Source organism: Chenopodium quinoa, unplaced genomic scaffold (assembly GCF_001683475.1).
Source record: "Chenopodium quinoa cultivar QQ74 unplaced genomic scaffold, ASM168347v1, whole genome shotgun sequence".
Classification (NCBI taxonomy): domain Eukaryota; kingdom Viridiplantae; phylum Streptophyta; class Magnoliopsida; order Caryophyllales; family Amaranthaceae; genus Chenopodium; species Chenopodium quinoa.
In genome coordinates, this window is record NW_018743920.1 from 7,639,892 (window position 1) to 7,696,367 (window position 56,476).

The 56,476-nt window shown below is 37.8% G+C and overlaps 5 protein-coding genes and 1 pseudogene across 6 annotated transcripts; 3 read left to right on the top strand and 3 right to left on the bottom strand.

Annotated features, from left to right (window-relative positions):
• The first annotated feature begins 577 nt into the window (after positions 1–577).
• Positions 578–7,004, top strand: LOC110688335 (mediator of RNA polymerase II transcription subunit 12-like). Its single transcript, XM_021865075.1, has 6 exons — positions 578–789; positions 1,956–2,198; positions 2,299–2,514; positions 2,621–6,115; positions 6,214–6,395; positions 6,573–7,004. Exons 2-6 carry the CDS (start codon positions 1,992–1,994, stop codon positions 6,658–6,660), a joined length of 4,188 nt encoding a protein of 1,395 aa, XP_021720767.1. The 5' UTR covers positions 578–789; positions 1,956–1,991; the 3' UTR covers positions 6,661–7,004.
• A 12,098-nt stretch (positions 7,005–19,102) lies between these two features.
• LOC110688336 (tubulin beta-2 chain-like) lies at positions 19,103–21,285 on the top strand. Its single transcript, XM_021865076.1, has 3 exons — positions 19,103–19,496; positions 19,624–19,893; positions 20,336–21,285. Exons 1-3 carry the CDS (start codon positions 19,103–19,105, stop codon positions 21,007–21,009), a joined length of 1,338 nt encoding a protein of 445 aa, XP_021720768.1. The 3' UTR covers positions 21,010–21,285.
• Positions 21,286–22,227: 942 nt separating this feature from the next.
• Positions 22,228–23,592, bottom strand: LOC110688591 (annotated as a pseudogene).
• A 959-nt stretch (positions 23,593–24,551) lies between these two features.
• LOC110688592 (glutathione S-transferase T3-like) lies at positions 24,552–25,142 on the bottom strand. The gene has a single exon (XM_021865358.1). The coding sequence runs from the start codon at positions 25,140–25,142 to the stop codon at positions 24,552–24,554; it is 591 nt and encodes a 196-aa protein (XP_021721050.1).
• A 9,642-nt stretch (positions 25,143–34,784) lies between these two features.
• On the top strand, positions 34,785–37,481 carry LOC110688337 (eukaryotic translation initiation factor 3 subunit B-like). Of its 2 annotated transcripts, XM_021865077.1 has the most exons (8): positions 34,786–35,190; positions 35,278–35,409; positions 35,587–35,658; positions 35,782–35,879; positions 35,963–36,131; positions 36,220–36,719; positions 36,805–36,910; positions 36,995–37,481. In XM_021865077.1, exons 1-8 carry the CDS (start codon positions 34,996–34,998, stop codon positions 37,115–37,117), a joined length of 1,395 nt encoding a protein of 464 aa, XP_021720769.1. In that variant the 5' UTR covers positions 34,786–34,995; the 3' UTR covers positions 37,118–37,481. The 2 variants fall into 2 exon arrangements, with proteins under 2 accessions (XP_021720770.1, XP_021720769.1); XM_021865078.1 differs by lacking the exon at positions 35,587–35,658 and having other exon boundaries at positions 34,785–35,190.
• A 1,420-nt stretch (positions 37,482–38,901) lies between these two features.
• Positions 38,902–47,413, bottom strand: LOC110688593. Its single transcript, XM_021865360.1, has 6 exons — positions 47,340–47,413; positions 46,312–46,654; positions 45,629–46,214; positions 44,609–45,472; positions 44,387–44,514; positions 38,902–38,955 (listed from the first exon to the last, which is right to left on the bottom strand). The coding sequence occupies exons 1-6, from the start codon at positions 47,411–47,413 to the stop codon at positions 38,902–38,904; spliced, it is 2,049 nt and encodes a 682-aa protein (XP_021721052.1).
• Between the last annotated feature and the right edge of the window lie 9,063 nt (positions 47,414–56,476).

Sequence of the window (56,476 nt, forward strand, 5' to 3'; positions counted from 1 at the left end):
TGGAAATAATGCCGAAAACTCGGGGCATCGCCCTGACCTAAAAACTAGTATACAATGAAAAATGACTAATTATGAAGTCTATCATAAATAAACCTATTCAACAATGGAAAATCACATTAAAGGCATACATCAATGAGGCTAGGCTTTTACTCTCGATGCATGCAATTAATAATTAATCTTGAAGTTTTACAGTCAAGGCAATCAAGACAAATATAGTCTTTTCCGTCGCCGATACAACTCTATTTCACAAAATTTCCATAGAGTAATGATTATCATCTTACCAAACTCAACTCCAAGCCATCATCGACATTATGATCAACACAACATCTCAAAACACTAACGTATAAGAACCGCAACCTGCCATAATTTGGTTACTGTACTTGAAACTAAACCTTCATAAAATCTAATCGCAATAGCTTGAATAGTATTAATTTTCATACCCATTGATTCCCATTTCCCAACATGATGAATTAATTACTTTTAATTATTTATTTAATTACTCTTCCATAATAATTAGCACAATCTCAATTCACAAATGGAAAATGAGGAGGTAGAACAATCTTAAGAAATCGATGAAAGTTCACAATTGGCCCAAAAACAAAGCCTTCAATAGCCCAAGTAATACACAATTCGCTCATCTTCGCCATTTGGAAAGAGCACCATCATTTTACTTTTTTCGCTGACAAGAAATTAACCGGAAAAAAAACGCCCAAATTCACCATCTTTTTCATCTCACCTTTCTCTCTCCTCTTGCCTTCACTCTCCTCAAACCCTAGTTCTGCTGAACAGGTAAATTATCCCAAATTAACTATGTTTGCGAATTAATTTGAAGCTTTTAAAGAAGCAATTTGATTTCGAATTCATACTTCAAGTAGAGGAACTGATCTTTTGAATTTATTGGAATTTTTCGGCTTCGACCTGTAAGATTTTCTTACATTTAGCTGTTTTGCGATTTCTCTCTCTTTTTCTTGTATTTTGTGCTATAATCTTGTTGAATTTTGATTTTGTTTCAAATTTTGTTTTCTTTGGTGGTCTTACATTTCGATTTTGTTTAGTGTCTTCTTTTAATGGAGTTGATGCATGTTACTCTTTCATGAAACGGTTTTTAATGTCATTTGATTTTTCATTTTCATTTGATTTTTCTTTTTATATTTTGTTTGTGAATGGTGTTGCTTCAATGTACGTTGTTGATGATATATCAATTGAAATGGTGCTGGTCACTTCAATTTTTTTGCTTAGTAGTCTCACGTTTGGTTGTTTTAGTAATATTACTCGTTTAGAGAGAGAGAGACTGAGGCGAATGTTCGATTCGTTTAAAAGAACGGAACACTCAAGGTTGGCAGGGAGCTTGGATTTATTGTTACATGTATAAAAAAGAAAGGTATTGTATGGAGGAAGTAGAGAGGCTGATGGGATTGAGGGAGAGGATAAATTATCCATGAAGGATTCACCTTGAAGTTCATTTTTGGATACTCAAAATAGTAACTTTGTTCTTTTCTGGGACAAAGGGATTGGTATATAACCTGTAACTCAAGAATTTTAGCTGGTGGGTTTGTTTTAAAAATTGTGATCTGTATTGATAACTTTGGTGCAATAACAGGAAGACTTTTTTAGTTAGTTTTATTTTTATTTGAGTGTTGTACATGCATCGGCTTGTTTTGTTTGTTCAATTTGGTAGAGGTGTCATCATGTGATGTCTATGATAGTATGATCCCATTATATGATTTGTTACGGGCCCGCTAAAGATCCCAAAATTCCGAATTTTCAGTTGCAGGGCAGCTGATTCAAGTCAGTTACGTGCCTCGGACATTTGCAAGTTTATGCATTTATTACAATCTTATTATAGTAGTTGGTGATGCCATGCTTGTAATGGGGATTGGATTTTGCATTCAGCTTCACCGTTATTCATTTATAAATAAAGGCTTGACCTCGAATTTAATTTGAATGCATAGCAGGTAATCCAGGTATTGTTGTGGAGTTTGATAAGGTCAATGGGTTTTGACAATGATTGCATTTTAAATATTCAATCACTTGCTGGAGAGTACTTCTGTCCTGTGTGTCACCTTCTTGTCTACCCGAATGAGGCTTTGCAGGCGCCATGCACTCACCTTTACTGCAAACCTTGTCTGACTTATGTTGTCAGCACTACACATGCTTGTCCTTATGATGGATACAGGGTGACTGAAGCCGATTGCAAGGTGTTATGCCTTTATTATCTTAATCACAGTTGGTTTCTGACTGGTTGTATGGAGAATCTGAAGTGTTCTTATTGTGGATTTTTTTCTTCTTTTGTCACAGCCACTCCTGGAGTCAAATAAAACATTGGCAGACACAATTGGAAAAATACAAGTCCATTGCCTCTACTACAGGACTGGATGTACATGGCAAGGTCCTCTGTCTGACTGCATATCTCATTGTTCAACATGTTCATTTGGGGAGTCGCCAGTTCTATGCAACAGGTGTGGAGTTCAGATTGTGCACCGCCAAGTGCAAGAGCATGCACAAAGCTGCCCTGTAAGTTGAAATGTATTTACTGCTCTGTTCTATTTTGTACCAGTGGTCTTTGTCCTATTGACTTATATTTTTATTTAAAATCTGACTCTAAACTGCACGGAATCAGGGTGTGCAGCAGGCGCAACAACCAAGTACCGCTCAGGATGGCACATCCACAGGGGCTGTAGCAGATCAAACCCAGACTGCAGCTCAGGCTGTCTTACCTGCTTCTCAAGCTCAGACATCACAAGCTTCTGCTTCGCTTGCATCTGGTCAAGATAACCAAACAGCAAGTACAGCTGGTCAACCACAGGCTGCGCAAGCTGCCATGCCAACTGCTGAGCAATGGTATCAGCAACAGCAACAGTACCAGCAGCAATACCAGCAGTATTATCAGCATTATCCTGGATATGATCCTTACCAACAGAACTATCAATATTATTATCAATATCAACAAGGAGCTCAACAGTATCCGCAGCAACCCTCGCAAGGTTATCCTCCTCAAGCATATGGTCAAGCTCAGGCTCAACCCCAACTTCAAGCTCAGCAGCAGGCTCAGCCTCATGCTCAGCCCCAGCCACAACAACAGCCCCAGCCACAACAGCAGCCCCAGCCACAACAACAGCCCCAAGCTCCATCCCGAATTGCGCAGCCTTCAGTGCAGACAAATTTCCAACCATCAGTCAATGTACAGTCCCAAGTCCAGCCAGTGGGTCAAGCGCAACCTCAAATGCAGGCTCAGGGTCAAGCACCTCCATCTCATCCCCTTCCATATAATCAGTCTCAGCCATTACCCCAGGCTCAACCTTATGTTCAGCCACAACCCATTACTCAGCAGCAGACACCAGTGCCTCAGTACCAGCAAACTCATCCTCATGCCCAATCTTATCCACCGTTACAAACTCAAACCCAGCATTACCCCTACACACAGCCACAGCCTCAGCCTCATTCTCAACCGATTATGCAGGCACCTGCCCACCCACCTTCTCAACAAAACCAGCCTATGAATCCCAATTCCCAGCCTCAGACTCAGAGTGCTGTAACTGGTTACCAATCATATCCGCAGCCACAGCCTCATCCGCAAGCACAGGTGGGAGTTGCTCATCCAATGCATGCATCTGGTGCCCAGCCACAGCCTCAGTTCCCTGGGCAAATACAGGGGAAGGTTCCTTCACAACCTTCTCAGATGTATTCTTCTCAACCTTATTCTAATGTGGCAGCACAACAACAGCCAACTATGTCATCTGCACAAGTTCAGCCTCCAAGCGGGCCTCCGTCACAACAGCTCCCTGTTTATCCTCATTCCCAGCAGCCTGGATATCCGTTTCAGCATCGTCCTGGTGTGCAGGCTGCACAGCAAGCTGCTCCACAGCAGTTTGGGCAACAACAGTCGTTTCCTGGCCATGGTCCGTTTACACAGCCACAGCCACAGCCACAGCCACAGCCACCTATGGCAGGTCAATTACATGCTCAGGGCCCTCCTCAAATGCTGCAACACTCTCAGCCAAATTATGCACCAGGGTATATTGCTCAAAACTATGCAGCTAGACCAGTGGCCACACAAGGAGCTGGATCACAACCACATCTCCAGGCTGCTGGTGCTGGTCAGGTTAGGCCTCCACAGCTAAATCAGGCTTATTCTCTGAGAACAGACAGTCAGCTATCTACTGCCTCTGAACATAAGGCTGGTCATCCTCAACAATTTCTGAAAGCAATGGGGGGTGAGAAGCCTCGTGATCAAAATGATCCTAACAAGGAGTCTGGTGCAGGGGTTCAGGTGATTGAAAATAAATTAAAATCAGAAAATGCCCTGGATGGTAACGGGAACGAGAATGAAAGTAAATTAGCTGCTACAGGGTCCAATTTATTGGGAAGTGATAATCAAGAACACAAACAAAGGATGAAGGGAGAAGCTTCAGAGGATGCATCAGAATTCTCAAATGGTAATAACACAACTAATATTGGTTCTGATGCCCATAAAGATGCCCGAAAGAAGGCTGAAGTACAGGACTCAAAGCATGCAGCCAAAAGTGCAGGAGGTGCAGCTGCTCCTGTCTCCAATATGCCTCATTCACATTTAAACCCGCAAGTTCATGGCACTAATTCATTTCCTGCCGTTGACCAGGGAACAAATCAAATGCAGTCAATGCAGTATGGGCCTTCAGGCCAACACAGACCTGGTGCTGTGTCTATGTCTCAGTCAACACCTCTTTCAATCCCTCAGCAGCCTGGGTTGGGTTCTCTTCCTGGTCAATTAAGGCCTCAAGGACCTGGACAAGCTCCCCCTAGACCGCCGTTCAATGCAGCTGATATTCCCCAGACATCTATTCCTAAGCATCCTCATGGTCTTACCCCTCATGAAATTGCATCCGGAGGAAATCTGGGCCCTGCCTCATCAGGACCCTTTGCTAGACCTGGCAATATGGGTTATCATCAAGGTAATATGCCACCTTACCAAGCTGGACAACCTCATAATCTTCCAGGGGAACCTTTTGTTGGTGTAGGGAGTAGAGAACGTGCTGATGCTGAGCAGCGTCCTCCATATATGATGGAAAATGAAAAGTTTCAGGCTCACAGGCCTGGCTACTTTGATGGTAGAAAGCCGGATTCCCTCCCTCATGGATCCATGGATCGAGCTCCTTATGGGCCCGCTCATCCTGGGATCCAGCCTGGAGCTATGAAATTTCCTGAGGAGCGTGGTATGAGGGATGAAAGGGGTAAGATGTTTCCTGAGGAGCGTTCGAAACCCTTTCCTCACAGGGACTTTGAAGACGATTCGAGGAAATTCCCAAGACCTGCTCATTTTGAAGCTGGGCCTTCATCTAAATATGGTACCCATTTGCCGTCATCTAGACCACTTGATCATGGTTCTCATATGTTTGGTGGAGATGGAATGCCGAGACCCTTTGACAAGGCGCCACATGGACTCAATCCTGATTCTGGACTGAAAAGGGATTCTGGTGTTGGTTCTGGTCCTTCAAGATTTCTGCCTCCATTCCATCTTAATGATGCTGGTGAAAGGAGCAGAGGTGCAGGGTTTCCTGATGATGACATGGGGAGAGGGGATTTTGGGCACCGTCCTGATTTTCCTGGACCAGCTCCTGGTCCTGGATTTGGACAGCCCCGAATAGATGGTTTTCCGCCTAGAAGTCCAAGTAGGGACTTTCCAGGTTTTCCTTCTCGTACATTTGGAGCCTTTGGGGATGATGTGGGAAACGAAACGCGACCTTTTGAAGGTTCCAGACCCTACAATTTTCCTGCTGAACCATTTGGGAAATCAATGCACGAGAACAGGTTTCCAATTCCACCAAATCATGTACAAAGAGGTGAGTTAAGTGATCATTTGACTGGTGGCCCACGTAATCCAGATATGTTGGCTAATCATTTACGAAGAGAACATATGGGTCCTCGAAATATGCATATGGGAGAAGGGACTGCTTTTGGACTCCCTGGGGGTCATTCACGGATGGGAGAACCTCCTCTGGCAGGGAATTTTCCACGTCATTTACCCTTTGGTGAATCCTTTGGAGGTGAAAAGCCAGGGCACCCTTTGGCAGGAGAGCATGGATTCAGGGGCAGCTCTGGTTTTAATCGTTATGCACGTGATGGTGGATTATTTCCAGTAAGTACTTGTTTGTGTTGCTATTGTTGGCTATAGAAGATTGTTTCCCAGGTGTTTATTTTCTTTTGATATCTGATTTTTCTGGTGATTTTTTCCAGGAGGAGATGGAGCCTTTTGATAACCCAAGAAAGCGGAAACCTGGAAGCATCATGTGCCGTATTTGTAAAGTGGAGTGTGGAACCGTGGAAGGCTTGGACTTGCATTCACAATCAAGAGAGCATCAGAGGAAGGCTAGGGATATGGTCTTAAGCATCAAGCAGTCAAATAAGAAGAAACAGAAGTAAGTCTATTTAGAAGTTGTCGTATACTGCATATGCTTCCCTAAATTACCTTTTACGTGTCGCTGTTTTTATGGTTTAGGTGGTGGTTGTTTAGTGGGTAGGATGTTGAGAATTGAGAAGGGGAGGCTGTAGTTCTTGTTGTAAGGCATAATTTGTTGGTTGTCTTTGTTGCTTAGGTTATCAAAAGATCAAGGTTCAATTGAAGGAAGAGATGCAGGCAGGCCAAAGAATTTCAGTTTTCAGGGTCGAGGAAATAAGCGTTAAAGACTTGATGGCTGTTTTGGCTGACAAGCAATCCAGTGGTTTTGTAGCTGACAGACTGCATTTGTTCCTTCAGTATTTTGCATTTAGTGAAGTAGGTGATGCAGCTTTCTGTATCTCTTTCTTTTGCTGGTTGGTTTATGCCAGTTTTGTCATTTCAGGTTGCTGCTATGTTAGTGGAGATGGTATTTTGGGACTGAAGTATCAGTGGCAGTTAAGTTACTTTGTTTGACTTTGTGCTAAATATTTTGGAGATTGAATATGTTTAGCGTGAATGTATACTTGCCCCTTGTTTAAGTGGTAATTTCTATCTCTTCACTAATATAGTATATGTATCTTCAGTGCAATCATGTGACATGTGGCTAATTCTATAATTATAGTTTGTTAGTTTATCAGAAAAAGTGTGGTTATCGGAAGTGAATTATTTCTTACGTCGTAGTCTTCTTTGCTTCTTTTTTTCCTCTCCTTCAGTTTTCTTCTTACTCTGTCTACAAATTTGTTCATATAATCCTTTCGCTGTCAATCTCCTCCCACTTCTTCAAAAAAGTTTAGTTTGCGTAAGATGATTTCACCCGCAGGCTTTCAAGTATCCACCACTGCCTAATGGGTAATCATTGTCAGATTGTGTGACCACATTTTTATCGTCTGTTGTACATTCCATTCTCCACTTAGCCCGAAAACAGTTTGCCTTTGTTGCCTATAAGTGAAGTTCATGACATTTTGACAGCAACTATCTTCTTTTCCTTCTTAAAAATTTTCTGATTGTGTAATTTGTGGCCTATAGCAATTGATGAATGGGATAAAGCATGGTGTTTTTGAAAAGAGAGGATGAGGGAAATACAGTTGAAACTTTGGGGAGATACTGTGTGTGGGCTTCTTGTCATCCCAACATTTCGCTATTTTGATATTTGTCTTAAGTTGTAGCTTTTGGAGGTTCGATGATTAATGTATAAATTATTTCTTTTTGTAGGTTTTAATGTCCTAGAATTTTATAATGACATTATGTCTGTAGATGAGCTGCACGAAATGTACTTTTGATGCTTAAAGCTGGGTTTAGCTAAATAGATTGACTTATTTCCTTGGGATTTGTGCCACAAGTCTTGATATGCTTGTACACTCTGGTTTATTTGAGTTACAACATATCTGTTTAGGCAAAGACGTTGTGGCTGATCAGCATTTGAGACCATAGGCTGATTTTCAGTGTGCCTTAATTTTTGAATCTAAATATAGTTCAAAGCTAGATGTTTGAAGCCTACATGATGATAGTGTGTGCCTACGTTCACTGATATTCCAAGAAGTTTAGTACGTTTGTGGGAAAGTTTTGGGGTGGCTGAGCTGCTGATGCTTGATATGTTAATCGTAATGCTGTTCAAATGTTTGTAGCGATCCTGTCTATTTGGTTCAATGGTGTTTGGGACGGTAGTATTAATTTTGGGTTAGTAACTATTTAAAGAAGCTATGTAAGTCTGGGTGCATATTACAACAGAAAGTCAATGATGTCCTTTCAGGATCTTGCTGTGGAAAATTATGTTTGAATCTTGTTGAAGGATCCACTTTGTTTTTAAGCTGTGGTTTTTTTAACAAAGTAGTTCAATCATGAGGTTTTTGACAATGGGAGCTTTTAAAAGACAGTCTTGATTTTATGTGAGGATATATGTTTTTTGATTTTTGATGTTTTTCATAAAAAAATTACTCAAACAATTCTTTATGAGCTCCTTTTTGGGTTATTTATTGTCAGCATGAGCATTGTGTAGCGTTGACATATTCTCTTCTCTTTTGGATTTGTATCCAATCTTAAATTTTGATGTCCATTCTTTTGAGCCCTATCTTCTTTGGCTAAACTTTCCTATCATCTTGCTACATTGCTGTCTTCAACATTTCTTTGGCCACAAGTTTCACATCACTTAATAGATTTTTAAATAAAGTTTTATTTGTTTTTGGTTGCTTACATTTCTTGGGGAGAATTTGTCATATAACTGAGATTGGGTTTTTGCTCACTTCGCTTCCATTAATGATACACACTCAAAATCTGTGGGAAAATGAAAATTGGAGAACGCGCAAAGTTTAACTGCAGAATTTTTATAAAAGTCAAGGTTTTTATTTATTTGTTCACTGACAAATTGTGCTTTAATCAGCTCATAAAGTCAGAAAAGTATGTCTGAATTGATATGACAAATTGTAATTTTAGCTTGCATTTCTGCATTGTTATGTAGTATGATTTTCTGAACTTTGAGAAAACTATATTATTATAACTAGTTATTTTTTATAAAAATATTCTTTTGGCCAGGTTGAAATACACATGTAAAATATATCTTATGAAAGGTGCAGTCTGGATAATTATTCAAATCCCGAGTAGGTACCTCTATTTTTTATACTGTAGGGTCTGACTTGATTATTAAGGGTAACATGTTGGTGTGGTTTAGGGTGTGGTTGGTTTTCTATGAAAGGATGAGAAAATGGTGATATAATTTTGATTATAACATTGGAATTGGATTGAGAGATGAAAGTGTTGAGCGATAGAGAGAGAAAAATGAAGGTTGGAAGCTGCTAATTTGCTTTTCCCCGACCAAAGGTTGAATAAAATGATTGGGTCGTCTTTCTAAAGGAAGGCTTTTGATCTTCGTTGATGCGATATTTATTCATGGGCTGTGTCATTTCCTATAATAGCTTGGCTGATGAGGATGGGTTTTTATTTTTAGTATTAAAAATATGGTCTCTATACCATTCTATTCCTTTGTATTGGATAAATATGTATTCATTTCCTTCAGTGAAGCTAAAAACTACTTCCTCCGCTCCACAAATGTTGCAACAACTACCATTTTAAAAAGTTTCACAAATATTGCAACAACTATCATTTTAGGAAGTTTCACAAATATTGCAACATGTCCTTTATTTGCACATGTGTTCTCTCTTTCTCTCTCCTCATCACATGGGCCCCTCTCTTTATTCCGCTCTATCTCTTTCCTCTTCTTAAAATCCGTGTCCTCTCCCCCATGTTGCAACATTAAGGGAACAGAGGAAGTATGTTTTTCCGAGCAACTAGAAGATTTATTTAATTTTATTCTTAATTTTGGGTTTTATCTAGGACTGTGAAGGTTGGATAACAAAGTGCAAACTGCAGAGCAGGTGTGACTCTGGGAAAAAGGCAAATAGTTGTTAAATGGAATTGGTTTCTCGTCTTTTAGTTGGAGGTTTATTACTTTTGAGAAATATACTAGAACTATGTATTTTGTTTTATGAAAGCTTGGAGGGTTAAATATATGAGGTGCTGTGAATTTGTGACAGAAAGCAGGTTTTTTTATTTTTTTTGTTCCTGAAAACAACAACAGAAATCAGGTTTTTTTAACTTTTAAAAAAGCATCATCTTTTTTTTTTTTTTTTTTTTTTTTTTCCTCCTGTGTAGGAGATTTATTTGCTTGTTTGTAAAATTTTCTTTTATTTTGTTTACTAAACAAAAATTAAGCTGGAAATTTGTTTTTGTTATACAGAGCCTGAAGATACAAACTTACTATTTGATTGTATAAAAATTAGAATTGATATTCTGGGAGGATTGATGATATAGGGGACATGATAGAGTTGGACACTTATAGTTCGCGATTATAAAGTTATGGAGTTGTTTTGTGAGTGGGGAAATATCAGATTGGCAGAAGTGAGCAATTACAGTGAGTGTATATGCAGTGAAATTCTGGTGATTGGAGAAACTGCTATGGGATTGAATGCATTAAAAATACAATTGCTGCTACATTGGCTCATACTTTTGATTTGACAAGACGAAGTGGGATGCTCCCTTTTTTTAAGAGGAATGTAATCATCTCTTGTTGCTTCCTGCAAATACGAGTAAATCCCAAATGTTCTTTGGTGGGAACACGATACAAACCTAAAATCTTACTTGGCTTCTTCCCTTATCTGACTTGCGTTTGTGTATTCAGGAACAGTGCATTCCACAAAGTAGTTGGCTCCCTTTGTTGGACCAGTTTAGGATATGGAAAATTAGAAGTGGAACATATACAAATGGCGTATGCTGATTAGGATGGAACATGTAACATATTTAGTTGCTTAAATGAAACTTAAATGAGTACTTTCAGTTTTGATTAAGGTTTCACTTTCTGAAACCTGTTTATATATAATTAGGATACTATTTTATTTTTCAGTTTGTTAATTCTTGGAAGGAGGCCTTAATTTTGTCATTACAGAAATCTCTTTCATATCAGTTTTAATTTTCCATTTGACATTATAGGTTTTATAATCCCGTTGTAGCAATTTACATTTTATGAGGCCAGTGCTTAAGTTGATTTATTCTTTCTGGCTGAATTTTTTCCTACCATAGATAATTTCCACTGAATCCGTCTTTTTCGGCGATGCTGACATGGAAAGGCTGAAAAGCAGAGTGGTTTACCTTGCAGTCGTCTTTAGAGTGTGGTAAGATCATGTCCAAATCAAAGGTTTTTATGGGAAAATTTCTGCTTATTTATTTTACACATTGTTTTCTGCTGTTTTATGACTTTTATCTAAGGTTTATAGTTAATCTTCATTTATCCTGTAATTTTGTTGGAATGTCTGAATTTTAGGTAGCTTAACTTTAGACTTTCAGATACTGCTCTATAAATTCAAGTTCAGTATTTTTGGCATCTGACTCATAATTTCATCAATATGATTGTTATTGGGTGGGACACTAAAAAAAAGTGGTCATACGAAGGGCTCTTAATTAGTTTGGGGATCTATTTTCAAAATGTTTACTATGGAATATTAGTTGTAACGTTTTGAGAATACCCCATTAATTTAATTTTCCCACTTTTTGTCTAGGTGTGTTCGTTATTGATATTCCTACTTTGTTATATTCGTTTAAAATTCTCTCTCTCTCTCTCAATTTATTTTTTTATTAACCTTCTTGTACCCCATCACATTGGTCCACTTTCTGGTTTATAAAATTTTGGTCTCTAAACAACCTTCTCTTTCCTACCCAAAAACTCAAAAAAATGACCCACTTTTCGCACTTTTTTCCCTTGGTTTATGTTGCTACACTAAATAGGAAAATAAAGTAATGGATTGGCTATGTAGAAGTTATGTGTTTTCTCTTGCTGAACTAAATAGGAAAATAAAGTATAAGAACAGAGGAAGTAATGGATTGGCTATACAGAAGTTATGTGTTTTCTCTTGTACTGAACTTAACAATAGAACCATAGTTTGATGAAGATTTAGTGTAGTTGATATGGCTGTTTCATCCTTTTCTTGATTGGTGGAGATTTGAGGTGTTCTTTTGTGTTATGTAACTTCAATCTCAGTTAAGGTCTGTCTTTCTTTTGCAAGAGCATGCGCCCTTTTTGGTCCATTAAATATTCCCACTTTAGATACTTCATTTTTCTTCAAAAGTTTTGCATTAGGTTTGTACTGTACCCAGCTGAAGCAGGCTCTATCGATGCTTGAGGCCCCTGATAGATACATGTTTTGATATTTCTGGGGTTTTTAGGTAGTTTGAGTTGTAGTGTACGCATTCTGTAATTTTTTAAGTTTAGGGAAAGCTAAGAAATAACAAGTTGTGTTTGACAGCAAAAATACGCGAAGATATCCTGACATAGCATGTTGTGAGATCAGGATATTTGTTTCTGAAGGACTTGGGAAAAGAAGTAAAGAGACTTAATGAGTAGTAAAATCAATTGATGCTCTGCCAATTATAGTGGGGTGGGCTGTAATTTGGGTTCATGCCGGTTATGGAATTGATGGACAACAATAGAGACAGCATGTTGTGAGATCAGGATATTTGTTTCTGAAGGACTTGGGAAAAGAAGTAAAGAGACTTAATGACTAGTAAAATCAATTGATGATCTGCCAATTATAGTGGGCTGTAAGTTGGGTTCATTCCAGTTATGGAATTGATGGAGAACAATGGAGTCATCTGAAACTTCTTCACAGGTATGAAAGTTACTGATGGACGCGTCAAAAGCTGCTTTGAGATTATAGCCTGAATAGAATAGGTTGTTGAACTTACACAGAAACTGCACAATGAATGTTTTGGCATAATTGAGCTGGTTGTGTATATTTTATGTTTTTTATCTGCAATTTTTGGAGTAAAGGATAGCTGTAGGAATATTTTTTTTTATAATTTTTTTTGAACCTACAATTTGACTGCTAAAGCTGCAAGTTATTCACAATAGTGACTGTTTCTGCTGACCTTCAAATGGTTATGATTGTGTTAGCTTTTGTTATTCCTGTTGCTGTGCTGAAGCTCTATTTGTGAAGTGCTTGAGGTGCTCCAATTTCTAGAAGCTAGGATGCCTTTTGTGTATAGGAGTTCTCAGCTTTTTTGCTCCAATATGTCAAATGCTCTTTATATGTCTATCTTCCCAAAGTGGATTTATATTGGGTATTTTTTTTTTCTTTTAAACTCTATAAATTTCCTATAATGTTTATTGACTGGACCATTTACACCATTTACATTTGTTTGGAAATCCCTTGGAAAGCCAATTCTGATTTGTGTAGTTATCATTATTCCTAGAAATGTTCCGGCATTGAATGTTACCAATATCTAGAAAACCCAGGTCTTCAGAGGTTAGCCCGTGCATATATATATGGATAACATCATATGGATGAGAGCTCTCTTGACATTGTGGTCTTGTATAATCTTCTCTCTGCCCCTCAATCAACACATTAGACTTTGTTCTTTTGATAGAAAGTAGAAACTTTATTTATAAGATCTTTTTTTTTTAAAAATTTATTAGATATTATCTGCAGTTATTTTTGTTGTGAGGTAAGACTGCCCTTGTTTAAATGTAGCTAAGTACGTTTTTTTTTTCCTGAATTATTTTCCCGAAACTTGTATTTTTAGATGAAATAAGAAAGGCTAAGAACAGTGTATGCTGTTTTCTGTATAGTGAGTAAAATAGAGTATGGGTATAGAGAAAGTATTGATGGTATGGAAGAGGAAAGGAAGAAAATATGTAAATTATAGAGTTCTTTTAGAATTGTGAATTTTATTTTGTACTACAAGCAAAAATGTGAATATATATGTATAGGAATGGAGAGTTTTTAGTAGTTGATTAATTCGTGTAAATGCAATGTTTTCCCTTGCTATAGTGTTTTCATGTATGCAAAGGTCAAACCCATCCTTGAGAGAAGAGTCCCTTAAGTCCCCTTGTGTATCTCTAGTAAAAAAGTACTAGAGGTGATACTGACCATCGACCAAATACGCGAGGCTCTATCACACATTCAATGTTGTCAGAATGAATTAATGAAACTTGTTACTTGGTGATTAATTGGTTATGATCTCCAAATTTAATGCCTGACCCTGTGGAATGGACTTTTGGGTTAATTTATGAACTCAGCTCCTAGGTGGTACTGTAATTTATTTATTTATTTATTTTATTATTATTTATTTATTTTATTATAAATGGAGTTCTGGCCGATTTAGGGTTTAGTTGCCAACTTCTTATTTTGATAATCACAAGGAAAGCTTAAATGTAAGCTTGAAAAGCTGAAGTGGTCATTAGACGTGTAAATGAAAGAGAAAACAGGAGGGAACATAGGATTATACAGACATTTACTTTCCTGTGTGGAATTCTTTTAAAAGTTAAGGATTTTTGTACAGTGAACTTGGCAATAAATTGATGCAATAAATATGCTTGAGAGAAAGTACTAGTCTCCAAAAGTTCATAGTATGACTTGTTTTGTATAACTGGTGTTTAGAAAATTTTTATGTTACCTCCCAGCTCCTTGTCTCCAAAGTGTTGCTATATCAAAGGCTGATTGTAATTTTTCAATCACTAGGCTAGACAATGTGGTGCGGGATGGTGTTTCGTTCTGTTAAAGATTTGTGAATCTCTTGTTTGGCTTGAAGTACCTAAGGATGCAGATGCAGCTTTGCAATCCCCTTTTGTCCCTAGGTGCATTAAGAGAACCCTACGAGGCATCACCTTGAGGTGTGTCATGTATTGTATCTTTGTTACCTGTTGAAACATTGAAGGTATGTGTGCTTCAAATGGTTTTTGTTTTAATTTGCCAAAAACTGAACATGATAGTTTTTAATTTTTCTGAAGACAAGTTATGCTGTTATCAGTTGGTTGTTCTCTAGGTCTACTACCGTATGTGATCAAGGAAGAGAAAATGTTCCTTTATTTAGCTCTCTGTTTTACCATGCTGTACTATCACACCTTTTGATTGAACAGCCAATTTCATTTAGGGTGTTTGGTTCACGGCTATTGATTGAATAAATGCATATTGCTAAGCTATTAATGATTTTATCTTTGTGTTTGATTTGACATCTTTTCCTTACTAGTTTGATTACTGAAGACTTCTTGTATGTTACTATCTTGTGAAATTTATCAGAAGTTAGAATTGCCTTTGAACTTATATGCTACTGTTTGATGTTTATGGACATCTGTTCTGATGCTCAACTAGAAATAAATTAATAAACTGAACATTTCTTTCGACTATTACTCCTTGACGTTGCTTGTTCTGAAATTCATTTTGTTCTATGGTGATTCTTGGCTTCTTGCTTTCGAAAGCATTCTTTCAATAATTATCTCCTTGATTCTTCCTAGATTTCTCATGGCCTTTTGAATGATTACTTAGTGAGTGAACTACAAGTGCTCATAGAATCATATTCTCTGAGTCTGAATTTGCTAACTCTTAAGAGTCTAATCAAGAACTGGCTTCTCACTGTAGATAGTGGATTTTATATTGAGTATTTAAGCATTTGGACCCCTGATGTTCCTGAACTCTTTCCCAACATAACGTGTGGATTGTTAGGCTTACAGAAATATCTTTATGTGTTCATTTCTTTGGTAAGTAATACTTGTATGTTTTTGTAGAATTGTAGGCAATACTTCCGTATCCGGTTGAGAGTGTGGTTAGCACTACTCATTAGCCATTGATCACAAACTGCTTTGTTGGGTAGTTTTTTTTTTTTTTTTATTTTTAAATTCGCTGTTAAGTTGACAAAATTACTGGCATGGCACTGGTCACAATATTCATGTAGGGTGTGCAGTGCTGTTCTGCTGCTAGGTTTTCTGGTGGTTGTGTTATAGCAAAGCTCTTCTTGCGGTTTTTTTTTTTTTTTTTTTTTTTTTTTTTTGGTTATTGAAGCATAACTATGAGTTTTTTTTTGTTTGTGGGTTTTTTTTTTTTTTGGGGGGGGGGGGGGGGTGGTGGTATCCGAGCCTATTTTTGTTAAAGACTGTTAACTCTCCTAGATTCATTGGATATAGCTGAGCTTTTGCTTGTTGACAGTACTCGCAATTTTTCCTCAATGTTTGGTGATGCTAACACTAACAGTTATTTTGCAGTATGATTATTTATATATTTTTTGCTAGGTGTAGACAACTGAAATCCTGCACTTTTTTGTGGAGAAGCCTCTTGATGTCCAGCACTTGTTATCATACGTGCAAGTTGCAACTTATTTTTTCATCTAATTATATTTACCTGTGTTTATTCTGTTTGTATATATTAAGCAGCATGGTAATGGATGCAGAAATTTGATTTAAGTACTTGATTTTGGCTTATTGCCTTATTGGTGTGTTAGCAATTCAGTACACTGCAGATCAGGTAACACTGCATTGGTGGTTTTTGCATGTATGTATTGTTACTTTTGGAATTTTAAAAACTGCTAATGATTGTATCATAGTAGGAAAAAAAAAAATGAAAGTGATTCATTGCGCCATGGCTTATACCACTGTGTGTCAAGTGATGATAAGTTAAATGCCCTGAGTGTGATTATCAGCTTCGTCGTATGTTTGAGTGCAATTGTAATTTGGACCTAGTTTTAGTATTTACATTTTGTTGCTAAAAAGTATTAGGTGTTACATGGAGCGTATGTTTGTAAGTGATGTGGCAACAGTTCTAGAGAATATATTCTTAATATCCATTTTTGGATTAATGTCACATTATCTTAAAGAGCAAATGTCTTTAGGTCCACCTACCTAATAATTTGTTGAAGGGGACTTATTAGGTGTACCAGTGAGTACATGCTTTTAATGTAATGCAAGCAACGATCCTAAAGAGAAAGAATGGAAGTTCATTTATCTTATTTAAATGCTAATGGATTAAGTGTTGTTAATAGGGTGCATTTGAGAGCACATGCTCTCATATAATGCGGCTATAATTTGTACACTCGATTTGTTGTGGTTTGTGGGTATTAGCCTGCTCTTATACATTTGAGTATTTGACTGTGGTCTTTGTGAGCATTTAATTAGGTTTATCCAAAATTCATGTGCTTTCATGCAATAGACACTCTATATTTGTTGTCATATTATTTGACTATTTGAGATTAATTAATTTTTGTTAATAAGTCTATTTATTTAATTGTGAGGTTCTTAGTGACTTAGTGTACACGAGAGCATTATCGCTAAAAAATAAAAAGAAAATTTCACGAAAGCATTGTGACGAGAACTGGTTTTGGATTGTTTTCACTTCTCGGAGTAGAGATGATTTGTACTACTCCATATTTTTTTTTAAATGTTACACTTATCGAATACAATCATATTTTTTTTATTAGCTAGTAATAAGAGGTTTAAAGAGCTTTTTAATTTTATTTTGGAGCATATTTTAAAATAAAATAAGAATTGATTGATGTCACAAAGTCACAGCACATGGGAATGGTTATTCAAAGATTTTTGACAACTAATATGCCAGTGAACTCCATAAAGAGGAAAGGTGATGGATCCCATCTTAGTGTAACTACCAAGTCTTCACTAAAGCCTGTTGTTTTCAAGTAGCCTTGTTCCTACCTACGAGACCACATTTACGTTAAATAAAATGTTTGTAAGATAGGGACATTTGGAAAATATGATATCATTCGAATAATTTTAAGGATATACTCTCGATCATCAATAGTAAGCACCTAGTTAAAACCAAAATGTCAAATAGCTGCAAATAATTTGAAACGAAAATAGCGTAATATATGTTGTTGTATTTCGTATGTTATGGAGTAAGAGATTTTTGAAGTAATAGACTTAGCAAATACTAAGGTAGCTAATATGCGCGATGCGTGCACATAGCTAGTCATGTCCCAAAATTTCTTTTAATATAGTTTTATATCACATCAGTATTTGGTAATATTAATGAAGGAAAATATATAAATAAAAATTTTTAAGAGTATAAATGTCTGTACACTATTTTTAAAGGTTCAATATGAGAGTCAATTAACAAAATGAGTGTAAATAAGTAAATAAATAATTTAAAGAATATAATTGTTGAAATATTAATTATGAGAGTTAGCTCAGAATTTTAAAAGGTAGGGAAGAAAATGAAAAAAGAAAAAGATAAAAAAAAACGCTAAAAGCTAGAATTCTCATGCGGTAACAATAAAGGAAATTATAGCAGTCATCTTAAAATTTTTAAAAAGTAGGGAAGAAAATGCAAAAAAAAAAAATGAAAAAAGGGGGTCAAAAATGCCACATATGTGATTTGCATGCATAAATTATGATATTATATACGAGTATGTAAATATACATTTTTAGGGTTATACTTGGCATAACATTATTCATAAGTATTTGGTTAAACTTTTACTCGTAATAAGGTAGGAATATAGTTGGCATAACTCTATTCATAAGTGTTTAGTTAAATTATTTATAAGGTAGAGATGAAGTACAAAGTGTTGGTTTATATTTAATATTTAACTCAACTTTGACTTGCACTTGAAATTATATTAATGACCAGACAAATACATAAATAATATGACTTGAAATCAAATCTAATGATTTATCTACTCGTACAACTTAGGCTGTAAATTCCTGACACTTTGTGAAGTGAAGGAATCCTCACCCTTAAAAAGTTTCTAGTGAAAATTGAATCCTCAAACTCTAAGATAGGTGTTTAAATATTGGTGCTCTTATTGGTTTTCTTAAATTTTAACACCATACCGAGAGAATCCTATTCACATTCCTTAATCTTCTAACCAAACACTCCAAAAGTTATTAAAAATATACGAAATAAAATAAAATAAAATAAATCCACTTGCTTAAAATACTCTAATTTAAGGAAGTTAGACAATGTGATAGAAACGCCGTCGCATCATACCTTGCATGCATATCACCAGCTGTCTTCAGCAAAAGCATTCAAATTCAAAAAATAAAATATCTGATTTTATTTATTATGTCTTCAGCAAAAGCGTTCAAATTCAAAAAACAAAAAACAAAATATCTGATTTTATTTATTATTAATTAATTATTTTATTTTATTAATTTATTTATTTTACTAGAAAACCCAAACAAATCCTAGCCGTTGCTTTTAATCCGTTACTCAATTTTGATGCTCCCTTTCAATTCAAATTCAAAACCCTAATTTTACTCCCAGTAAAAAAGTAGCCGTTTTCCCTCTTTCCTTCTCTCTCTCTATAAAACTCTCTTCCCCCATTTTTGAACTCCACCCCTTTTTCATTTTCTCTCTCCTCCAAAAATTAATTTTCTCTCTCCTCTTTCTTTAACAGAGAAAACTTCAATTCAATCAACCGAAAATGCGTGAAATCCTTCACATTCAAGGGGGTCAATGTGGAAACCAAATCGGTTCGAAGTTCTGGGAAGTTGTTTGCGCTGAACATGGCGTCGATACCACCGGAAAATACCATGGTGACAGTGACCTTCAACTGGAGAGAATCAATGTCTACTACAACGAAGCGGGTTGTGGGAGGTTCGTTCCTCGGGCCGTTCTTATGGATCTTGAGCCCGGTACCATGGATAGTATCAGATCCGGCCCGTATGGTCAGATTTTCCGGCCCGATAACTTTGTCTTTGGTCAGTCTGGTGCTGGGAATAACTGGGCTAAGGGTCATTACACTGAAGGTGCTGAGTTGATTGATTCTGTTCTTGATGTTGTTCGCAAAGAAGCTGAGAATTGTGACTGCTTACAAGGTATTCGACGAAATGCGTCACTGAAAAAAAATAATTAATTTCTTTCATTTTTCTTCGTAAATTATTGTATGTTGTTGTTTTTGGTGTTGGATCTGAGTGTGGGATGTGAAATGAAATGGAATTGCAGGGTTTCAAGTTTGTCATTCATTGGGAGGAGGTACTGGATCTGGGATGGGAACTTTGTTGATTTCGAAGATTAGGGAAGAATACCCAGATCGAATGATGATGACTTTCTCAGTTTTTCCATCACCAAAGGTGTCTGATACTGTGGTTGAGCCTTACAATGCTACTTTGTCTGTTCATCAGCTTGTTGAGAATGCAGATGAGTGTATGGTTCTTGATAATGAAGCTTTGTATGATATCTGCTTCAGGACATTGAAGCTCACCACTCCTAGCTGTATGTTTTTGCTACCCTCTCTTGCTTTATATACTGTATTTGATTTGTATACTCTGATTTGAGTGTTACCATTGCATCAATCTGTGTATTATGGGGATCTTGATTTATGAACTCATTTTTTACTTGTTAATTTGAAAATTTCAAAATAGACAAGTATAATTGTAAGAAATTGATTGATGGTATACTTTTGTTGCTTAAGCTTGCTTTGTAGATTCTCTGAAGTCGGTGTTTTGCTCAAATTTGGTATTGTTGAGTCATTTGTGTAGTGTTGTGATGTGAAAACTTTTAAGATCTGGGTTTTGGTTTGAAATGCAAGAAGTTCATCATTTTGTTTAGCAATTTAAATTTGAGTTCTAATCTGGGGTATTTGGTTTAATTAATTGCAAGAAGTTCATCTGACAGTTCTTTTGCGTTCTAATCTGGGGTAGTTTGAATTGTACAGTTGGTGATTTGAATCATTTGATATCGGCAACCATGTCAGGAGTAACATGCTGTCTGAGGTTCCCAGGTCAATTGAACTCTGACCTCAGGAAACTTGCAGTCAATCTAATTCCATTCCCCAGGCTTCATTTCTTCATGGTTGGTTTTGCTCCCCTCACATCTCGTGGATCGCAGCAGTACCGCTCCTTGACAGTCCCTGAGCTAACCCAGCAAATGTGGGATTCTAAGAACATGATGTGTGCAGCAGATCCGCGTCACGGTCGTTACTTGACAGCTTCTGCAATGTTCAGAGGAAAGATGAGCACAAAGGAGGTTGATGAGCAGATGCTTAACGTGCAAAACAAGAACTCTTCCTACTTTGTTGAGTGGATTCCCAGCAACGTCAAGTCCACTGTCTGTGACATCCCACCCACCGGTTTGAAGATGGCATCGACATTTATTGGTAACTCGACATCAATCCAGGAGATGTTCAGGAGGGTGAGTGAGCAGTTCACTGCTATGTTTAGGAGGAAGGCTTTCTTGCATTGGTACACCGGAGAAGGGATGGACGAAATGGAGTTCACTGAAGCCGAGAGCAACATGAATGATTTGGTTGCGGAGTATCAGCAGTATCAGGATGCAACAGCTGAGGAGGATGAATATGAAGATGAGGAAGAAGAGGAGCAGTATGAATGACAGCAAGTTTGTGCCAGTAGTTTTTTAAAGTAACTATGAAGAAATGTTTAAAAAGATATTTTGTCAAAGTTGGTTGTAACCTCAACTTCCAGTTGTAGGAAAACTGACTTAAATTCACCAATGTGACATTGTAGGAATTTTCAAGAATGTTGATCAAGTTCTAAGTTTTTGTTGCCAATGGCTTCTTTTTATTTTGTGATACTATTTCATTGCTTGATTTCTTTTGTAATTGTATTTAAGCTTACAAGCAAGCCATTAGCCCCTATTTCCTTGACTTATCCTATTTTCCATATGCAATCTCTCTTTGCCATTTTCATCAAGTCGAGATGATTATAATTCGTACACGAGATTTTTAGTTTTAACTGCAGAAAGAGAAAGAAGTATTAACAACAACCTTAAAGGTGATACATGAATAGCCAATAGAAATTAAAGCCTTCAAGGGTTTGTTTGACTCATTCCAATTGACCATGTATTAACAACCACCTTAATTTAAAATGAAAATTAAAATAATTCGTACACGAGATCTTTAGTCTTAACAACAACCTTATATCTATCCCTCAATTACCACAATTTTCATCAGCCACCTCCACAGCTACTGCTTCCAAAGCGCTACTCTCTCCACCATGAACACACATAACCATTAACCACTGCCCATGCCGATTATGCCACCATCACTCCGCTACTAGTAACCTCCAAATAGCTGCGTAGTAGCTCTCCTGCTTTCTAAGAGCATCTTTATTGGTGAACCCAAATAAATGGTTCATGGGTCACTATCACAATTTCTCTCTCATCCACGTCAACCCAACAAACCATTTACAATATTCACTTTTAACAATGAACACTAAACAATGGTTCATTATCAATACTCCCTACCCCACCTTATTTTATTTTTGTAAATATAATCTTTTTGTTTCATAATTATAATTTATTAACCCGATGTCAATGTAATTAATTGACGTATTTAATATTTTAATCGTGATTACTAATTAAGAAATTATCGCGTTTTTTTATCAGTTTTTTAAAAAACTAATTCTTTTGATTAATACTTTTTAAACAACAACGCAACTAATTTTAATTAACAAAAAAATAAAAAAAAAAAGAGGTACAAATCGTGATTACATTTCTACAACTATAATCTAGTACATTTTATTTTTTTAAAAAAAAACAACGACACATCGTTTTGTAAGATGTCCTTAGGGATAACCATTTGTTGTAAACCTAGTTGCCGGAGTTTTCGTTGTTACCAAATTTATTCCATATATGTTCGACCAAGTCGTTTTTTAGCTGCAAATGAGTATGTTGATCCTCAATCTCTGTTCTACGAGACAAGTAAAAGCCGATATCCACAATACGATTAGTACGGTACTCGGTAGTGTCCTCATTAGCGTTGCCTCCAGCATTCATAAACTCATTGGTATTAACGTTATTTTGATACGTCTCTCGTTCATCTTCAACGATCATATTATGTATTATGATGCAGGCGAGGTTGATATTGTGGAGTATGTCGGTATCCCACGCCAAAGACGACTTTTTAATAATGGCAAAACGAGCTTGGAGAACCCCAAATGCGCGTTCAACGTCTTTCCTTGCAGCTTCCTGGTGTTTTGCGAATAAACGATCCTTAAGAGTTTGTGGACTCGTAATGGATTTCACAAAAGAAGCCCATCTAGGGTAGATTCCATCAGTAAGATAATACCCATTCGTATAATGATGACCATTGACTACGAAGTTCACAGGAGGTGTCCGACCCTCTAAGACGTCTTCGAACACAGGGGATCGATGAAGCACATTAATATCGTTGCAGCTACCTGGCATCCCAAAGAACGAATGCCATATCCATAGATTTCTGTCCGCAACTGCCTCCAGTATGAGAGTTGCAACTCCTTCTCTTCCTTGATATTTCCCCTTCCATGCGTGTGGACAGTTCTTCCACTCCCAGTGCATACAATCAATGCTGCCTATCATGCCAGGAAATCCACGTTCTTCCCCAATACGTAGCAATCTTTCCATATCTGCGATGTTTGGACGGCGTAGGTACTGATCACCGAATAGGTTGATGACACCTTCTGTAAACTTTTGGAGTGCCAATCGTGAAGTAGCCTCACTTATACGGACATACTCATCACAAGCGTCTTAAGCACACCCGTAAGCTAGTTGTCTAACGGCCGTAGTGCACTTTTGAAGTGGAGATAAACCAAGACGACCTGCCGCATCTCGCCTTTGTTGAAACCAAGGGTCATGTTGGGTCACTGCGTTGAGAAGGCGCTCAAACACATGTTTACGCATTCGAAACCGGCGCCGGAACAAGGAACTTGGATAAACTGGGACCTCCGCGAAATAGTCATTGTATAACCGTGCATGACCTTCTTCGCGTCCCCTATCCTTTCGGGGCTTAGTAGATTTGCGTCGGCGTTGCTGAGTGGCAGCTTGAATAATTGGTGGAATGTACTCATGCATTACGTGTTGTATCATAAGACACACTTCATTACGTTGTTGAACTCTAAACTCCCTTCCCTCATCATCCGAGTTAGATGAAGATGAAGAGGAATCGGTTGAGCTTTCGTTTAAACTGTTTGAATTCATTTTGTACGTAAGAAATGTAAGGTAGAGTGAGGTTTGCTAATAGTAACTGCAAACGATTTATGTGCTTGTGTGTAAAAAAAAATGAAAGAATGGTGTTTATTTATAGTGAACTAATTTGTAATTCTTCTTCAAAAACAACTGAATATAAAGAGACAAAGATCACATGGGCTATGACAAACAATGAATTATAACCACACAGAAACTGAATGGAGAAGAAGGGTTTCACATGGGCTAACAAAGGGGAAATTAAGACACTGACACAATTATATATAAAGAGACAAATTGATATAATTGAATAAACAGAATAAGATCACCTGGGCTATGAAATTGATAAAGTACAAACATAAGGAAATGAGTACAAGAGGTTGAACTGGAATTGAAAATTTATCACTACTGAAAATGAAGAACAACAAAGGAATTGAACACACTTAACTACAATAAAAAAAAGGACACTAAGCATCATTATTGAAACGTTGAACATTGTTCCGAAGTATTACTATCATTTCGTCTTCCCACTGTTCTCGGTTTACTTTCTGTTCTAGACGAGATAGTTGCTCCCAGTTGATCCTATATTGCTCCAGCTCAATTTTCCGTTGTTTCCTTGCCTCCTTGCGCTCCTGTACTTCAAGTCTCTTCATTTCTGCTTCGTTTGACACATTCATCGACTCCCCAAGTAGCTGCAATCGGGTGTTGAATGTTTCTAATTCCTTAAATGCTTGACTTGATGGAGCTTTACCCTTCAACCTCGACTTAGCCATTTTAATACCTTCAACACGAGCTACTCTCTCATCACCGACACCCACACTGGTTGGTGTGGTAGGTGAGGAATTGTCACCCTCACCCTGTGTCCTCTTCCCACTACTTCTGCTCCCTACAGACTCATCCGTCAGTGGAGTTGAATGTGGACGTCCCACCGAAGGCTTGAATGTTTGTTGGTCCAAGAAAGACCGGAATTTGTCCTACTTCCTTATTTGGATCCATTCCTCGTAGAAGGTGAATCGTCCGAACGAGTTCTCATGGATTTTGTGGGCCTCTTGGATAACATCATCTTCGTTATAGCCACTTCCCTTTCGCTTCAGGGCCTTATCATAGCTTCCGCACCACTTTAACACGTTTTCAGAGATTCGCATCCACCTGCCCTTCAAACTACTAATAGTTCGTAGGGATATTTCATCTGGATTCGATTCCCTAGCAGCATCGTATGCGTCCAAGACCCACTTCCTAAATACACCCTTCTTTTGATTTGTGCCGGTAATTATGTCGGTGCTGGTGTTCATGTAGCAGGATATAAGAGCCGCAGTTTCTGATCGCGACCAACTTCTATTGTTTGAACCACCAACACGAAATGCCGGAGTTGATTGGAGTGGTTGCTGTAACATTTGAGTGAAGTTTTGATGGGGAGAAGGAGTTTCATTTCCCTCACCATCATCCTCGCATTCTTCATTTGCCTCATCTTCTTCAGATAAGACATTGCTCGATTCCCAAATATTGGGATTCGGTTGTTGTGACGGAAAATAACCAGATGCAGCACCATATTCACCGTAACCCATTGGTATCATGGATGGATGTGGGAAATTTGAACTGCTTTGAGAAAAATTAAAATTTTGAGGGAAATTTGGTGGATTATATGGGAAACTTTACTGGGGTATTTGAGGATAAACTCTAGAAAAATTATGGGGAATATTTGTGGGTGTTTATGAAAAATTTGGGTGAATTGGAGGAAAATTGGCTTGATTCGGGATCATATTTTGACCCAAATTTTTTTTCTGCTTTCTATTTGTTTTGGGGTTGGTATTAGCATCCATAACTATAATTTATATTTGGAAAAAATAAAATTTTAATATTAATAATAATAATAACGATAATAATAATAAATACAATGAATAATAACGATAATAATAACAAAAATAATAATAATAACGATAATAATAATAATAATAATAACGATAATAATAATAATAATAACAATAATTATAATAATAATAATAACGATAATAATAACAAAAATAATAATAATAACGATAAAAATAATAATAATAATAATAATAATAATAATAACGATAATAATACTAAAAATAATAATAATAATAATAATAATAATAACGATAATAATACTAAAAATAATAATAATAATAATAATAATAATAATAATAATAATAATAACAACGATAATAATACTAAAAATAATAATAATAATAATAATAAATACGATAATAAAAAAAAATAGTAACGATAATAATAATATTAATGATAATAATTAAAAATAATATTAATATTGGTATAAATAATAATAATATTGGTAATTATAGAGAGGATTTTTGAAGAGAAAAATATAGTAGAAAAAAATGGATATTCAAAGTTGAAGAAAGTATATCAATATGGGTGTCTATTTATAGAGGGGAAAAAAATAGAGTCGTTGGTAAATTTTTTTTTTATTTGTATTTTGTAAAATATATCCGTAGTAAAATTACAACGGATTTATTTAAAACACTGAACACGTGTCAAGCAGTGGCTGGGCCAAGTGGCGCGCTCCCAGCCGCTGATTTCTAATTTTTTTTCTGCCCTTTAATAAGCAAAACGACGTCGTTTTGCAACATGAAACAGCAAAACGACGTCGTTTTGTATGAATATCAGTGGAAAATTTTGGTGGGGCCCATAGCGAATTATTTCGTGCAGTTGCTTGCTCCTGCAATCGAACCCATGACCACTTATCATGAACAATTATAGAGTTTGCCATTAAGCCACCACCTTATTTGTTCACTCATTGTGAACTATTAAAATGTTCACCATTAAAGATGCTCTAACTCGCAATAAATCAACCCTCGTTCACCACCATGGCATGTGCGAAAGGTGGTTCGGCAGGCACCACCCTAAACGGATAAAAACAAAACCCTAAAACTCGTGTAGGGTGGTTTTAAGGGTTGGGTTTAGTTTTGGGTGGGGAAAAGGGAGGGGGTGGGGTATGCCAGCGTCGGGGGATCATTTGGGCGCTGGCAACCGGCAAATGGAGGGGGGAGGGGTGGTAATGGCTGGGACTTTTTAAAAAAAAGTTTCTATTTTTATTTTTATTTTTATATTATATTATTATTTTATGAGATAATGAGCCCCACTTGAGGAAACCCTAACATTTTATGTTAAGTGGTAGCAAAAGCTATATTTGTAACTTTTAGAAGTAGCAAAATAAAATAAATTTTAGATAGGTAGTAAAAGTCAAAATAGGGTGTTTAGGTGGTAGCAAAACTCAATTTTTTATTTTTTTATTTTATTTTTATATACACATAGGTTGGTTTGTTGGGTATTTCTCAATACTGAACCAACTTGGCAGATTTGTTATAGCTCTAAATCAATTTTTTACGATCCCAAGAAATACCCTGCGCCCATTAGAAGAGATTTGTGAATGTATGACTTTTTCAAGCTAAAAAATGAAAGAAGATGAGGTGTTTCTCATGGATCCCTCTACTTCTCAATTCCCATGATATCTCTTGGGTGGTAAAAACTACGGAGTACAAGAATACAAGTTGCCTTAAGTGTCCATTTAATTAGCTTGGTATATGGATGTCTCTTGTCGTTGACTCAGGGCACATATAGCAAAGTCAATTGTTTTCGGATATCTGATAAAATTGTTAAATCTCTTCTTGAATGATCATCATCTCAATTCTCAACTAGCCTAATCGCATGCTTCTCTTTATGAGCAAGACCATTATATCCTTACTCAAATGCTTTATATATTCTTCAAGCCTATTGGATACATTAGCATAACATAATATGAACATGTCTTAACTCTTAAGTTGGCCATACTTTTCATAGTCCATATTTAAGGTAATTCAACAAGCAAATTGTCAAAAGATCGATCCCAGTAACTAGAAACAAACTTTTAATTTGCTACATTTAATACCATTAAATTGATGCAAATTTGTACCCATGAAGTTTGAGAATGAAAGTGTATAAATTAATTTGTGAGAAAATTGACGTAAATTAAGTAGTAAAAAAGAAAATTAAAGGTTCAATATCATACACTCATTTGTTGCAACTTTAACTTGAGGGTTTCTTGAGGTCGTGGTAAAAAAAATGCACAAAAATGTCGTTTTAGTGTTGGGTTAATCGTAAACTTAGGTATAAATCTCATCAATTTTCATAAAAACTCCAATATTCCTTTAAGATGTATATGTTTAAGAATTACGTACTTTATCTTAAAAACAAATCTGTAAATTAAAGGAAATTAATTTTGAAAACAAACCTAAAAATTAGAGAAATCTAATGGTGCTTAAACACGTAAGATCTACCCTAAATAGGATAGCAAAACAGTGAAGCAAAAATCTAGTTAAAACAATGTAACTATGTAAGAAATCTAAAAAACTTGAAGGAAGTTCCAAGAACCATTCAATAAAGGGAAAAACCGTGCATGGAATTGATCATAGCCGCACCATTACTACGCCAATATCCTTCATCTTCGCCATCACTTTGTTCGTCTGATCCATTATCACTATCATCACTTTCGTCGTTCTCATTGTGCCCTTCATCTTCGGCATTGTCATCCTAATCACTATCACTATCGCCTTGATCGTCGTCTTCATTGTCGTCATTGTTATTAGCTTCTTGTTCTTCTACATCGGACTCAGGGTCAGAGTCTACATGATGGTTTTGCGCGTGGTTACGAAGAGCATTGTATGCCGCTCGATATTCACAATCGGGATGTCCACAAAGTCGTGGAATGTTATTCACCCATGCTATGGTAGCTTGAGGTGGAGTTATAATTTCGGTGGTGAGAAAGCCCAAACAATCTGGACGAATGCATCTTGTAAAAGTTAGTCGTCCGTGTTCCGCATTCCATTGCGGTTTCCAAAGTTGTACAAACCTTCCAACACATTCGATTCGGGGCGGAATAGTTGCACATACATACAATCCAGGACATTCTGGATTTGATGTGCAAACTATAATCTTGGCATCATGAGCTGGTTCATTACATATCACACAAGTATAAAAAAATTCTGAGTTTGGATCGTTACTTATGATTATGTTGTTCATGATGAAATGAATTGAAGTTGATGATTGTCTAGGAATTTTCAAAGTTAAAGCTTAATTTATACTAGGCATTCTCATCATGGATTTGAGCTGAGAATATTGATTAAGCTAAGAACCCCTATTGTATGAATAACAAACTATTCATATGGTCTTCATTTTTTTTTGTCCAACAACCATATTTTGCAGAAACTCTTACATGATACATACTATCATATGACAAGTTGTTGTTGTGGACTTATGGTCAATCATACTCTCATTCATATCATATGATTTTTTTTTGTAAAATTTTGCCACTTACGGTCAATCATATTCTCAATTCATATTAAATGAATATAATTCTCTATCTTAACCGTCTTATATCTATCCGGCTATCCCTCATATAAGATGGAAACTTCTTGACCACTTTCAATGGTGGGCAAAATTAATGCTTGTCCAATATCTCTCTACCCACTTTCTCTCTCAACAAATCAGTTTTGCCTATGGACAATTTTTTTGCCCAAGTCTTGGGCAAATTAATACATGCCCATGGGCAAGTTTTCTTTAGCCCACCATTGTAAGACAATTAATGACATGCTTGCCCACCAAAATGTAAAAGAGAATATTTTCTGTGTATTTCAATAACTGTACAGCAGCTATATATATATATACAAAGAAGCTATTTTAAGTAAAGATAAATTACAATACCAAGAATTAAGGAGAATAAAAATCATATCACAATTATATGGTAATCCCATGATTGTAGGCATAATGAGAGGAATCAAAAGATTTAATCCGTTATACGCCCCTGCAAAATGGTCGACTAAGTAGAAAGACCACTTTTGGAAACTAAAGTATTGAAGTGTTGACGTGGAAGAGGCTTTGTTAGAGCGTCTGCCAACTGATCAGTTGTGGAAATGTAGGAGACGCGAAGATTACCAGCTTGAACAATTCTCTCGTACAAAGTGATAGTCTAATGCCAAGTGCTTCATTTTGGAGTGAAACACTGGGTTAGCACTAACGTAGGTAGCACCCGCACTATCGCAGTAAATGACAGAAGGTAGAGGAAGACTGAAACACGACTCCTTGAACAGATTTTGGAGCCAAAGAACTTCTGCCGTGGCACTGGCAACAGCCCTATATTCTGCTTCGGTAGATGATCTTGCGCGAGTTCGTTGCTTTCTTGAAGACCAGGATATTGCATTCTTACCTAGGTAAACAATGTATGCTGTTGTTGAAATGTAATCGTCCTTGTCCCTAGCCCAGTCAGCATTCGAGAAGGAGTGTAAGGAAAGAGGTGAGTCCTTGTGTATAACAAGACCCATGTGAGCAGTACCATTGAGATACCGGAGGAGACGATGAAGAGCTTGCATATGTATGGTAGTAGGACGTTGCATGTACTGGGCAAGCTTGTTGACAGTGAAGGCAATGTCCGACCTTGTCAAACCAAGATAGTGAAGGCTTCCAACAATTTGGCGGTAGTGGGTGGGATCATGTAGTGGTTCACCATGTATAGTAGGGATGGGTTAGTGATAATAGGAGTGGGGGAAGAGTTTGCTTCTTCCATATGTGCTTTGGAGAGAATATCATGTATATATTTCTTTTGGTTGAGGAGAAGACCGTTAGGGTGAGGAGTTACCTCAACACCAAGGAAGTAAGAGAGAGAGCCAAGATCCTTTAATGAGAATCTGGTTGCAAAATTTGTGATAAATTGGTCTAGGTAGGACGGGGAATTGCTAGTCAGAATAATATCATCTACGTAAGCGATAAGGTAGATGATATTCCCATTTTTGTGGAGGGTGAAGAGAGAAAAATCGGAGATGGTATTAGTGAAACCGCATTGAAGAAGGTAGTGGCGGAGTTCATTATACCATGCTCTCGGGGCTTGTTTAAGACCGTAAAGGGCCTTGTTTAACTTACATACGTGGTTTGGAAAGGAGGGATCAGAGTAACCGGGAGGCTGAATAGTATATACATCCTCAGAGAGAGAGCCTTGGAGAAAAGCATTATTGATGTCCAATTGTCGAAGAGACCAACCGTGAGTAACAGCAAGAGAAAGAATGACCCGTACCGTAGCTGGTTTGACAACGGGGCTGAATGTTTCCCCATAGTCAATACCGGACCTTTGGTTGAAACCACGAGCTACGTACCTAGCCTTGTATTAGGTTATGTTACCATCTTTGTCTCTCTTAATACGAAAGACCCACTTGCAAGTAACAATGTTTTGAGAGGGAGAGGAAGGAACAAGATCCCATGTTTTATTAGCGCGCAAGGCTGCAAATTCGGCATCCATTGCCTTGCGCCAAATAGGACTCTTGAGAGGTTGAGTGATGTTTGTAGGGACCTCAATAGCAACAACTTCAGCATTAAGGTTTAATTTTTTGATGGGTTTGCGTATACCGTGTTTAAGTCGAGTTGACATGGTATGTGTAGGAGAAGCAGGAGGATGGGAGATGGGTGGTGCTGGCGGTGGAGATGTTGAGATTGGTGAAGAGTGGGAAGCAATATGCGAGGAGGATGCAGCGGAAGTGGGGGCAGAGAGTGTTGGAGCAGCGGAAGAGGATGTGGTTGGTGAGTGAGGGGAAGGAGGGGAAAAGGGAACATTGATAGTGGGCTGGATGGGTGTGTCTAGTAGAGTGAGGAAAAGAGGAGCCCATTCATCTAATAAGTCAGAGATGGAGTGGGTGGGTTGGGAATTGTTTATTGTAGCAAAGGGGAATACATGTTCAACGAAATGAACATGACGAGAGGTATAAATTTTGTGGGAGATAGGTTCAAGACAATAGTATGCACTTTGTGTTGGAGAGTACCCAATAAAGACACAAGATTTAGATTTTGGGTCAAGTTTGTGAGATGTGTATGGTTTAAGCCACGGGTAGCATAAGCAACCAAAACTTCGTAGTTTATTGTAGTTAGGTTGAGTGCCAAAAAGCTTAAAGAAAGGAGAGTCATTGTTTAGAGTGGGTGTAGGAAGTCGGTTTATGAGATAGGTAGCGGTTGCACATGCATTTGTCCAATATTTAAGAGGCATATGAGCATGTGTGAGGAGAGTAAGAAATGTTTCAACAATGTGTCCATGTCGTCTTTCGGAATAGCCATTGTGTTGAGGTGTATGGGGGGGAGAAGTGAGATGAGAAATGCCATCAATGTAAAGGTATTTGCTAAGAGACTCATATTCACCACCATTGTCGGAATAGAGTGTTTTGAGAGGTAATTGAAAATATTTCTCAACTAATGCTTTATATCTAACAAAAACAGTGGTAGTGTCCGATTTTTGTTTAAGAGGATATAGCCATATGTATTTTGTGTAGTGATCGACAAAAATAATGTAGTATTTAAAACCATCATGAGAATAGATCGGTGATGTCTAAAAGTCCGTATAAACATATTCTAGAGGGGAAGAGGAAGAAATAGAAGAAGTATGGAAAGGCAATTTATGACTTTTATTACAAGCACAAGCATTACAATCAAGAGTTGCTATACTAGGGATATTGAGATTATTTCTAGAAATGAGATGACGAAAAACATTTCTAGAAGGATGCCCGAATCGATGATGCCAATGGAGAGATGTAGTTGTTGTGCTTGTGAAAACTTTAGGAGAGTGGAAAGACACTTCATAGACGCCAAGTTTAGAGTGGCCCTGGAATAGACATGCCCCCGTTTTGAGATCCGTAATAGAAAAAGAGGAAGGTGAGAAAGAGATTGAGACATTATTATTATTGCAAAGTTGAGAGACAGAAATAATATTTTTGGTTATGACAGGTACAACAAGGACATTATGGAGAGTTAAGTTATTTGAGAAAGAAATTGTGCCACAGTGAGTTATAGCAAGAGCCTTACCATCACCAACTAGAAGTTCCTCAGTGCCATCGTAGGGGGCATGTAAAGACAGATTGTTGAGATCATTGGTGACATGGTGCGAGGCACCACTATCCAGCAGCCAAGGGGAAGAGGAGGAGGCAGATTGAGGAAGGGTAATAGTATTAGCTTGTGGTTTGGCGTGAGATTGATTAGATGTGTAAGGAGGAGGGGTTGCATGTGGGTATTGTTGTTTAAAGAGAGAGCATTGGCTCACTACATGACCTTGGGTACGGCACCACTGACAACGACCAAGAAAAGGACGAGGTGACTTAGGATAGGAAGGGGGAGTAGGAAGAATGCCTGCAGTAGAGGAACGAGGAGGGTTGCGGTTTTGATTGCGGTTAGAAATGTGGAAGGCAGTAGCAGGAAGGGAGGCTTGCGATTTGTTTTGGAGGAGGACAAGCTCTTTGTTGATGAGCTTTTCATGTAATTCCTCGAAGGAAATTGGGACATCCCTAGCGTTCACAGAGTCTATGACAGACTTGTAGGACTCATCCAAGCCAGCAAGCACACGATCGATGAGATCCTCATGTTCCTGTGGCTTGCCGAGAGCAGCGAGTTGGTCTGCACAAGCTTTTATGGCCTGCACATATTCCGTTATTGTTTTGTCACTTTTGGTGATTCGAGTAAGTTGGTCTTTGAGTTGTTTAATATGGCCACGACTAGGGGTTGCGTAGGTTTTATGGAGAATATCCCAGAAATGTTGTGAGGACTTGGCTTGAGAGACTAAGGGGACGAGAGAAGCCGATAGCGTGCTAACAAGAGCACCACATATCAGTTTGTCTTGCCTGGTCCAATAGGAAAAGTCAGGGTTGGGGATGGTATTGTTATTTTGGACGATTGTGGGGGAAGGAGAAGGAAAAGATCCATCAACAAACTGGAACAAATAACCGACAAGGATGGCCTCGATCTGCATTCTCCATGATAGATAGTTTGTAGCAGTAAGTTTAATAACGTTGGGAACGTTTAGGAAAATAAAAGGTTTCGAGGGGTTTGTATTGTTGGGAATGTGCTGGGATGTGTTTTGAGTATCCATTGAAGAGATGAAGAAGCAAGAACGAGGAGGAAGAAGAGAGAGTTTGGACCGTTTAATCTGATACCATGTAAAAGAGAATATTTTCTGTGTATTTCAATAACTGTACAGCAGCTATATATATATATACAAAGAAGCTATTTTAAGTAAAGATAAATTACAATACCAAGAATTAAGGAGAATAAAAATCATATCACAATTATATGGTAATCCCATAATTGTAGGCATAATGAGAGGAATCAAAATATTTAATCCGTTATACAAAATGCCCATGAGCAGTTTTTTAGCCCACCATTGGGCATCTTGACACTCTTTTTAAGCATTTTCGAATTTGTGAGTTCATACTTTTGGGGTCGGCAAGAGTAACTACAAACTGGCGGATCTCGAAGGTTTTTCTTTTGGGGGCAAATAATTTTTAACGTAATAAGAACTAAGATTTAAAATAACAATTCAATGAATTTGTCATGGGTTCATACTCTCATTAATCATTAGTGACTTGATTTATTTACTATCAAAATATCACGATTCACAAGTAATGAAAAAGTTAAAAAGAAAGGGATCGTCAGTTGATATACTAAGCTAATATGTGTTTCCTAGTTTATTAGCTTCGTTACAAGTGTGCAAATTACTAAATTAATATACTAATCTCGCTGCAATTTCATTAAAAAAATAGGAATTGAAGCAATGTTTTTATTATTTTTAAAATTATTATTATTTGATGCCCATTAGTTCTTTAATTTATGCCCCATTATAAAAATATATATTCATTTGGAATTTTGTTAAAATTACCTTATTATATAATTTATTAATATTAAAATTTTATAATTTCTACACGGAGTAATTAAATATGGAGTACTAAGTAATGTAATAAGATGACCTATATAAAAAAAAAAAGCTTTAGCCCATAATCTAGTGAGTACATTGGGTGTTGTCCAAGGTTGATTCTGTTGTAGACGTGCAATATAATCGATAAGTTTTATTAAAGGTTTTTCAAATAAAGGATTATATGACCATATTTAACGTTCAATCCAAAAAGTTATCCCAAATTTTTATCAACTATCTAGGCATCACTCAGGCATAAAATTAATATCGTTTATTTTTGTTCTTGAAACTAAGATTCAGGGTGATTTTCATATAAAAAAATATGTTGAAATATATAATATTCCACTCAGGCATAGTTTATTTTCTTTCTACAATCCACCTCATCAATTTTTTTATTACTTTTAAAATAATTATTATTTGATGCAACCTAATTACATACGGAGTACTAAGTAATGAAATAAGACGACCTATATAAACAAAAAGCTTACCCAATTACTCTGATAATATTAATTGACCCTCCAATTCTCATCCTAGTCCTTAAAACAAACAACGATCAGGCAATTTTCTTTTAGGCTATTAATTATAATTATATTGTTGCCAAGTAGAGAAGAGATTGAAGGAAGAAGGTTCGATATTTGTGATTTCTGATTTCTGATTTAGGGTTTCTAAAAGGAAATTAATCGTCGAAAATGGCGGCGTCGAAATCTAGGGTTCCATACGGTTGGCCGTTTCAGAGGAATCCTGAGGTTTACCGTCGTCCTTCCTCCATTACCAGCACTTCGAAGCAGCGATACTTTTCAATTTTGCATAATCATTCTATCTCCATCTTTACGTACGATGATGATTCTGATGCTTTTTTGCCTTTGTACAATCGCACTTTCAATGTATGTATTAATTCATCATAATTTTATTAGTTGGTTGAGTTTAGGTTAAAAACCCCTAATTTATATCTTGCTTCTTTGCATTTGTAGCTGATGAAGAATATCGACGGTATACGGTGGTCTCCCTTTGGATCGTCGTTGCTGTGTGTGAAAGGGAATCACTTGTTCGTCTTGCTTACTCAACCTTCTTTTCAGGAATTTAAGTTTTCTGTGGATGGACAGGTTTTTTCTTTCTCACCAGGGGTCAATTCCATACTTAAGTCGGGTTCGAGTAGGTCGGGAAGAGTCATGTTGAATTGAGTCGAGTCGGGTGTATTTTAAATTTGAGTGATGTTAAATTATCTTGTTCGAAATTTAGAAATTATCATTATTTTACCAACACCGATGAATTTTTTGCAGCTCTCTGCACCTGAATTTTCGGCTAAGGAAAATTATATAACTGTCATGTACTGGTTGTCACCCACCCAAGAAGTTAGTAGTAATGTTGTTTTCGAAATTCTATATGTTTTGTTCCTTTTACATTAGGTGACATTGATCTGATATCGATAGTATGTGTTTGTTATGGAATCATAATTTTATTTATATGATATGAAGTTACAAGTTTGGGAGGCCAAGACTGGAAAGATCATGAAAAGCTTTGGCAATGCAGTTCCTCAGGAATTTTGTTCAGCTCGACCTCTAGATTACATTAAGTGAGTCAATTTCGATGCTAGTTTATTTTGTCTACTCAGTTATTTTTGTGATGATTGAATATTCCTGCCTCATGCTTGTGTAGATGGGAATACCATGATAACTATTTTGCCGCCCTAGTAGGATCCAATCGTATGGTGACTATCTATGAAACCAAAACATTTTCTCGTGTTAAACATTTGATGTTCAAACAAGTACGCGAGTTTGGTTGGTCACCTTCGGCATCAGTACTAGCACTCTCTGGTGACTCTTATGTAAGATCGTAGAATTACATATATACATCTTGTATTTTTATAAGGGTTGTCCTTGAGCATAATTACATGTAATGACTTGCAATTGCAGATGAAAATTGTTGATATATGCAGTGGTAAAAAATTGTATGGTCATTCTTGGGAAGGGGTGGATGATTATAAGCTTTTGTGGCAAAGTGATGGAGACTATCTTGCCTGTATATGCACAGGGTTTAACTACAAGAAAATTTTTCTGATAAGCCTTAAGTCTGGAAAGGCCGGGTTCATTTCTCCTCACCATGATTACATTGATCTAGCTTGGGAGTGTAATGGGAAACAATTTGCAGTTAGTCGCGGAGCTGATAATGCAGGGCAAACCACAGTAACCTTTTATACTATGAACGAGGATAAAAATTATTTGAGGCAGAGGACCAAAAGTGTAAGTAATATGATTGCACATTTTCTCTATTGGTCTCCAAATGGTAACTATATGGTGATGCAAGGACCATTAAATGGTTCCGGAGAGTTGTATTTTTATGATGTGATAAAACATCAACAATTGGCCTTTGTACACTTCATTGCTAGGAATCTTCAATGGGATGCTAGTGGCAGGTGGGTTCTTTTTCTTTAGTTAATTACTGTCTTTAATCTTTGACAAAACCTTTGTGTGTAATTTGTTTTTTCTCCTCCACTGCAGGTTTTTCTTGACGCGGGCTACTCGTAAGAATTGCGATGAAGTGGTTCGGATTTGGTCTTCACACGGGGAGAAACTTATTGATGTTGGTCCGTTCGATTATCATATGGTAATGAATTAATATCATGCTGGCCATAGATAGATTTGATTTTAAAACATAACCTTATGAAGTACATCTTTTGTTTAATTGTAGTGCTGGAGCAATAAAGTGTCACTTGTTGCCGAGAGTGCTAAATATGATGATTATACAAATGAGTCGTCAAGTATAGGTATATGTTCGGGGATGGTGAAAGTATCCTTGGAAAGAGACCGATAGTTGATTCCACTGCCGATCCTCCTGAGTAAGCTGAAAAGGAAGCTTTGATCATGGATAAATGTATATGTTTGGGGTGGTGATTTTGAGCACTCTTAACTGCTTTCACATATCTTGTAGCTTAACTGATGTGCATTGTCATCAAGCGCTAGGGATTTTTTTTCCCTTCTTTCAGTGCTATATATGGACTAATGACTATGGAGTTCTTCAATTAAAATCTAGAATGTATGATTTTGTGAGATTTGACTACTCAAATCATCTTTTTAATTAAAGTGATGAAATTTGCTGTTTGTTTGGTTGAGCATTTGAGCTTGTGTTCTTCTATGCAATGTGGGAAGGGAATGTAAGATTTGTGGATTACAGATAATGAATCTCATGATTCAAAGAGAGTGTACATGTTGCTGGAGTTTGATCTGGATTAGAATTTGTTTGGCAGGTGGAATTGGGAATCAAATGGTTTCTGATGTTTGTATCAAATCAATTATTAAAATCTAGAAACTTAAGCCTATTATGAAAATCTGAAGAACAAAGAATAATGGAATCAAATTTAAAGAATGGAAGGCATGCTCAATGTGTTGGTACTGGTTCCCCTATTTACTTGACTTTTGTTCCACTATTTATGTTGATTTAATGAGGGTGGTTTCATTCTTTCCTCCATTAAAGCCAGTTGTAATGGAGTTTTTCCCATCTTTCTTTTTCCAAAACTTATTGGATTTCTCCTAAATGTGATGTGAGAGAATCTCGAATGAATTGAGATCACTATGCTTAGTTCACATTCCTTATCTTATTTTGGCTTTGATTATTTTAGGTTTTTCTAATTTTATGAATATTTTAAATTTGGGGTTTCCGTTTTACATTACTCTTACTTTTGATCCTGTACAAAGCAATTAAAATTAAAATTTTTCAAGAACATCCGAAGGAAATAGATTATTTTAGGTTTTTCTAATTTTATGAATATTTTGAATTTGGGGTTTCAGTTTTACATTACTCTTACTTTTGATCCTGTACAAAGCAATTAAAATTAAAATAATTTAAGAACATCTGAAGGAAAGAATTGAATAAAGCATTTGGCCATGAGCAAAAACCAGCGATTGTTAGGAGCAAAGGTTATAATTATGTAATTGGGGACCAAACATCTGTTTCCACAGATGATATTTTACAGGCAATAGAATAGCAGGTAGTGACGACAATCTCCAATTTTGAAAGTTTGAAATCCAAGGTCCATGAACTTGAATTAGAGGTTAATAAGAGCATCAACTCTAAGCAAAAACTAGCAAAGCTTAAAGAGAAATTACTTGATTTGGAGGGAGGCGTGCAAAGAATTATTAAGAATTTGGGAGGTGATGAAATTAATAACTTGAAGCCTCTTGCTACAAGTGATCTTATACAAGTTATGGAGAAGATGGTAATGGTTTTTAACTTTGGAATGTGAAAATTGAAAGCTAAAGACTATGAACTTGGCTCAGAGATCTGGAAGGACAGTGATGAGCTAGAGTTGGTTGAGGTCAAGGGTCAATTAGTTGATCTTGAATCAGGTTTGCAGAGGATCATCCATCAAATCAAAGGCGATGCAATTGGGGACCAAGGGAAATCCCTACAAGAGATCTTTTACAATTGTCAGAAAAGATGGTAATGGCTATAATGACAGAGTCTGAAAATTCAAAATCCGAAGTCCATGAACTTGATTCAAAGTTGTATGGAAGTCAAAAGGTTGTGGATGAATTATTATTGAAGGTGAAAGAACTTGAAGATTCACTTCAATCTAGGGTAGTTCACCCTGATACTATCTAGAAAAGGAGCCTTTTTGATGCAGCTTCACTACCTTCAGCAATCTGAGATATCTGAAATTGAAAATGTTAGGGTCCAATTTAGTCATCACTAATTGGGCTGGTCCAAATGATTTAAGTACAAAAGCCCAAAAGCAAGGTTCAATTCTCCAAAGCATGCTAAGTCAGCCAAGCCCAATCAGCATGGAAAACCTATCTGACCTGTGACCCGCACCTCTATTGAGCAAGGTATAAAAGCCTTCAATTGTCTCATTTATCATTCATTCAGAAATATGCATAATAATCCTCAAACAATTAGTTCTCTTGCATAGCTTTCTCTCTTAATAACCTGAATTTAGCATCGAAGGGGTCTTCCTCGGCACCACCCCCGAGGCTAGTTTTTGTGTGTTTGCTGTGCAAGAAATCCTCGACCCAGTCTCTACTTGGACCGAGATAAGTCTTCTCCCACCGAAAAGGACATGCCGAAGGTCTTATTGTGTTCATTCCAAAACAATTTGGGACCATCTGTAGGGAGGATACATCAAATTAAGCCAAAAATCATCCAATCTTAGCAAAAATTTGACTAAGAGTGGTAAAAGTGCCAAGAGCACTATTAAGAACGGTCCTCCCCTCGAGGGGAGATTTGGTTACGGTGCAGAGTAATCCACCCACTGTACCATCATCTGAGCCATCCTCATCCTCTTCGAAAGCTCCCCCTTCCCCGGAAAGGGTAGCGTCGGAGAGGTCACCAGCTCGTCATACTCGCCAGCCGAAAATCTTGTCTAGGCCGAGTCATGCATATGGAACAAGTCTTCCTCCAAGCTTGCACTCTCGGTCGCAGCTGAGATCAACTCCTCAAACGGGGCCCTTTAAGAAGGAGATGGCAAGAGCCGTTGCGGTCTTCATGGAATTCATGAAGGCCCAAGTAGACAACTTGCCATCAACACCCCATGATCCCTCACCCCTTCAGCCAAGAAACCTTAGAAGGAAGATTGGACAAGAGGAGGATGGACAAGCTCCATCCTTCAAGGAAGTCAAGGACCAATGGGAAGAGGACACCCGGAGAACCGAGCGGGAAAGGAAAAAGAACCCCCAGTTCTTTGGAGATTCCAGAACCCGAGACTCCAAGAGTTTCAGAAGCAGCAACAACATTTCAACGTGGCAAGAGCATGCTCACCAAACTGTTCAAGAACGTCTAGGCTCGAAGGAAGTGATCGAACGTGCATAGCCGTCTCACTTACCCAGAGGGAATTGAACCCTACCCTGAACCGTCTCAGCCGAGGACGAAAACCACTTCCACCTCTATAAGAGGGAGAAGAGAGGTCCTTCCAGCTACACACAAGGGGAAGCCCATCATGGTTCTTACAAGTTCACCCTTCTAAAGCTGGATATTGGAAGAGCATGTGGCAACGATGAAAATCCCAGCGCACATTACTTACGACGGTACTTCGGACCCGAAGGACCACACTGCCTCTTATGAGGGGCACATGTACCTTAATCCCCGGTCCGAAGCTACCTGGTGCAAGTACTTCCCAACGAATCTCAAAGGGGTTGCTCAAGCTTGGATCATAAGGGGGTGAAAGAAGGCTCTATAACCGGTTGGAAAGACCTTTCCAACAAATTCAAGAGCAAGTTTTCTATGGCAAATTGCCGGGAGAAAACAATTGCATAGCTGGGTCTGCATCAAGCGGAGGATGAAAGCCTCCGAGACTATCTGACTCGCTTCAGCAACGAGTCATCCCGAATAACAAGTCTAGACCAGGGCCTACCCGTGTTTGCACTACGGAATGGCTTATAAGCTAGAAAGTTCCCTAACTTCATGGTCATGCATCCCCTGCAGACCTTATAGGAAGCTTTGGACGCCTCGAATAAATACACCGAGCCGAAGAATGGAACAAAGCAAAATCCCAGTCCCAATCTGGGGCTGGGAAAGCAAAGGGACAATTGTCCAAAGACCAGGGGCCGAGGAAAGGGAAGGCGAAAGCCTCAGAATCGTCATCGGCGCCTGAACCGAAGAAGGAGAGAGACCCCCCTACCCGGGGAGATAAGATTCTTACACCCCCCTCATTCTTCCTCGTGCTAAAATCTACAGCACGACCAAAGACGAGGTGAGGTTTAAGAAGCCAAGGCCACCCCCACCATGCCATCAGCAAAAGGGCAACGACCGATGGTGTGAGTTTCATGAATCTCCCGGACATCACACCGAGGACAACCTCCAGCTGAAGGATAAGATCGAGGACATGGCTCAAAAGGGCTACTAGAAAACATATCTCGCGCATCGCCGCGAAGAGAAAAAAGCCGAAAAGGATCTTCGGTAAGATCTAGATTTTTCCCAGAAAAGGACAAGTCTCAGGGAAAAGAAACTCCTAATATCCTTGTCAATTTCGGGGGAACCTCTCGGAATGCACTGAAACGCCACTTGAGGGGTTTGACCCATGAGGTGAATCATGCTAACATCTGAGCATCCCAGTCTCCGATGCCGAACATCCTGTTCACAGCCAAAGACTGCCGGGGAGTGGGGTACCCCCATGATGACTCGTTGGTAATTGTGACGGGCATTGCAAACCACAACGTCTGGTGAACTCTCGTCGACGGCGGTAGTGGTGCGAATATCCTCTTTCGGGGAGCATTCGACCAGATGAAGTTGGAGACCAAGCACTTGACTCCAGTACCCTTCCCGGTATCTGGGTTCAATGGTTCTTCATCATATTCGGATGGGAGATTCTGCTTCCTGTCACTATCGGCGAAGGCCGAGCAGCCCAGAACATCATGGCAGAATTCTTGGTCGTGGACGTTCCGTTTGTGTACAATGTGATCATGGGGAGACCCCTCATTCACGACATTCAAGGAGTTGTCTCAACGTACCACCAAACAATGATCTATGTTTCGGACAAGGACACTCCGAAAAAATTCAGGGAAGCCGAAAGGAGGCCCGGAGATGCAACCACCTCAAACCATCCAAAAGTTGCTGCAACGACCGGGATGATTGGAGGAAAAAGAAAAGGATCGATGAACAAAAAGGCCTAAAGGCTTAAGTGCTTCGGCCCAAGGAACCCCAGCAAAAGAAAAATCTTTGGGGAAGGAAAAGGCTGATTTCTCATCTGTGCCCAAAGACTCGGAATGTCAACCAAAGTCTGGGGAGCTTGCTGATATTGACAGCAGGCCAGAATCCGAAGAATCCAGTGCCAAAGCTATGGAACTGGACAATCAGACTGAGTCAATAGAGTTGGCCGAAGGGGAAAAATGTGTCAGCATCGGTCTAGGATTGATGGAAAGCTTTTATCTCATCTTGATTTTTTTTTTATGTGATGTGTTAATGGTCAGTACATTGTTCAATTTTATAAGTTATAGGACATGCGAATGAATTGAATTGAAATGGTGAGTGAAAAATATGTACCAAACTTTCTAAAGTGCACAATGTGGTCTTAACACGGAGTTTAGGCAATAGATATGCAGGACATAGTAGTGGCAAATGAAGGAACGACATACACTGGTTCTTTATTGAAACAAATTGCGTTTCTACTTCATGATTAGAATGTATAGACAATTTTGTGAAACATAAGATTGCATTCCAAAGCCGGATACATTCTAGAAAATATCAAGGCTTCTCATCCACGATGGATATATTTTTTGTTAAACCGGCTTAGGGAAGGTAATATTATGGCTTCATTTTAACCAATAGGATAAGTAGCCAAAGCCTCCCATCAAATAATGACTTAGTCTGAGTTTTCTTGTAGAACACCCTTCATTTACCAATTACTATTATATCTTTTTGAATCGAAACCACTCCTGCCTGTTCTTAATCCCTTCATTTAGGTCTTCTGTACAAAGCAAAAGCCTAGTTGTATTAAACGTCCCATGAAAAAGGAGTGCAAGAGGTTTTGACAAGGAAACATTAGGTCATGTTACTTTAGAAAAGCAATTGCATGCACTGTCCAAGAGTAAAGGCGAAATTCAGAAGCAATAGTGGCTTACATTGTTGCATAATCCTGGTCAAGTGCGACATAATTTTGGAGAATTTTAGTATCATTATTTAATGCATTTGAAGACCAGCTAGGGATTACTTTTATGTAAGTACGAGGGTTTTACAGTACAAAAGAAGTTCAATGATTAAGTATGATTTGTTGTTCCTCAAAATTAATATGTTATGTTACCAAACACAACGATAATGAGCATAAGTAAGCAATAGTGTAGAAATGTACAAAGTATATAATTTGTGTTTGTTTAACACGGGATAGAAAATATTGACTTTCCATCCTTTCCCTTCAAAATTAATGGAAAAAATGTGGACAATTGAGAATATCAATATTACTCCTATAAAATTTAATAGTTTTCCTTATTAGACTAACCAACAGCTTTGTTCATCAAATAATCAACCAAGTGGAAGCTACCCATAATAATTTCTATGGTTTACATTTCAACAAGTTTTATACTACGTATTTCCATTTATTTTTATGCTAATACAATTCCCAAAAAAGATAATTACATTTTCTATGCACATTAAAAAAGAAAAAGATGATGCAAATAGGTAAGGAAGGTATAATATATAAATAGTGTCCTCTAAAGTAGTTTTATTGTATTGATATATGCCCTTTTAAGTTCCAAACTAAAATCTCTAAATCCACCATTGATAGCAGCTACGAAGTATGTTACAACGTAGTAATATGGATAAGCACATGGTCAAACACTCGGTGATCAAGCGGGTGCATCTAAGTCAAGAACATGCAAGAGTCAGCATACTATAGCTTTACTCAAGGACAAATTAAACAACGATGAGGGTGATAGGAGTAAAACTAAAATGATTTGAGAAATCATGACACCTCAAAATGTAGTTTTGGTAGTAATCTTTCAAATTAAAGATGCTGCAATTTTGTTGAGTTATGTTCTATTTCGAGGTTGGCTATGGCGGATGGTGTTGTAAGTTGTGATCCTGTACCCAAATACAAAGAGGAATGTATGTGGATTATTAGAGTTCTCAACTAAGAATTTGATCACACCTAAGATCATGTATTACCTCATCAAGCAAAGTACTTGAGAAGTCTTAATTATGAGTTTATTTAGGAACAAGAGTAAATATAATCTATGAATTTTTGAATTTGTGGTGTAATTACAAGATTAATTGAGGTTCTTTTATGATCGTTTGGGTCACACATCAAATATAATCATAAATTCATGCTCTGATTTTGGTCACACGTAAAAAATAATCATAAATTCAAAAAGTGCCCTCAGGAACTAATATAATTGGGCATAAGCTTGGTTTATTTTTAAAGTTTGTATTTTTTTTTTTTTTTTTTGAAAACAAGCTAGCTTGTATTAATTAAATGGAAAGAGAATCCATGAGTACATAGGGGGCAACAATATCCGGACATGTGTTCTCCCAAATTTGTTCGACCCCGAATGGAACAAGCTTAGCTAGAGAATGAGCAACACTATTCCCATCTCGTCTCACATGAGACCAATTTACAGAATTAAATTTCGAGCACATAAAAAATATATCTCCCAATACAGTGTACAGCTCAGTTGAGTATCTTGCTCCCTTGGATAAGCGATCAATGACCATTTTGCAGTCAGATTCCAAGATAATATCGCTATGACCTGCTGCCAGATTCAGAGCTCTAAGTAATCCTTTGGCTTCTGCAATTTTGGGAGTCCAGAAAGCTCTCGTTCTTCTTGTTGCTGCCCATAGCACCTTACCTTCATGATTTCTAGCAACAATCCCCAAACCAACCCAGCTTGTTGGAGCTGCGATTGTAAAGGGGGTTCACAGCTTTGTAAATGCGGGCATTATATTTATCAAATTCATCTACATATCTGTGAACACGTTGGGAAAGGATTTCATTTGGTGTGGTTTTGTTTTCAAAAATCTTACGATTCCTTTCCCCCCATATGCACCAAGCAAGGAACATGCCCCGTTGCTTAACCTTACTGCCCAGGGCTTTCCAGCTCACCACCAAATCACAAACAGATGCTGCAGTGCTCCAATCTGTCATTTGCTCGCAGTTACACTCTGTCCATAAGTCCCTGACCCTTGAGCATCCCACCAGAGCGTGTTCAACCGTTTCTGTTGCATCTCCGCACCACGGACAAGAATCATCTTCTATCATGTGTCTGTGGAGCAGGAGGCTTCGTGTGGGGAGAGTGCCTGAGCAGAGGCGCCAGAAGAAGTGCTTTACTTTAGGAGAAACTTCTGCTTTCCAGATTTCCACCCAAGCTTGGTGGAAGGTATCAAAGTCACCTCCCTTTCCAAGCATATACGTTGATTTCACAGTGTAGTGCCCTGTCATTGAGAAAGCCCAGCATAATTCATCCTCCTGGTCCGCTTCACTAATGGGGATAGCTAGAATTATTTGCCTATCTCTTTCATTAAAATTGTTGTTGATAACATCAAGGCACCATTCTCTTTTTTCTCCATCAATAATATCGCTGACTCGTAGCAACTCTGGGACAGTTGTGCTGGTGAGAAACCGCCCCTCAGCGTCAGCTACCCAAGGGTCTTTCCAGAGGTGTATGTTACGGCCATTTCCCACCTTCCATAAAATACCTTCTTTTACAAGAGCCTTCGACGACCATATGCTACGCCAAGAGTAGCTTCCTGTCAAGCCGAGAGAGGATTCCAGAAATTCATTCTTGGGATAGTATTTTGCTTTAAAGACTCGTCCAAGCAAAGAGTTTGGAGCTTTGATGAGGCGCTAGGCTTGCCTTCCTAATAGCGCGACATTGAAGACATTCAAGTCCCTGAATCCCATACCTCCGAGACATTTTAGCGTACACATGGAGCTCCAATTTCTCCAATGAGTCTTTCTTTTTCCTTCCGAAGTGCCCCACCAAAACCTGGCCATAGCAGATTGGATGCGCTGCACAACCGTAGCTGGGAGTTTGTAAACCCCCATTAGATATGTGGGAATTGCATGGATGACAGATTTAAGAAGAATCTCCTCCCCTGCTCTTGAAAGAAGTTTCTCCTTCCACCCCTGTAGCCTCTTCCAAATTCTGTCTGTAAGAGCTTCGAAGACTGCTTTTCGTGATCGACTCACAATAGTAGGGATGCCAAGATATTTTTCATGTCTGTCGACCTGTCTCATACTCGGGATACTCATCAATTCTCCCCTTCGATCAGCTGTTACTCCTTTACTAAAGGACACTTCAGATTTATCGTAATTAATTTTCTGCCCGGACGCCAGCTCATACTGGTTGAGGATTTCAACTACTGTTTGGCATTCCTGTCTGGTTGCCCTAGTAAAGAGGAGGCTATCATAAGCAAAGAGAAGATGAGATATATTTGGCCCATTCCTGCTAGCTTTTTCCCCATGTAATTTCCTTTCCTGTACATTACTCTGCAGCGTGCTAGAATAAACATCAGCTACTGCCTACTAAGATAAAAAGATACGGAGATAGAGGGTCCCCCTGTCTGAGCCCTCTCGAAGGCGTTACAGCACCACAAACATCCCCATTTATGACAAAAGAGTAAGTCACCGATGAGACACATTCCACCACCAAATTCACCCATCTTCCATCGAACCCCATTGTGAGAAGAAGGCGTCGCAGAAAACCCCATTCAACCCGGTCGTAGGCTTTACTCATGTCTAGTTTCATAGCCATGAAACGTTTTCTCCCTGTACTCCTCTTCTTCATAGTATGGAATAATTCCAGGGCTATTAAAGCATTATCAGTTATAAGACGGCCTGGAACGAAAGCACTCTGGTTTTCCGAGACAATCACAGGGAGGATATTTTTTAGCCTCATCACAATCGATTTTGAAACAAGTTTATAGAGCCTGTCACACAAAGCAATAGGTCAGTTGGATTATTTAGAGTGTTGTAGTGGAGAGAACGCTCCACTTGTTAGCGCGCTTGTGAAAGACAAGCGCGGATCGCTCCAAAACCGCGACAAAATCGCGCTGAGTTTCTGGAAAATCTGTAAAGTTTAGGAGGCGCGCCCGCGCCTCCGGATGGCGCGCCCGCGTCATGGTTTTCCGCGACCCGCGCCTAAACCGCGACAAAATCGCGTCAGGTTTTTGGAAAAGTTGGAATTTTGGAAGAACGAGGAGGAGCGCCCGCGCGAGCTAGTGGCGCGCCCGCGCCCCATGGTGGAGCGCCCGCGCTGCTGTGGTGGCGCGCCCGCATCTCCTCGCTCGTCTTCGGTTTTTTACGGTTATTTCCTTTATAACCGTGAAGGGGCCTTGGTTTGAGATAGATACAGAAAAACCTTCCTCTCTGAAATTTTCCTCTCTACACCTTTATTGAAGAAACTTGCAATCTCTTCATTAATTCTTCATCTTCTAAGTTTATTGTTTGAGAATTTGATCATCTTTCTACACATCTAAGTGCTTAGTGTGTAGTGTTCGTCTATTGTATCTCAAAGCGTGTTTCTAGTTCAACCCAAGCACCGTTGTGGGGGAGATTAACGCTTTAGGAAAGTGTTCTCACGCCTTAGACGAGTATCAAGAATCGAAGACTCACGTGGTCCGATCCATGGTATTCTCATGATCTTGGTTGTTCTTTTGGCTTGGAATGAGGCAAGTATAGTCTTTCATACTTATAGTTTAGATTGATTCTCTGTATTTAGTATTTTCTAAACTTGTTGGTGTTTGGTTGGTAGTGTATTTTGTATTATTCTTCTTTATAATTTTCTGTTTTCTCAAATTCTAGGGGTAGAATTTGTTCTAGCACTATTATTGAAATAACAATCTAAAGCGTTAATAACACAACATGTCTAGTGTGAAAGATCTTACCACAAACTTTGTCAAACTCAAGAAGTTTGACGGTGTGGAATTTCGACGATGGAAAAAGAAGATGTATTTTCTTCTTACATCGTTGAAGGTTGCCTATGTGATTAGTACTCCTAGGCCATTAGAACATGAGAATGAAACCATGGAGGATGTGCGTGAGAAATCGAAGTGGGATAATGATGACTTTATATGTCGGGGTCACATTCTCAATGGGATGGAGGATGATTTGTTCGATGTATATCAACATGTCGAGTCTGCTAAAGAGCTATGGGAATCGTTAGAAAGCAAGTATATGGCGGAGGATGCTTCTAGCAAGAAATTCCTAGTAAGTAATTTTAATGACTTTAAATTTGTTGAAGGTAGATTGATTATGGACCAATTTCATGAGATACAACGTATTTATAGTAACTTGAAACAACATGGTATCAATGTTGATGAATTGTTTGTTGTTTCGAGTATTATTGATAAGCTGCCCAATAGTTGGAAAGATGTTAAGCATCACAAAAAGGAGGACATATCTTTGTCTAATTTGGCTACCCATCTTCAAATTGAAGAGGGGATAAGGGCCATGGAGAAGGCTAAGGATGAAAATCCTAGCTCATCCACCATTAATGTGGTGGAGGACGGCAAATCTAGTGCTTCAACTAGTGGTAAGAGGAAGAAGTTCAATTCCTCTAAGGGCATGTCCAAGAAACAAAAGGACAACAACAAGAATGCTTGTTGGGAATGCGGTAAGACTGGACACCGCAAGAAGGACTGCTACATTTTCAAGAAGAAAATGGAGAAATCCAAGGACGGTCAAGCTTTTAAAAGCAAGGACCAACCCACCAAAGGTAATTTATTACATGAGGTTGAATTTAATTCCGGTATGGATTTAAATGCAACGGATCCTAACATTTTTATGGTGCAGGATGATGACTCTTGGTGGATGGATTCGCGGGCTTCAAGGCATGTATGCAAGGTGAAGCATTGGTTCAAAACCTTTCACAAGGTTGGTGATGGAGAAGAGCTCTTTATGGGAAACAACTCTACCATCATGGTCCAAGGAAGAGGACAAGTTGAGCTGATGTTTAGTTCGGACAATAGTATCATCCTTAGGGATGTATTATATGCTCCTAGTATTTCTAGAAATCTTGTATCAGGCCCAACCCTGAATAGACTTGGATTTAGACTAGTTTTTGAAGCAGATAGATGTATAATAACTAAGGGTAGCACTTTTGTTGGACGTTGTTATTTGTCTCATGGATTGTTTAAACTCTCTTTAAGAGAGAGGTCTGTAATGTTGGATGATGTTTGTTTTAATGTTGGTAATGACAATAGTATGAAGTTATTTTCTTTATGGAATTCTAGATTAGGTCATGTTAATTACAATAAGTTGTCTTTCATGTCTAAACTAGAACTTATTCCTCCTTGTGATATTGCTCTTGATAAATGTCCTACTTGCATGCTTAATAAGATCACCAGAACTCCTTTCAAGAAAGTTGAAAGATGTTCTAAGATCTTAGAATTGGTCCATAGTGATTTGTGTGACTTTTATAGTACACCTTCTTTGGGAAACAAAAGATACATAGTTACGTTTATTGATGATTTTTCAAGATTTTGCTATGTGTATCTTTTATATTCCAAAGACCAAGCCTTGGTTAAATTTGATATTTATAAGAAAGAGGTAGATTTGCAAGTAGAATCTTTTGTTAAGAGATTGAGAACAGATAAGGGAGGAGAGTATTATGATCCGGCATATTTCCAATCTTTGGGTATTATTCATGAGACTACAGCTGGTTATGCACCACAATCAAATGGTGTAGCTGAAAGGAAGAACAGAACTCTTCAAGAAATGGTTAATTCCATGCTATCTTACTCCGGTTTGAGTGAGGGATTTTGGGGTGAAGCTATGTTGACGGCTTGTCACATACTTAACCGTGTTCCCACTAAGGGAAAGGATTCCACTCCTTATGAACTTTGGTAAAAAAGGAAACCAAACTTGAAGTATCTAAAAGTTTGGGGTTGTAGGGCAGTTGTAAGAGTGCCCGGCAACAAAAAGAGAAAGCTCGGTGAAAGGGGCTTGGAATGCATTTTTATAGGTTATGCTGAGCATAGCAAAACCTATAGGTTCTATGTGATAGAACAAAGTGACTTTATTTCGAAACATTCGATAATTGAGTCAAGAGATGCAATATTTGATGAAAATCGATTTTCATCAATGAGTAGACCAAAGGATCTACAAGTTAATACCAAAGGAAAGGAAATTGTTGATTATGATGATCAACATGTTTCTCATGAAGGTTCATCTAATAATGAGGATGAGACTCCTCATGTTAGAAGAAGTAAAAGAGAAAGGAAAATTAGGAATCCCCTAGATGACTTCATAATTTATTTGGTTGAAGGATCTAGGGATGTCCTTAGTTCCACTACTCCATATTGCTTCAATGTGGATAGTGACCCAAAAACTTATAGTGAAGCAATTTCTTCCCAAGATAGTGCATTTTGGAAAGAGGCTATAAATGATTAGATGGATTCCATCATGGGAAATAACACTTGGGTCTTAGAGGATTTACCTTCCAGTTGCAAACCACTTGGTTGCAAGTGGATTTTCACTAGGAAAAGGAGACCGGATGGCTCCATAGTGAAATTTAAAGCCAGATTGGTTATCCAAGGCTTTAGGCAAAAGCATGGTGTTGATTATTTTGACACCTATGCACCGGTTGCAAGAATAACCTCGATAAGGTTGTTAATTGCAATGGCTTCGATATATGATCTAGTAATCCATCAAATGGATGTCAAAACGACATTCCTTTATGGAGATCTAGAGGAAGAAGTGTACATGAAACAACCCAAAGGGTTTGTTTTGGAAGGACAAGAAGATAAGGTGTGTAAATTGGTTAAGTCATTGTATGGACTTAAACAAGCACCAAAACAGTGGCATCGAAAATTTGATGACACAATTTTGTCTTTTGGATTCAAGGTGAATCAAGCTGATAAGTGTATATATAGCAAATCTGATGACAAAGGTCATGGTGTCATCATTTGTCTATATGTTGATGATATGCTTATTTTTGGTACAAGTCTACAACAAGTAGAATTGACCAAGGAATTCTTATCCTCATCTTTTCAGATGAAGGATTTGGAGGCGGATGTCATATTGGTAGCACTGTCAAAACAGTTTGACAGTTCGGTTTCGGTTGGGTTTGAAATCGGTTCGGTTTGAAATCGGGTTGGTTTGAAATCGGTTCGGTTTGAAATCGGGTCGGTTTGAAATCGGTTCAAATGTCTTACGGGTCAGTTTCGGTTCGGTTTAAATAATTATCGGTTCGGTTTGGTTTCGGTTTATTCTTGAACGGTTTAAATTCGGTTCGGGTTCCAAACGGTTCAGTTAGTAAACGGTTCGGTGCAAACGGGTTGCGGTTTGTTAACGGTTCGGTGTAAACGGTTTTTAACCCGGTTTAAATTCGGTTCGGGTTGTAAACGGTACGGGTTGTAAACGGTCAGGGTAGTAAACGGTTCGGTGCAAACGGGTTGCGGTTTGTTAATGGTTCGGTGTAAACGATTTTTAACCCTGTTTAAATTTGGTTCGGGTTGTAAACGGTCCGGGTTGTAAACAGTCCGGGTTGTAAACGGTTCGGTGCAGACGGGTTGCGGTTTGTTAACGGTTCGGTGTAAATGGTTTTTAACCCGGTTTAAATTCGGTTCGGGTTGTAAACGGTGCGGGTTGTAAAAAGTCCGGGTAGTAAACGGTTTGGTGCAGACGGGTTGCGGTTTGTTAACGGTTCGGTGTAAATGGTTATTATCCCGGTTCAAACAGTTTCAGGTTGGAAACGGTTCAGTTCTTTTTTGGTTTAGTTTTATTTTAGTTTGGTTATAACTGGTTCGGTTCGTTCACGGGTTTGGTTCTTCTACGATTTAACATTATTTAGATCAGCTTTATTTCAGATTTACTAAATTACGGTTCGAGTCTGTTTTTTATTTCAAAAAATTTTGTACTACTTTCTAACTTTTTGCTAGTTAACAAGTTTTATATCAAGCCGAGACTTCATCACTTCATATTGAGGCATCATATTATATGCAAATTCTCATTAATTTTATAAATACATATCATGTTATGATTCAAGTTTAGCCATACTGATCTTACTAGTTTATTACGAAGTAGATTATAAAAGTTTAGTGCATTAATGTATTAATGTTTTACTATCAGATTATTATCTGCTTCTGATTTGATCATTTAGTTAATAGTGTCATAATCATGATTTGATGAGTTGTTGTGACATCGAAATTTGCAATTTGGTATTCGATACTTATTTAGTCTACAAGACTGATAATTAAGACTCGTTTATCATTATATATTTGCATAAAGTTATATATGAAGATATTACAAAGTAGTTTGATTTATATAATGAAAGAACACATTAATGAATAAGAAGGTAATATTGATTCTTTCAATCGATTATACATATTAACATATACGTAACATATAACCATCTCATATTCTCATAGTCAAATATTATTAGTATAAAGGGATGAAAATCATAAGATTATTATATTTTTCAATATCCTTTTACTGGTTTACCCCTAAGGCTTAAGTCACTAATTAGTAATTAGTAATTATTTAATTAGACTCACAAGTTAATAAGAAAGAGTAACTTTTAACTTGAGTCTAACAGATCATATACTGAAATGGTATTAGTATATTACTGAGTAGGATAGTCTAGTACACTATTATTCTATTATGCAGCTATGCTAAATTGACAATTGCTTATATAGTCATATTAGTCAATCACTCATGTAGTCATAACTCATTTCTAATTAAGTAATTTGTATTTATGTACTAATCTGCTAGTCAATTATATCATTTATAAGTTTACACGATTACAAGTGTATTGCTTATAGGTACAGCTAAACTGATATAAATATAACCATATAACAAATCCGTAGTACTTCTAACTCTCTAAGATATGACATCATTATATTATTAAACGGTTTTCGATTTTTTATTAATCGCAACGCTAGACATTTACACGCTAACCGATTCACATTTTATAATTTAAAGAACTTAATATTTTAATGTGTGTGTTAAAAAAATTTATAAAAGCTGGTATTATGAAGGTGCATATCGTTTTATCGGGATCCGAGAAATGTAATTAGTTTTTTTTTTAAGCCATGTAATTAACTAATTGTATAAAAGTTTGTTTAATGTTATTAAAATAAACTTAAAATTTTTTATTTTTACAAAGTTTAAAATTGATTTCATTTTTTTGGTTGACAATTTCATCAAAATATGGTGGGAAATTTCCCTCCAAAACCAAAAGGAAAAACACATTTTAGATTTAGAATTTAGATATTTTGATTCTTTAATAATTAAATAAACATGTGGTTCATATACTATGCAAACGAAAAAAAAAAAAAAAAAAAGGAAGGTGAAACGTGAAAGCCAATTAGGTAGGTCATCTCCTCTTCATTCATCCTCTTCATTCAGCCGTTTTGTTCCACAACATTCACTGTTCTTCTTCTTCATCCTCAAATCGAAGCGTTGAATCCTCACTCACTCTCAAGTTCTCAACTCTCAAGCTCTCAACTCTCAGCCTTCAATAGCTCAAAGGTAAATTTTAGTTAATTGTTTTTGTTTTCGTTTCGTTTTTTTCGATCTCTCCATTCTCGATTTTTTTTTTCATTCTCCAGTTCTCCATCTTCAAATCTTCCTCTCCTTCAAGCCGTCACTGCTCAAAGGTAATTTTATGTTAATTTTTTTTGTTTTTCTCGGTTTTTTGTTGCTGATTCGTTGTTTGACGGGATTTGCATGTCTTTATTTTTTGATTTTTAGTTCTGATTTGTATTGTTGTTTATATAATTTCTGATTTATATTGTTGTTCATGTAATTTTTAATTTATATTGTTCTTGTTGTTCATTTAATTTCTGATTTTTAGGTTGTTTCTCGGTTTAGAACATTAGAATTATGAGTATATGTATAATTTTCTGGCATTGTATAATTTGTGTGTTCCATACTTCCATTGTATAATTTCTGAGTATATGAATAATTGTAAAATGTTTGCTGTTTTTGATTGATTGTTGCCTTATTAGGATGATAATTTCTGAGTATATGAATAATTGGTTGATTGTTGCTGAGAGGGTGGGATTGGGCCTGTACCTGTGAAGGGTTCTGCTCTGGGGACTGCTGGTTGCCTAGGTGCCCTTAGTGGCCTGCTGGTGCAGGCTGGGCACTAGTTGGCCTGCTGCTGGTGCTGGATTAGATAGTTTTCAAAGGTGAAATAAAGAAAACAAAGGTGAGTCCCTTACAAATTCTTGATTACTCGATGATAACCTCCCATGTATAAAAAAAAATTTCAGTATCTGAAAGTGAGTGTTGCAGAGCAAAACTATTTACTTGAGTCGATTCATTAAAATGCTATTGGGTTCATACATAAAGACCTTCAGCAACCAATATGCATAATGCAAATTAGTGTGGCTTATACTTTGTGTGACCAACTTGCTTTATACAAAGTGTGTTAAAACTGATTCCAGATATCCTTGATGGCGCGCCCGCGTCATGGTTTGGCACGACCCGCGCCTAAACCGCGACAAAATCGCGTCAGGTTTTTGGAAAAGTTGGATTTTAGGAAGAACGAGGAGGAGCGCCCGCGCGAGCTAATGGCGCGCCCGCGCGCAGGGATGGCGCGCCCGCGCCCCATGGTGGAGCGCCCGCGCTGCTGTGGTGGCGCGCCCGCGCCTTCTTGCTCGCGCCTGCGTCTCCTCGCTCGTCTTCGGTTTTTTACAGTTATTTCCTTTATAACCGTGAAGGGGCCTTGGTTTGAGATAGATACAGAAAAACCTTCCTCTCTAAAATTTTCCTCTCTACACCTTTATTGAAGAAACTTGCAATCTCTTCATTAATTCTTCATCTTCTAAGTTTATTGTTTGAGAATTTGATCATCTTTCTACACATCTAAGTGCTTAGTGTGTAGTGTTCGTCTATTGTATCTCAAAGCGTGTTTCTAGTTCAACCCAAGCACCGTTGTGGGGGAGATTAACGCTTTAGGAAAGTGTTCTCACGCCTTAGACGAGTATCAAGAATCGAAGACTCACGTGGTCCATGGTATTCTCATGATCTTGGTTGTTCTTTTGGCTTGGAATGAGGCAAGTATAGTCTTTCATACTTATAGTTTAGATTGATTCTCTGTATTTAGTATTTTCTAAACTTGTTGGTGTTTGGTTGGTAGTGTATTTTGTATTATTCTTCTTTATAATTTTCTGTTTTCTCAAATTCTAGGGTTAGAATTTGTTCTAGCACTATTATTGAAATAACAAGGTCTATACTCTGCTGTGGTAGTAGGTTTGTTTACCTTTGGAATAAGCACAATGTTCGTATTTTTTACACCACTAGGAGAACAATAACCATGCAAAATATTCATAACAAATAAAGCAATGTCATCACCAATTATGTGCCAGAAACGTTGATAAAAGATTGCGTGCATACCGTCTGGCCCAGGAGCTTTGCATGGTTGCATTTGTTTGAGCGCCGAGTATATTTCCTCCTTCGTAAAGGCTTGGTAAGTTCTCTGTTAGCCTCGTCAGAAATCACCGGGTACATAGAGCAGAGAGCCTTCTGAATAGCATCATCAGTTGGGTTCGAAGTAGTGAACAGGCTTTCAAAATGTTTTGTGAAAATCGTCTCAATACTCTTCTCCTCCCTCTGCCATACTCCATCCATATCAAATACCCCCCCAATGAAGTTTTTCTTCTTTCGTTGCGATGCTTTGTGATGGAAGTACTGCGTATTTTTATCTCCATCTCGAACTTCTGCCACCCTACTTCTAATGTACCAATAGGCCTCCAGCTTTTCATTCAGATCATCAAGCTTTTTTTCAAGTTTCGAACATTCTTCCACACTACTTGTTGTAATCCTTCTTGTTTGGGCATTAAAGAGGGCTTGTTCTGTCTCTGCGATCTGGTTCTCGAGTTTGTGGAATTTTTTACCACTCCATGCTCCAAGGCTACAGGCTACTGCTGCAATTCGAACCGGGGCTGCCTCCCCAGTAGATATCTCCCACGCCTGTCTCACTGTTAACTCGCAAGATTCATCCAGCAGCCAACTTGTCTCGAACTTGCTGAACCACTTTTTCTTCTTCTTCTGGGTGCCTTTAGCAACCATCTGCGTTAATAAAATAGCAGTATGGTCAGAACGGTAGCGCACTAGATGCTCCACCTTATAATCTCGAAAGAGATTAATCCAGGTTTGAGAAGCAATGTAGCGATCCAATCTTTCTCTAATTTTAGTTTCCACCGAATTGCCCCTCTCCCACGTGAACCAGCTTCCCTTGTACCCCAAGTCCCTAAGACTGCAAACATCCATAGCTTCACGAAAGTTAGCAATCTCCCTTCTCTCTCTGACTACTCCCCCTTCTACTTCATCATACCTCAAGACCTCATTAAAGTCACCTCCTAACAGTATAGGAATGTTCTCATCAGAGCATAAGTGGCGAATAAGAGTCCAGGTTTGGTGCTTATCATCCTCCCTTGGCCACCCATAAATCCCAACAAACCTCCAAACACTACCATTATGGTGCTTGATGTCTCCACAAATGTGGTTTTGTGAAAAAGATACTAGATTGAACTCTACTTCGTACTTCCAGTATAAACATAATCCTCCCGCCTTACCCCTACTGGCCACCCCAAAAGCATTAGGGTATCCCAGCCGTTCCTTCACTTTCTCAACCTCAATTTTATTTATCATCGTTTCCGATACAAAAATCATATCGGGGGCAAATTTATTACTCCATTTACGGAGTTGTCGAACTGTCAAGGAGTTGCCCAATTCTCGGCAGTTCCAACATAGAACACTCATTGAGTGAGGCGGGATTGACCTGAGCCAATCACCGTCGA

Bases quoted from the DNA above. Each gene is read 5' to 3' on its own strand.
- LOC110688593 (XM_021865360.1), bottom strand. From the start codon at position 47,413: ATGAAAGACTATACTTGCCTCATTCCAAGCCAAAAGAACAACCAAGAT. The intron at 45,473-45,628 runs GTATGGGATTCA...TCGGCTTGACAG, and splicing joins TACGCTAAAATGTCTCGGAG to GAAGCTACTCTTGGCGTAGC. The intron at 44,515-44,608 runs GTTGGTTTGGGG...CCAAAATTGCAG, and splicing joins TCGCAGCTCCAACAAGCTGG to AAGCCAAAGGATTACTTAGA.
- LOC110688592 (XM_021865358.1), bottom strand. From the start codon at position 25,142: ATGGGTTACGGTGAATATGGTGCTGCATCTGGTTATTTTCCGTCACAA.
- LOC110688337 (XM_021865077.1), top strand. From the start codon at position 34,996: ATGGCGGCGTCGAAATCTAGGGTTCCATACGGTTGGCCGTTTCAGAGG. The intron at 35,659-35,781 runs GTTAGTAGTAAT...TATGATATGAAG, and splicing joins GGTTGTCACCCACCCAAGAA to TTACAAGTTTGGGAGGCCAA. The intron at 36,720-36,804 runs GTGGGTTCTTTT...CCTCCACTGCAG, and splicing joins CAATGGGATGCTAGTGGCAG to GTTTTTCTTGACGCGGGCTA.
- LOC110688335 (XM_021865075.1), top strand. From the start codon at position 1,992: ATGGGTTTTGACAATGATTGCATTTTAAATATTCAATCACTTGCTGGA. The intron at 2,515-2,620 runs GTAAGTTGAAAT...GCACGGAATCAG, and splicing joins AGCATGCACAAAGCTGCCCT to GGTGTGCAGCAGGCGCAACA. The intron at 6,396-6,572 runs GTAAGTCTATTT...TTTGTTGCTTAG, and splicing joins TCAAATAAGAAGAAACAGAA to GTTATCAAAAGATCAAGGTT.
- LOC110688336 (XM_021865076.1), top strand. From the start codon at position 19,103: ATGCGTGAAATCCTTCACATTCAAGGGGGTCAATGTGGAAACCAAATC. The intron at 19,497-19,623 runs GTATTCGACGAA...ATGGAATTGCAG, and splicing joins GAATTGTGACTGCTTACAAG to GGTTTCAAGTTTGTCATTCA. The intron at 19,894-20,335 runs GTATGTTTTTGC...TGAATTGTACAG, and splicing joins GAAGCTCACCACTCCTAGCT to TTGGTGATTTGAATCATTTG.